Source organism: Pongo pygmaeus, chromosome 7 (genome assembly GCF_028885625.2).
Source record: "Pongo pygmaeus isolate AG05252 chromosome 7, NHGRI_mPonPyg2-v2.0_pri, whole genome shotgun sequence".
Lineage (NCBI taxonomy): Eukaryota > Metazoa > Chordata > Mammalia > Primates > Hominidae > Pongo > Pongo pygmaeus.
In genome coordinates, this window is record NC_072380.2 from 21012432 (window position 1) to 21084520 (window position 72089).

General features: G+C 43.1%; 1 long non-coding RNA gene and 1 pseudogene across 1 annotated transcript; one reads left to right on the forward strand and one right to left on the reverse strand.

Annotated features, from left to right (window-relative positions):
* The window catches only part of LOC129043019 (sigma intracellular receptor 2-like), a 651-nt pseudogene extending 65 nt beyond the window's left edge, over window positions 1–586 (reverse strand).
* A 19724-nt stretch (window positions 587–20310) lies between these two features.
* LOC134740100 (uncharacterized) lies at window positions 20311–35761 on the forward strand. The gene is made up of 5 exons (XR_010127335.1): window positions 20311–20371; window positions 20595–20830; window positions 22409–22560; window positions 29503–29623; window positions 35614–35761. It is a non-coding gene; the product is annotated as an uncharacterized LOC134740100 (long non-coding RNA).
* The last annotated feature ends 36328 nt before the right edge of the window (window positions 35762–72089 follow it).

Consider the following 72089-nt stretch of genomic DNA (forward strand, 5'->3'; position numbering starts at 1 on the left):
CTTGTATTGTATCCAACAAACAACTGCCCTGCAGGCATTTCTACCCTGGGCCAGTGGTTGTTTCTCTCATTTCTTTTTTCTTTTCTCCTCATACTTGTAGTGGGGGCTCTGCAACATGAAAATTAAAAGTAAGACTGGGATGAGTAAGTATGGGGCATAGACAGATACAGGGGTTAACCGTTTATGCAGAGTGTCAGGTCTTTATCCTTGGAAACAACTGGCTTTGGAGAAATCCTCAAACAGAAATGTGGAGAGTAGCGGAATTAAAGTCATCATGGTATGAACTGAGTAGATGATTTGCAGGGGTTCAAATCCACTTGCAGCTTCCTTTGAGGAAGGCATAGGTTGCAATGGGAAAGAAAGGCACCTGAAACACAAGCTTGCAAAACAGAAAGGACTTAAACCAGGCTGGTGGCTCCTGTAGCAGCGGGTCTTTGAACTCCTTAGCATAGCACTTCAGCAGGTTTCTAAATTCTGCTGGGTAGAGCTCGCACGGCAGCACTGCCTACAGGTCCATGAACAGGGTGATGGGGATGTGGCTGAGGAAGTAGAGGCCCAGCAGCCACTCCATGCAGTGGCATTGTCTGTCGGTCGGGCCTGGACCTGCCGATATAAGAAGAGATAGTGTTTTCCTAATACACATTTTTCATGAAGTTTTTGAGAACCCCTCATATTTGAGTTGGAATCCTGGAGATCATTTAGTCCAGTTCTATCATTTTAGAGATGAGGATGCTAAAACCCAAGAAGTTAAGCATCTCTTTAGCCTGCACCGTAGGTTACTAGAGGGTTCTTGTCCCTTAATTTTTAGCCAGGAAAACCTCCCATCACAGCACACTGCCTCTCTTTTTATCTCAAAATGACAGTGAATTTTCTAAATCAGGCTATAAGTAAGAACATCTCTTTCACTTCTAACCATCTCTGGTAAACAGTGACTGCTTTGCCCCTAACTGGCAATCTAGAGTGTTTTCAGGGGCCTGGTTTTTATCCAGGCTGCAGTCCAGGCCCAGGCTCACCCCTGCCTTCCTCTCTGTGCCTGTGGTCCTCCACCCCTTTTTCTCACCTGGCCCTTGTGTAGTACTCCATGCATGACAGCAGTCAATAACCTCCTTATTAATTAAATGACACTTTATAAAAGCTCTCCTCCAGGGGCTTTGAGAAAGCCAGCTTTGGCTAGCTGTAAAGTTTTCAGTAATCATTTAAGAAAAAAAAAGTTATTCATCATCTTTATGGCAGATCACAGCCGCCACATTCTCCCCAGGAGTTCAATCCATCAAGCTCCTCAATGCAACAATGGCTAACAAGGTCCCTGTCACTTTGGGTGAAATATACAAGCCTCACCAGAGGCTCCTGACTCCCACCAGGATCAAAGTTGTAGGCACCGCTCCAGCCCAGCGTCCTCCACCCGAGAAGCCAGCAAGACAGCCTTGCCTTCCTTCCTATCTTTATTTGTAGAATACAGGTGGAAAAGAAGGAATCCTTTAAAGTTTTGTTCTTTCACGAAAATGGGTTCCTGTGGGCAAGATATCTGCCATTATGCACCTAACCTTTTATATCTGAGATTTTCAAGAGAAAATGGTTTGACTATGGTAATAGGTCAGCTCTTTGAGATTTCCAACTCTCTTGTGCACATTCCACATTAATAACAACTGTCATAACTACTAGCTGTATAATATTTTGCAAAGCGATTTCAATGATGCTATCTCACTTGATCCTCACCTCAACTTTATAAAATAGACAAAGAAGGGGTTATTGACATTCTCATTTTGCAGATGAGTAAACTGAAGCATATGCATGGTCACTTGGGTTCTGGTGGCATTGTAGGGTTTGAGCTCAGATTTGGCTTCAAATCCTATGTGTCGCAATCTATTATATCACCTTGCCTTGTGTCCTCATCTCCCTTTCTGCTTTGTGTGTAGCACAATTGCATTTTGAATTAAGTTGTTTTTTGTAGTCCTTTCTGTTCGCCTGTATCAGGAACACGTTACCGGAAATAAAATGCTCAACAACAGCTGGGTGTGATGGCTAACGCCTGTAATCCCTGCACTTTGGGATGCCGAGGTGGGCAGATCACGAGGTCAGGAGATCGAGACCATCCTGGCTAACACGGTGAAACCCTGTCTCTACTACAAATACAAAAAATTAGCCGGGCATGGTGGCAGGCTCCTGTAGTCCCAGCTACTTGGGAGGCTGAGGCAGGAGAATGGTGTGAACCCGGGAGTCAGAGCTTGCAGTGAGCCGAGATGGTGCTGCTGCACTCTAGCCTGGGCGACAGAGCGAGACTCCGTCTCAAAAAAAAAAAAAAAAAAAATGAAGAACAAGACGAGATGCCATATTTGGACTTTCCAATCAACTCAGAGTGGACAGAAGACTTCATGTTGTTCTAGCTCCTATGCTGAAAACTTCAGACTGTGTGGGGTCCACTCCCCTGAGCTCTGGGGCTACTGTGAACAAGCCTGAGCTTTTCTCTGACCACTGGTGTTTGGGCAGGGGTGAATCACATCATCTGAGGAACAGCTCATGCTGTCTGTTTCTCCAACAACTAAAAAGAGATTGGAGAATATCTGAACAGAATCCAGGTCACACCTAGAAGTTGTATGTGCACATGAGCCCATGTGCATGTATCTGTAATGAGTCAATAGGACATATCCAGTTTCAATTTACACCCAGTACCTGCACTGTGTTGAGTGTTTTCACATGGGTTGTTTTTATTGAATTTGAATCCCTTGAAGTGAATACTATCGTCTTCATTTTTTCACACAAATAATTGAAACTTAGAGAGGCTGTGACTCGACATTTGACGGTGACATACCTCCTTTTCCCCTCCCCCACCATAGAGTCCATGGGATCATGGGTCACACTGCTTCCTCCTGGATGGATGTTTTATCAGCATGTCCCTGTGAGTTGTAGCCTGATTCTTTTCTTATTACCATCAAGTCTAGTCCTGACCAACAGGACCCAGGCCATTGAAATAGTATGCTCACTCATTGCTCGGGAATGGGAATGGGAGGAGGGCTACGGTTCTGCCCTGAGTGAGGGCCTTGGCTTATCCTTCCATGGATTTGGCTGCAGATCCAGAGAGATGGGAGCAGGAGGCTTCTGAGTGAGTATCGGTGATTTTCTGCTCTTCTTCTTGTTTTTTGAACATGCTGAGCCACTGTGACTGATTTACCGGCTACCCCAGGGCTGAAAGCTGGTGTTAGAATTCCCTACAATGGAAATGGTTTCTGCAGGCAAAAGTGGAGAAACATTAACTCATAAGAATAGGTGTTTGTTCAGAATGGTGGTTACTAGAGCCTGATGTGTTCCCTTGTATGTCCTCCTGGGAGGTGGTGGGCAGAGAAGAAAAGGACCCAAGTGAGGTTAGAGAGAAACAAAGTAAGAACAAAAAAACAAAAAAGGAAAGAGAGACTTGTAGGAGGGAACATACAATTTTTTTTTAAATTTTATTATTATTATACTTTAAGTTTTAGGGTACATGTGCACAACGTGCAGGTTTGTTACATATGTATACATGTGCCATGTTGGTGTGCTGCACCCATTAACTCGTTATTTAGCATTAGGTATCTCTCCTAATGCTATCCCTCCCCCCTCCCCCCACCCCACATCAGTCCCTGGTGTGTGAAGAACATACAATTTTTTTTCAGCTGTCCAGTTTCCATCCCCTTTGAGTTCTTTTCCTCCTACAGATGGCCCATGGCTGTAACTGCTACCAAATTCACAGAGGCACACTAGTGCCCAGCTCTCACTCTCTTGAGCAGTCCTGAAGAATTACAAAATCCCTTCCCTCTCAGCTCAGCTGGAATTGGGGAAACTCTCAAAAGAACATTAGATTAGGTAGAGAGATAGACAGACAGACAGATTAGATAGATGATAGATAGATAGATAGATAGATAGATAGATAGATAGATAGATAGAAAGAAAGAAACAGTCAATGTCTACAGATACATAAAAATGAGCAAGTTGATGAGGTCCTGGTGCTTCAGTCTAATTTAAAGACTAGCCACAGTAAAGAATGCAGACTACACAAGCACAGCTACTTAGAAACTTGGGATCTAATTAAACTCAAGAGCTTCTGCACAGCAAAAGAAACTACCATCAGAGTGAACAGGCAACCTACAAAATGGGAGAAAATTTTCGCAACCTACTCATCTGACAAAGGGCTAATATCCAGAATCTACAATGAACTCCAACAAATTTACAAGAAAAAAACAAACAACCCCATCAAAAAGTGGGCGAAGGACATGAACAGACACTTCTCAAAAGAAGACATTTATGCAGCCAAAAAACACATGAAAAAATGCTCACCATCACTGGCCATCAGAGAAATGCAAATCAAAACCACAATGAGATACCATCTCACACCAGTTAGAATGGCGATCATTAAAAAGTCAGGAAACAACAGGTGCTGGAGAGGATGTGGAGAAATAGGAACACTTTTACACTGTTGGTGGGACTGTAAACTAGTTCAACCCTTGTGGAAGTCAGTGTGGTGATTCCTCAGGGATCTAGAACTAGAAATTCCATTCGACCCAGCCATCCCATTACTGGGTATATACCCAAAGGACTATAAATCATGCTGCTATAAAGACACATGCACACGTATGTTTATTGCGGCATTATTCACAATAGCAAAGACTTGGAACCAACCCAAATGTCCAACAATGATAGACTGGATTAAGAAAATGTGGCACATATACACCATGGAATACTATGCAGCCATAAAAAATGATGAGTTCATGTCCTTTGTAGGGACATGGATGAAATTGGAAATCATCATTCTCAGTAAACTATCGCAAGAACAAAAAACCAAACACCGCATATTCTCACTCATAGGTGGGAATTGAACAATGAGAACACATAGACACAGGAAGGGGAACATCACACTTCGGGGACTGTTGTGGGGTGGGGGGAGGGGGGAGGGATAGCATTGGGAGATATACCTAATGCTAGATGACGAGTTGGTGGGTGCAGCGCACCAGCATGGCACATGTATACATATGTAACTTACCTGCACATTGCGCACATGTACCATAAAACCTAAAGTATAATAATAAAAGAAAAAAAATAAATAAATAAATAAATAAAAAAAGAAACTTCCAAGAGCTCCCCCTTTCCAAATCTTTCATATTTTTTCATCCCGCTTTGTCCTTGGCACATTCACCCTTCCTAGGGGAGAGGAACATTTTGAATGCTTACTATGTGAAACCACTTGTATTCATCAGACATCTTCCTCTTATAAGTGAAATACTAATTCAAAATAGCTCAGAAACAAAAAAGATACACACTGATCCTTCAACTAAAGCTTGAAAGGCAGGAGAGATTGCAGCCTCCTGGCTCTGCATCTGTCCTCACACCTGAGTCCAGGTTGGGGCTCATTCTCTTGGGTTCCTTTGCAGGGAGAGCTGGAGCCACCAACTGTTCTGGAGGCCCTGGTTTTAGGAGTGGTAAACAAAGAGAAAAGGGGATAGGTTGTCAGCCCAGCTTCAGAATGAAGATCTTGGGGAAGGACTCCAAGAGGCTGGACATGGACCATGTGCTTTATCCTGGACCAGCATCACAGCCAAAGACCAGGATGAGGTCAAGTATGTGGGTCCCCGCCCCAGTCTGCAGCTGAGGGAATGGGGTGTTGGGTGGGCAACTTTTCAAGCAATAATAATGAGAGTGGAGGTAGTAATAGCACTCAGAAAAACGGGAACATGAGCCCCACAAACGTAAAACAATGGATGTTCACTGAAGTGTTGGAATGTATCATTTCATGTAATCCTCAGGCCAACACTAACATTTAACAAGCTCAGTGAGGCAGGGCTCTGGGTGTGTTTCACATTGTATCCATGGTAGCTGGAATAGGACCTGGCTCATAGCAGATCCTCAAATATGTGCTGAGTGAAAGTGAGCTTCCTGCTATTATGAAGCCCATTTTATGAGGCTTCGCAGGGTGAAAGAACGGGCAGAAGGAGAGGATTTGACCTCAGGGCTGTCTGGACTGCTTCTCCCTCCTTGCACCCCATGGAATTGCCCCCTGCTGCACAGTGCCATGGGTGTTCTTATCAACACAGGTTTGCATTTTGCAGCCAGATCCAGGCTCCACATGAGGGTCTGTCCAATAGAGCCCTTCCTTGTCTCTGAGAAAGCAAGAAAGAAAAGTGCAGCAGATAAGACCAGCTCAGGTGGGAGGCAGGCCGGGCAGGATATGGAGGATGGGGAAAAAAATTAGAACCAACACTGGGGAAACCTGCCCTGGTCCCCTGAGCAGGTGCCAGGCAGGCCAGGGCATGGCATCTGGGGCCCCTGTTGGATTTAGAAGTAGTCCAGGTAGCTGTCAGGATCCAAGTGACACAGGGAGGAGGATGGGACAGTTGGTGACACTAGATATCAGGTTGATGGAGGTGTTTTTGGAGCAAAGGAGTTATTTGAGAGCAGGATTCTAGCCACATGAATAGGACTCAGGCATGGTGACCAGGCCCCAACCAAGTCAGCTGGGGTCCAGGTAGGAGTGGCCAATGTCAATGAGAAACTGAGGTGCCAGGCAAGACCGCTGAGGCAGAGGTAGCATGGTAGGACAAGGCCATGGATTGTCTGTCAGTGCATGCCCAGAGTGCACCCTGATATATTGAATAGGAAAGTAACAACCAGACTCATTCCAGACTCTTCCCCTAACTACACACACACATACACAGCAGCTCCTGTTGGGAAGGCTGAGAAAAAAAGGGACTGACAGAAGAAAGGAGCAAGAAAAAAATCACATTGGAGTCAAAAGGAGCAGCCAGGCTGGGCGTGGTGGCTCCTGCTGTAATCTCAGCACTTTGAGAGGCCAAGGTGGGCAGATCACTTGAGGTCAGGGGTTCTAGACCAACCTGGTCAACATGACAAACTCTGTCTCTACTAAAAATACAAAAATTAGCCGGCCGTGGTGGCGTGTACCTGTAATCTCAGCTACTCAGGAGGCTGAGGCAGAAGAATTGCTTAAACCAGGGAGGTGGAGTTGCAGTGAGCTGAGATCGTGCCACTGCACCCCAGCCTGAAAGACAGAGTAGGACTCTGTCTCAAAAAAAAAAAAAAAAAAAAAAAGCAGGCAAAACCCATGCTTCTGGGTAGTGGGGTAGTTTTGGCTGCTTCTGTGTCTCTCTCTTCCCCTAGCCAGGCCTCTGTGGAACTGCCCCACCCTACCCCACCTTTTTCCTCTTGCCCACCTCATGGCTGGCATTGTACATCTCAACTTCTTTTAATTTTCCAAAGTCAGACACTGCGATTGCCCCACAGCTGCGCATGTGAATCCACTCCTGTCCACAGCCAGCTCTGCGCAAGTATCAGTCTGGGGAAATCTGGAGACTGAGCCCCTGACGCTGTACTTTTGGGCCAGGCCCTCGCTGGGCTCCTGGCAGGACCGAGCCCGCCCCTGTGCATGTGCACCCTTCACAATGAGGAGTGCTGTCTCAGTATCCTGGGGTGACGTGGAATGGAAGAGTCTCTGAGGTCAGCTTTGGAAAAAAATAAAGCAACAAGCTGGACTATCATTAGTGTTTAACTCCTCTCTCTCCATTACTCGCCACTAAACCAGTGAGAGGACCCAGTGTCCATGTTGGCTTATACTTTAGAAACTGGATTCAGCCACCGAGAGTGGATAAGCGCTGATAATTGTCTGCCCCGGAGGAGCTGTGGAGGCTGCTGCTTCCCAGGAGAGCTATCCCACAGCTCTCAGGGCAGGAGGCCCCACCCTAGCCCTGTGCCTCCTGGCCTGTTGTCCCCAAGGGCCCGGCCTCTGGTCGACACAGAGCCAATGCTGGCCTTATGCAGCAGTGGAGCCTCCCTTGCCTGCAGAGATACGCCCGCTGAGCTAACAGAGAAGCAGGGGTTGGGGGCACAGAGCTATTAGCTCGTCTGAAGAGTGCTCCCTCGATCAAATAAATGAACTGCACTGTTTACTGTGTAAACTTGGACTGAAGCAGCCGCGCTGAGTGGGGTTCATAACAAGGGCTGTTAATATTTATGGCTGACACTGGTGGCTCCTAGTGACACAATAATGAGTTCATCACCCCCTGAGCGGGAGTCGCTACCACCTTCCAGCAGATGCAGAGAGCAGGAGAGAGGAGTGGGGTAGTCGGATGGGTGATACATGCCTAGCAGTACCCAAAGCCTTCCTGATCCTGGATCTCAGAGTCCATGCAAGATGTAGAAGTGACTGCTGAGCACCCGCTGTTCACGGATCATTGAGCCAGTGCTGAAGATGTAAGGGCTTCTAGGAAACCACTGAGTGACCAGAGGAATGAGTGCTACCAGAGGGTTGAGGTTCAAGCTGGAGTTGGCCCCTCATCCCTGGGTTAGATCCCCGAGTAGAAGGATATGGCTTCCTAGATGAACAGCCTCAGCTCTGGGAAGCTAGGGTGATCTTTACATAGAGAACGTGGCTCCCAGCACTGGGGGCGCTCAGTGTCTCTCCTGAAAGACTGTCTCATTCTTCCCTAAAGAGCCTCCCTGAGCTCTTCTCCAGCTCTCTCCTGGACCAGGAGCTCCAATTTGAAGCCCTCAAAGCTGGTGAGAATGGGCTGGCAGGAGAGGAGGCAGCAAGGGAGACAGTGAGAAGACCCCTGAGCGAGCTTAGTGGCTGCACGCTGAGGCTTTGGTCCTCAGTTGAAGTGGTTTGACCTAGGGGCCCTAGGGGCAGCTGCTCTCCCTGGGTGGGCCAGGTGCTGATCCTCAGCACCCAGGATACTTTCTGGCCTAAGTGATCCACTCTGACTCTAGGCCTGCTCTGCCAGCCCCACTAATTCTGTGATGTTGGGCAAAGAACTTTCCTTCCCTGGCCTGATTCCATTTTTGCACATGCAGGGATTTGGGCTAGATAGGAGTCATTAGCTTGTCGTAATCTAACCTGAATGGCTTGAAGAAGCCAGACCCAGGATGTGTACATGCATGGAGAAAAGGAGCAAGGGGGAGGGGAGTGCCAGCCAAGGCACTTTGGTCCAAGGCCAGGCTTCTTGGGGTCCAAGAACCCCCAAAGTGTAGGCCACAGCATATGTGTGAATATAGCATTCATTATTCTTAAGTAGCTCAGAAACAGTTCAGAATCACTGCTTGCAGCCCTAAGGTTCTTTCAGATTCTGAGATCCTCTAGTTCTAAAACTCCCACACCCCATGGAACTCTCTCCCTGAGTTACGTTATGGACGGGGCTGTCCGTGTCTCTCTGCATGCGCAGTGGGGCAGCCTTCAGGAGTGGAGAGATCATCGGGGCTGGCACCCACGTGGTGGATTCACATAGTACAAGGTTGAGGGCACAGCTTTTGGAGTTAGACCTCAATTGGAATCTGAACTCTCTGATTATAGTGATGTCTGTAAGTCTTAGTCTCTTCATCTGTGAAATTGGCATAATAATGCAGGGTGACTCTATGTCTGAAAACACAGGTGAATACATAATGAGCCATTTGTAGATAGTACGTTACAGTCTGTGATAAAATAACACTAACTGTGTGTTTAGATTGCATAGCCACTTCCTAGTAGCATCTACATCAGAGGGTGGTTTAGAGGATTCTATGCAATGATGAATACAAATTCCCTGGCACAATGCATGTGCCAGTAAATGTTACTAATAATAATGATTGTCGTAACGTTTATCTCTGTGCCATGCAGATCAGTGTCCTGGGCTAATGCTCTCTGTTCACCTCTTGTCTCCGCCAGGCAGTGCCTCTGATTATGAGCACACCCTCAAGTTCGCCTAAAGTGCAATGTGGAGGGAGGATCCCTGAATTTGGAGGCCTCAGTGGGAACAGATAGACTCAAGAGGAGACAAACTAGGAGTCCAGTCAAGCCACCGGAGGCCCAGAGGATCTTGCAAGGACAGCAGACATGTGGTTAGAGGAACAAGAGGCGGGCAGGCAGCAGACTCCAGCAGTAGCTGAGACAATTGTGCAAGGGAGGCTGCCTAATTTATAGCACCCCACGGTCCCCAAGTGCTGATTGTGGCCCAAGAGGAGCCAGAGACAAGCAGGTGAGTTCTATTCTTGATTGCTGCAGGTTCGCAGGTGTTGTGATTACTTCCCAGCAGGGCGGTGGGCGGGGTGGCCAAAGTAAAAGCAATGCAAATGGTGTGGGCAGCTAAGCAGCATTTCCAAGAGTGGAGAGGACCTGATTCTCCTGCAAACCTGGGTCTGCAGATGCTGCTCTTTCCCCATCGTTCTTTCATTAAAGTGGAGCCAGGAACTTGTGGAGGTGGGGCATAGTAGCTGTTGGGTAGAGATGCTTATAGCAAAGCTAGAAGGTCTCTCCTGAGTTCTTCAAATTAGAGTCAGATCCCTCAGGGCTCAGGATGAAGTAAAGTTTGGAAGGAGGAGAGGCTGTTTGATGGATGGAAAGAACAAAAAAATCTATTAGCAGTGCTTTGAGCTCCTTAGAGAACAGTTCCTGAGGAAGCCAAGTAAATAACTTCCTGATACCCAAGATTTGTTAATTAAGCACTTTGAACAAGCTGTGGGAGGAGGGGCAGACAACTGTAGAATCAGACTTCTGAGTCTCCTGGTCTCAGGAGAGAGGGCACGTGTCTCAGTGGCCCGAGGTGTCGCCCAGCCTCCGTGTAAGGGATGGGGCTGCTTCACTACAGGAGGGATGCCTGGTGCACGGTGGAACCCCATGTAGAGAGGACAGGGCAGGGCCTGAGCTGTGCACACAGTGGCACATGTGTTGTGCTATCCTTCTTGACCCCATGAGCTGTGTATCATGCAGAGATAGCAACACCTGACATGTCCAGGAGAAAAGCCACCTGGCCTCACCCAAGGGGATTCTGGGGAGGAATGTCTGACCGTGGATGCCAGCATCTCTGCAGAGGTGCCTCATGCATCTGGTTTAAGCCCAGGAGACCCTGGGCTCCTCTTCTGACCTGCACATACTCCTGGGAAAAGTAATGTATGGAATCGCTCTGTCTTCTTTAAGGGGGGTTGTTCAGATCCGAGAGTTCCTTGATTGGAAAAAGGGGGCCAAAGAGGAGAAAGAGAAGGCAGCACTAAGAAGAAGAGGAAGGGAGGGAGCTGGAGGCTGCTCCTCCACCTAGCCTGAGGGAGGCAGACACCAAACCTCACCCCGGAACCCCTCAGCCTGCTCAGGGGCCTGAAGCTTGCTCTAGAAGAGGCCCAAGGAAGAGAGAAAAGAGAAGGAGCTGGGGACAGAGAATAGAACTCCTGAGGGCTGGCACTAAGAACCTGCTTGCTTTTTTCTCCCCATGGGGTCTTCAGGCAAGTCCAATCTGGGCCACTGTCCTGGTTCTGGGGAGTAGACCTAGATGAGCCGCTCATTCTCCTCCAACACCCCTCCCGTCTTCATCAGGTGGCTTTCCTGTGAAGGGAGGGGCTTTCCTGGATGGGCTTTCAGGTCCCATCCACTTGGTGTCATTCCTATAAAGGGCTATGAAAAATAAATGTCTAGTCAATGGAATCCTCATCTGGAGGAGTCATGGAGGGGAAGGAATCCTGGGTGGGTCCCTTGTATGGAAGAGAAAAATCCTTAAAGTAACATGAATGTGTCCAGCCTGGCTGCTACCCCAAATCACCCAGGTCTAAGTCTGCCAGCCCTTCCCAGACAGTAGGCTGAGTCTTACCCCCATGCAAGAATCATGGGTTACCCTGACTCCAGGCTTGTGGGAAATTCCCCATCTCAACCAGGTGGAAACCTAGCCTCTCCATCACAGCCTGAGAGAGAGGCCTTGTACCCAGCACCACATCCCACAGTTCTGGGGCTGCACAAAGCCAGACAAGTTTGAAGACAAAGAGAAGGAACTCTCCCTTCTTCATGTGGAAGACACATGCACACATAAGCCTAGCTGAGGACATGATAAGGAAAAGCTCATGGATGTTCCAAGATGGGGTTGGCAATCTCCAGCTGTGTCATGCTGAGTCCCTGAGCACTGAGGAGGGTGGTTGGTGGGAGACGACGCTGGTAGCTGGGAAGACCTGGGTGAAATCTGAGTTGGCCATGGGCATTGTCCCTGTCTGCCCACACTCTGTGCAGCGTCGCCCCCAGTAAGGCCCAGGATGGGGCTCCTCTACAGCAGATGGGCAGAAGAAAAGTGCAGGGGAAGCACACAGAGCCAGGGGGCTCAGGAGGGAGGGCAGCTGTCATTTCCTCACCCATTCCTTTCTATGTGGTTCTAGTCCAGGCTGTCGATGCTGTCCTTGGTGTTTCTGGCTGAGAGGAGGGTGTCTGTCTCCCGTTCCCGCCTTTGCTTTCTGCACCTAACTTTCCCCCAGCCTCAGCATCCTCCCTACCTCTGCCAGTTTATTTATTCCCCACAGTGGCTGAAAGCTAGAGACATTTATTTCCTTTTTAGTATTATTATTATTTTTTGAGACAGGATCTCGCTCTGTCGCCCAGGCTAGAGTGCAGTGGCGTGATCTCAGCTCACTGTAACCTCTGCCTCCCAGGTTCAAGCTGTCCTCCTGCCTCAGCCTCCCCTGTAGCTGGGATTACACGCACACACCACCACGCTTGGCTAAGATGTTCATTTCCTTTGGAAAGAGAAGGAAACAGGCTTGGAGTTGTTGAAGACCACTCTGCCTGGGAAGTGCAGAGCCTGGATGTGCATGCAGTTTCCTGACATGGAAGCTCCAGTTGTTCTGCTGTTAAGCACACTGCACCTGTGGTACACTCTGGAAGATCTTGCCATTGGGCCTTATCTAAATTTGTCCTTCCAAGACTGCTGCCCTGGTCTCAGACTCATAATTCCACTTTCCCTTAAAGGTGAGGCTGGCATTTAGAGTAAGAAGCAAAGTGGTCTGGATGGGCAAGGTCCACTACCCTATCTGGGAGAGGAGGAACCTTTTGTGTGTGATGTGCCCAGAAGTACTGCAGAATCAATAACCATGGACTCCTCTGAACCTCCAAGACATAAGCCATTCCTGTTGTTTGACGTACCGTGGGCCATAAGGATGGGCAGAAGGGCAATCTCTTTAAAACCATCAAGAGCAACTACGTATCATTCCAAGATTGAAAGACCAGTATGGCTAGGATGTAAATTCTCTCAAATTTGTCTATGGATTCCACACAATCACAATAAAAATTCAAGCAGACTTTTTTTAAAAATAGAATTTGACAAGCTGGTACTAAAATGTGTATAGCAACGCAAAACATCTAAAATAGCCCAAATGATTTTGAAAAAGAACTGGGTTGGAGAACCCACCCTCACTGATTTTAAGACCTACTGAAGAGCTATTTTACTCAAGACTGCCTAGCGCTGGCATAGGGTTGACTTATATATCAGTGAGGCAGAATAGAGAGTCAAGAAATAGACCCATACATGTATGTTTAATTTATTCTCAACAGAGGAGGCAAGACAATTTGATGAATGAAAGGAAAATCTTTTCAACAAACTGTGCTGGAGCAACTAAAAGTCCATACAGAAAAGAAAAAAAAAAAAGAACCATGAACCTTTATCCTTACTTTATCCTCACCATACTAAAAATTTGACTCGAAGTGGATTTAAACCTAAATATGAAAGCCAACTGCAGACTTTTAGAAAAAGCTGTAGGAGAAAACCTTCACAATCTTGAGTTAGGCAGATATTTCTTAGGACACAAAGGGCATAAACTGTTCACAAAAAACAGTGATAAATTGAACTTTATCAAAATTTAGAACTTCTGCTCTTTGAAAACTACCATTAGGAAAAGACAAGCCGCAGATCAGAAGAAAATATTTATAATACATATGTCTGACAAAGAACTTATATCTGAAATATATAAAGAACTCTTACAACTTAATAAGACAACTTAATAAAAAAATTAGCACACGATTTCACAGACACCTCCCAAAAGAGGATATAGAAATGCTGAATAAGCCCATGAAAAGAGGCTCAACATCATTAGTTCATCAGAAGAAGTGTCAATTAAAACTATGGATATTATTACACACACCCTGGAATAGTTAAAAAGACTAATAATCCTTAGTATTACTTAGTATCCAGAGCAATAATCACACAAATGATGCTGCTATGAATGTAAAATGGTACAACTACTTTTGAAAACAGTTTGATAGTTTCTGATAAGGTTAAACATAAATTTACCATATGAGATGCCAACTGGACACTCAAGTATTTAGCAAAGTAAAAGGAAAACAAATGTCCCCACAAAGACTTAGACAGGGAGTACAAAGCACACAGTAGCTCCAAACTGCTGTGTCATAATAGCTTCAAACGCATGTCAATCAACAGGTGAATGAATAAACAAGCTGTAACCTGGAGCTTCACAGCTTGACTTAAATTTAGCCATGTCAGGAATCATCTTTTTAAATTACAAACATAAGTTTGTAATATCATACTTCTTAGCAATTTAGAAAGATGAGCTCATGATGCATTCAGCAATATGGATTACTCACACCACATTCTGCTGTGTGAAATAAGCCAGGCATAAAACAGTACACATCATAAGATTCTGTTCATATCCATCTCTAGAAAAGACTGATCAACTGTTACAACAATTATAAATAGTGCTGCAAATGAACATACGTGTGCATGTATCTTTGTAATAGAATGATTTCTATTTCTTTGAGTATATACCCAGGAATGGGATTGCTGGGTCAAATGTTATTTCTGGTTCTAGATGTTTGAGGAATCATCATACTGTCTTCCACAATGGTTGAACTAATTTACATTCCCACCAGTAATGTAAAAGCGTTCTTATTTCTCTGCAACCTCACCAGCATCTGTTGCTTCTTGACTTTTTAGTAATGGCCATTATGTCTGGCGTGAGATGGTAACTCATTGTCGTTTTGATTTACATTTCTCTAATGATCAGTGATGTTGAGCTTTTTTTTATGTTTGTTGGCTGCATGAACGTCTTCTTTTGAGAAGTGTCTGTTCATGTCCTTTGCCCACTTTTTGATGGGACTGTTTTTGTTCTTGTAAATTTGTTTAACCTCCTTGTAAATTCTGGATATTAGATCTTTGTCTGATAGATTGCAAAAATTTTCTCCCACTCTGTGGTACACATACACGTGGAATACTATGCAGCCATGAAAAGGAATGAGATCATATTCTTTGCAGGGATGTGGATGGAGCTGGAAGCCATTATCCTCAGCAAACTAAACTCAGGAACAGAAAACCATACACCACATGTTCTCACTTACAAGTGGGAGCTGAACAATGAGAACACGTGGACACGGGGAGGGGAACAACACACACTGAGGTCTGTTGGGGGGCAGGGGGAGGGGAGGGAGAACATTAAAAAAAAATAGCTAACGTATACTGGGCTTAATACCTAGGTGATATGTTGATAAGTGCAGCAAACCACAGTGGCACACGTTTACCTATGTAACAAACCTGCACATCCTGCACATATACTCTGGAACATAAAAATAAAGTCACAGCAAACAGATCAGAGTTGTCTAGAGCCAGGAGTAGAAACTGATTGTGTAAAGGCACCAGAAAACATTTTGAGATAATAAAAATATCCTACACTTTTTTTAAAATTTATTTTTATTTTTAATAGAGACAAGGTCTCACTGTATCACTCAGGCTGGCCTCAAACTCCTAGGATCAAGCAATCCTCCCACCTCAACCTCCCAAAGTGTTAGGATTACAGAGGTGAGCCACTGTACCCAGCCCTGATATTTTATATATCTTGATTGTAGTGGTGGATATAAAGATGTATACATTTGTGTGAGTATACACATATATACATATATCTGAATATATATTTGTATTATGTACTCATCAAAATGAACATTTAAAGTGTGTGCATTTTATTGTATGTAAGCTGTAACTCACTGAAGTTGATGTAAAAAGACAACATATATCAAGTCTTTCTGACCTGCTTGCTTCTAACCATTACAGTTCCCACTACACTTAAAGCCTAGACTTCTCACCGCATTCTACAGGGCTCTGCATGGTCTGGTGCCATCTCACACCACTGTTTCCAAGGTCATTGTCTTCCAGGCACACTGTCCTTCTCTTATTCCTTTCTGTGGCCCTCCCCACAGGTAGCCCCCCCGCCTAGACTGCTCTACGCTCAGCTCTGTGTCCCTTGCCTATAGGGTCTCCACCCTGATAATTCTCTACTTAGCCTTTACTCTGAGTCATCATCATTAGCTCCCCAATTTAAATGTTGTCCCTCTACTATATTTGTCCATGACACTCTCTTCCTACCTAGGCCTTATCACAATTTATACATACATGTGAATTAATGTGGTATCCTCTTTTTAAATGTTTTTCCTACCCTAGACTGTAAGATCAAAACAGGACCAAGTTTGCTTTGTACCCTACTGCATCCCTAGCATCTAGCAATGTCCCTGCAGATAGTCGAGTCTCCATAAATATTTGGTAGATAAAAGGATGGACAAATGGATAAATCAATGAATCAATATTTTTCTTTAGGAAGTTGTTAGGAATCAGTGGATCACTATGGTGAGGGCTACATGTGGTGGAATAAAGGACTCAGCCTTGGGTATCAGGCCCTGGCTCTCTCACTAATGCACAGAACAGATTGGATTCACTAGATCGGGGTTGGGGCCCAGGAATTCTAACATTTAACAAGGGCCCCAGGGTAATTATGATGTAAGAATGTATGATAATAACTAGGTAAGCATATATATCTATAGCATATATATATATTCCTATAAACACTTGCAAATCCATATGTAGAGATTTTTGAGCCATCATTTCAAAAAATGCAATTCCTTTTACTCATTTATCTGTGTCTTCTCACTCAACAATTCCTTATAGAATCCCTGTAAGTAGCTTGACATGCTATAACTCTTTCCTCTTTATTAATAGATACAAGATACAGTGCAGGGTGTGTGGTGGTTGTTAGTGCTATTCACCAATACTTTTTATTTTCTTCTCTTCCAGGCACATGGTAGAATTGCACTTCCTGGCTCACCTTTGGCTGAATGGGGCCATGTGACTAGTCATAGCCAAGGAATTATGACTTCTGCATTGAAGCATTTAATCACCTGGTTCGAGGCCTTCCAGAACTCATTTCCCTGTGGCACAGCAACTGGAAATATTTAAGGTAATGGTTGTTTCATCAGCCTGGGTCCCTGAATGACCCTGAGGAACAGAGTCCTTTAATGGCTTGACTTGGACATATAGTATGAGCAATCAATCCATTGTTATTGTTTTAAGTTATTAAGCTTTTGGAGTTGTTTATTCCATATCAACAAGCACCCTAGCCTAACTGAAATATATTATTGTACCAGAATTCATTCAATCATTCTTTGCCACTAACAAGAGTACTCCAAGAACATCCTTTCACATATATCATTAGACACTGGTGTGAGTCTAGACAAATAGAGAAAAATATGGAAGGATACATAAAAGGTTAACATGGGTTCCATGGTTTTGTGGAGGATTTGTGGCTGAGAATTATTAGTATGGAGGAGGTTGGAGAGAGGCAGAAGATACAAAGAAAAGAAAGAGAGAGAGAAAGAAAATGAAAAGCTATGTATGATATCATCACGTTTATGTAATTCTATAAAATTATAAATCTTTATGTAGTCCTACATAAACGTATCTATATCTGTGTTTGAATTTTTAAAAAATAAATACTTAAATTACTTACTGATTTTTAAAAAGAAAGCCACCAGACCATTTAAGACCCTAATGAAAATGCAAATGTTATTTTGGATGCTCAAATACTAGGGGATTATGGAGCAGTTATTTAGACTTCTGCTCCGGTCACATTAAAGGATTAGTAACTGTGTGCTGATGGAAAGAGTGAAAGCACAGCATTCAGGGCAGCTTGGTGTTGATGCTGGGGAAGAGGATGGGTGGCGTGGGGGAGGGAAAGGGCTGTGATGCCTTTTGATATTAGGCCAAAAATGGTACCTTAGAGGGAGAAGGAATAGCAAGAGGGCTTTGGGAAAGCAGGTGAGGATACTGATTTGAAGGAGGGAGGTGCATGAGCAGAGCTAGCAAGAGGAAACTAGTCATCAGCATATACCTGTGAGATCACCTGGTCTATCATCATTTTATAAGAAGGAACTATTTTCTTTTCAGATTATCTCCTGTAACTAGCACAATGCCTGGCTTGTCAGAGTAAGAACCCACAAAGCATTTGATGAGAGACTGTGTGTGTGTGTGAGAGAAAGAAAGAAGCAAGGAAGGGACTTGATTACATAGCTTATCAGTTGCAGAGCCAGAAGTAAAATTCAGATGCAGGCTCATTTTAGCTCCAGATTCTTCTAAGAGTACTTGAAAGAGATCCACAGAGAGATAAGAGGAAGGGAAAGAGAGAAGGGAAGGAAGAAGGAAGGGAGGGAGACAGAGCTCTTTCTCTCTCTCTCTCTCTCCCTCCATCTCTTTTTTTCCCCCTTCCCCTCTCCCAGAAGTGGAGGTGCACTGTATTGAGGGCCCTTCTCCAGTAATTCAGGTTGTTTAACAGAAGGACACTCCTCCCTCTGTATGTGCTCTGAAAGGACCCCCAGTGTCAGGAGCCTCTTAACTCGCTGTCCATGAGCATTGTCCCCCTTTGGTTTTAACAGCCCACCAGGCCCTGGAATCTGACCTTGTCAAGCACCCCATGGGGTCAGGCAGTCTCCCAGTCCTCTCTGGACTCAACTGTCTGAAAAGGCTTGGCCTGTAATTCCAACAAAATAGATTGTGAATATGTTAATGAGGGAGTGCTTTTATTTTCTGTAGCCTTTCTGTAGTATGTGCGTTTTCCCCTAGAAAGAGGATCTTTGCAGCAAGCCACATGTCTTTTCCCTGGAAAGAGATCCTCAGAGCTATCTTCTTTTCCACAACTGACCACATCCTGAAGATAATATCTCCTGGACTGGTTATGCTAACTAACTCTTCATGAAATGTAGAGAACTGGCCAAGGATTCGAAAGTGGTTAAACAGAGGATCTGATGTATTCATCTATACGAAGGTGTTAGGGTCTGATAACCCCTTAATGTGTTATCTTTCCAAGAAGACTTGCATTATTATAGAGCACAGACAAAGTAAATTGTCATGCATCAGCTGATAAGGCAGCAGATGCTGGCTCAATTTTCCACACATGAATATGTTTGATGCAAGTGGATCATAGAAACTAGGTGGTTAAGTATTAGATGATTTGGGATGTGGTAAGATACAGTGGATACACGTTATTAAGAATTGGGTTTGGATTGTGTATCAAATGGTATGCTTTTAACCAGAAATAATAGATACAGAACTAAATGTGGCTGAAAGATTGAGGAAATTTTACTATATTGTATAACAAGAACTCCAGTTTGGTTAATTCAATAGCAGGAATGTTTCCTCTTTCTGTTGTACTCCATATGATTGCAAGGTGCTGTAGCCTGTTCTATGTACTATGCAAATATGAAAATCTTAATTACAGAAAATATCTCTCACTCCTTGGGCAACTTTTTTTAATAGAGAGAAGAGCCTTTACAGAATCCCTTTGTATTGTATTAATCAACATGGACTTACAGCCACACAAATATCACCAGAATTCTATGGTCAAATATAATTAAGGCTTATTTCTTGCTCAGGTCATATTCTGGTTCAAACAGATGGGAGTGAGGAGAATGTTCTGTTCCATGAAGACATTCAGGGATCCAGGCTCCTTCTATTTAGTAGCTTCAGCATCTTCTGGGGTTTCAGAATAACATGCTGGATCCTCTGCACCTGCCCTGTGGATGGAAGGAAACGTAAGACATCTTCTCAGTTCTCATTGGTGATGTGTGAGTCCCAAGCTTATGAATAAATGAGTCACTGTCAAGAGAGTGAAAAATCATCAGACTGGTTTATGTTGTGCACAAACCCTAAGGTGGCCCCCAATGTTGCCTGTCTTCTGGTATCCGCGCTATCCGCAGCTTTGTATAATCCCTTCTGCCTTGAGTGTGAGTGAGATACGAGACTTTTTCTAACCAATGGAAGATGGCAAAGATGTGTGAGTCACATCCTTGAGTACGTTTTGTTAGAATGTCACGTTTGTGATTATGTTATGTCACTTTATACAAGGCTCTGTCTCCCTAGGATCTTTCCTTGCTGGCTTGATGAATTAAGCCAGGTGGAAAGGTTTTCTTTAAGTGTGCAGCCTCAAGCCAACAGCCAGCAAGGAATAAAAGCCCTATATACCACAACCTAAGAAAATAAATTCTTCCAACAACCTGAGTAAGCTTGGAAGCAGATTCTTCTCCAAACTCCCAGATGAGAACACACGCAGGCTGACTCTTGAGTCCAGCCTTGTGGAACCCAGAGAAGAGGGCCCAGGTAAGCCATGGCTAGACTTCTGACTGACAGAAATTGTGACATCACATATGTGTTATTTTAAGCCACTAAGTTGGTGGTAATTTGTTGTGCAATAATAGAATACTCATCTAGCTTAACTGAATCATGATTAACTACTGGAAGAAGAAGGAAGCCAAAGTATCTGATGCACTGGAGAATGAACACCCATTCAAAATCAGGTTCTTACAGGAAGGACAAAGGACACTTGGCTATATGTAGACCACAGACAGTATTTGACATAGTGTCTGCATTCTACTATATATATATATATATAAAAAACATATATAAAACATATATTACATATATAACACATATATATTACATATATATTACATATATTACATATATAACACATATATTACATATATAAATGGAGGATCTTACATTATTTTGTTTTAACAGAAGTACAGAGAAGTTTTCTGTAAAATGGAAATGAGTATCATGAAGTTTTAAATGAACAGTGTAAAACAGAAGACATCAGCATTCATTAGGTCCCAGACCTCTTCGAGAATCTGATGAAATTCTGGACAACCTCTCACTCCCACAAACAAGATGTACTTGAATACCTACACATAAAATGTTGCATTCAATTTTAGAATGTGAAGAGATCACTTGAAGCCTATCCAGAGGCCTCTAAGGTAGGTATGTACTATACAGGGCTTGGAGACCTGGACTGCTCTGGTCATGTAGATGTGAGAGGGTGATATCAGTAGAGAGTTGTAGTGAGTAAGAAAATGTTCTCTGGAAACCTCAGCTTGTCGTTATATGGCAGAAACATGTTCAGATGTGTGACTCAGGGATTACTTAAAATAGTTGGGGCTGGAAAGAATGAAGAGAGTATCCCAGGTGTCAGGGCTGATAGGCAAGGATGGAGACAGAGCCTTCTGGATCAGTCTGAGTCAGGAAGCAGCTCAGGATACAGAAAAGCCAGGGCTCTTGAGTTAAGGAGGGCATTGATGCACTGCAAAGAGGAGAAGGTGAGAGAGCAGAGGAATGAGGGTGGAAGGACCAAGAGATACACCTTCCAGGCTGACTAAGGTATTAGCACCTCCGCCTTCCCTGTGCTGGGGGGAGAAGGAGGAAAAAGAAAGGACTAGTATAAACTGTTTCTAAGGGATCTCTGGCTTCTCCATGAGAATTGCTTAACTTTGTTTTCGATTCAATGGCAATCCAAAAAAATTAATGTAAGCATTTTCCCAGACCATATAGATAACTACCTTAAAACCGGCCATTGATTTCATTGTCCCCATTCGCCTTGGCATTGTGGTCATGTCTGTAACAATTAGCACTACAATAATTGATGCAGTCTAGATAGAAAAGAACAGAGGGGAAATTGCAATGTAAATGGCACACTCCTGCCAAGTGAAAACCAAATGACTTCATGGATGCTGGTGTGTTCGTGGGAGAATTGAACTGTCACAAGGCACGTGGAAGCAGAGGCAAGCCAAACTCAGAGGACCTGTTGGATGTGCTCATGTCCTGGGTGGTTGACTGAGTTTTAGCAAAGCAATACCGACTGTAATATTGAGTTAATTTTGTTAATTTGAATTGTTTGGATTCTGTCATCTTCTTTGTATTTAATCTTTAAATTTGTTTCGGGTTTGTGGCTGCCACAGACAGCCCGTTCTTCTCTTTCCAGACATGTGGTAAAACACCACGGTGGGGCCCCCTTCTGTTGAGCAGGACACATGATTAGTTCTGGCTAGTGAGTGCGAAGTGACGCTTCACAGTATTTAGCTGCAGTGTGAGTCTCCCCAGTGCTGCCTTTGCCTCATTGCACTAAGTATCTCCCTGCGTGCTGCTCCAGGTGCATCCCAACTCCTCTGTACCTTTGCTGGAAGCAGGTCTGTAGAAACTGGGTCCATGGTCTCCCTTCTATTCTAACTTCCAGTTGGGCTTGGCCAATGGGGCGTTCCATCAGGAAACTGCAGGGCAGGAGGCGAATGGGATCAAAAGAGTAGGAATGAGTCCCTTGGCTCCATGTGCCAGGTCCATCTGGATTGGCTGCACCCCTCTGTCAGTCACTCTCCAGGTGCTGGTAACTGCTTCTGCACCTTGTCCCTTCAGGGTAAGGGTGGCTAGGCATTTCTAGCCTGCTGGTACTAAACTATAACTTACCACTTCCCCGAACCCCCTCTTTGCCTTGTAAGTAGTACAAATAAATAATAAACTTCTCCTCAAAGTCTTTAGTTTAGGTGTCCTCTGTCTCTTGCCAGGACGTGACTGGTGCGGTATTGGTGGCTGCTGGGTCAGATGAGCTCCCTGCTACTCCAAGAAACAATAAATGTTTGCAGCCACTAAGATTTGGGGGGACTTTTGTTATTACTGCCTATCCTGACAGATCCAGGTGCTACGACTATTTAAGGGGGTAAGTATAATAAATTAATATCTAATTTTATGTTTTCAGATGTCTTAAAACTATTTAAGGGGATCCATGCAAAATGTTGTTCCCTTAAAAGAGGGCACATCTCTCTCACGTGGAGAAACACTGGTAAGAGGAAAAGACTTTGAAGTCAACCAACTTGACGTGGTGTGCAGGTGCTGCAATTTACTTCAGACAATGCATCTATAAAAGAAAGATAAGATCTCGGCTGGCAAGATGGCCGAATAGGAACAGCTCCAGTCTGTAGCTCCCAGCGAGACTGATGCAGAAGGCAGGTGATTTCTGCATTTCCAACTGAGGTACCCAGTTCATCTCATTGGGACTGGTTAGACACTGGGTGCAGCCCACAGAGAGCAAGCCAAAACAGGGTGGGGCATTGAGCATGAGGAACCATGCACTCCAGCCTAGATACTGTGCTTTTCCCATGGCGTTCACAACCCGCAGACCAGGAGACCCCCCTCTGGTGCCTACCCAAGCAGGACTCTGGGTTTCAAGTACAAAACTGGGAAGCCATCTGGGCAGACACTGAACTAGCTACAAGAGCTGTTTTTTTGTTCATACCCTAGTGGCGCCTGGAACGCCAGCATGACAGAACCATTCACTCCCCTGGAAAGGGTGCTGAAGCCAGGGAGCCAAGTGGTCTGGCTAGGCAGGTCCTACTCCCACAGAGCCAGCAAACTAAGATCCACTGGCTTGAAATTCTCACTGCCAGCACAGCAGCAGCCTGAGTTCAACCTGGGACACTCGATCTTGGTGAGGGGAGGGGCATCTGCCATTGCTAAGGCTGGAGTAGGTGGTTTTACCCCCACCGTGTATACAAAGCCACCTGGAAGTTCAAACTGGGTGGAGCCCACTGCAGCTCAGCAAGGCTGCTGTGGCCAGACTGCCAGATTTCTCCTCTCTGGGTAGGGCATCTTTGAAAAAAAGGCAGCAGCTCCAGTCAACTTATAGATTAAAACCCCCATCTCCCTGGGACAGAACACCTGGGGGAAGTGGCAGCTGTGGGCACAGCTTCAGCAGACTTAAACGTCCCTGCCTGATGGCTCTGAAGAGAGCAGTGGACCTCCCAGCACAGCGTTCAAGCTCTTCTAAGGGTCAGACTGCCTCCTGAAGTTGGGTACCTGATGCCCCTGTATCCTGACTGGGAGACACCTCCCAGTAGGGGCTGACAGACACCTCATACAGGAAAGCTCTGGCTGGCATCTGGCAGATGCCCCTCCAGGATGAAGCTTCCAAAGGAAAGAACAGGCAGCAATCTTTGCTGTTCTGCAGCCTCTGCTGGTGATACGCAGGCAAAGGGGGTCTGGAGTGGACCTCCAGGAAACTCCAGCAGACCTGCAGCAGAGGGGCCTGATTATTAGAAGGAGAACTAACAAACAGAAAGGAATAGCAGGTCCACTCAGAGACCCCATCTGAAGGTCACCAACATAAATCCACAAAGATGGGGAGAAATCAGAGCAAGAAGGCTGAAAATTCCAAAAACCCGAATGCCTACTCCTTGCCAGCAAGGGAATAAAACTGGATGCAGAGTTTGATAAACTGACAGAAGTAGGCTTCAGAAGGTGGGTAATAACAAACTCCTCTGAGCTAAAGGAGCATGTTCTAACCCACTGCAAGGAAGCTAAGAACCTTGAAAAAAGGTTAGACAAATTGCTAACTAGAATAACAAGTTTAGAGAAGAACATAAATGACCTGATGTAGCTGAAAAACACAGCACGTGGACTTCATGAAGCATACCTAAGTATCAATAACCAAATCAATCAAGTGGAAGAAAGGATATCCGAGATTGAAGATCAAGTTAATGAAATAAAGCGAGAAGACAAGATTAGAGAAAAAAGAATAAAAAGGAACTAATAAAGCCTCCAAGAAATATGGGACTGTGAAAAGACCAAATCTACGTTTGATTGGTGTACCTGAAAGTGACGGGGAGAATGGAACCAAGTTGGAAGACACTCTGCAGGATATTATCCAGGAGAACTTCCCCAACCTAGCAAGGCAGACCAACATTCAAATTCAGGAAATACAGAGAATGCCACAAAGATACTCCTGGAGAAGAGCAACTCCAAGACACACAATTGTCAGATTCACCAAGGTTGAAATAAAAAAAGTTAAGGGCAGCCAGAGAGAAAGGTCAGGTTACCCACAAAGGGAAGCCCATCAGGCTAACAGTGGATCCCTCTGCAGAAACCCTACAAGCCAAAAGACAGTCAGGGCCAATATTCAACATTCCTAAAGAAAAGAATTTTCAACCCAGAATTTCGTATCTAGCCAAAGTAAGCTTCAGAATTGAAGGAGCAATAAAATCCTTTATAGACAAGCAAATGCTGAGATATTTTGTCACCACCAGGCCCACCTTACAAAAGGTCCTGAAGGAAGCACTCAACATGCAGTTTTGCCACTGCACAAACAATCAAACTGTAAAAACCATCAACACTATGAAGAAACTGCATCAACTAATGGACAAAATAACCAGCTAGCATCATAATAACAGGATCAAATTCACACATAACAATATTAACCTTAAGTGTAAACGGGCTAAATGCCCCAATGAAAAGATAACAGACTGGCAAATTGGATAAAGAGTCAAGACCCATCAGTGTGCTGTATTCAGGAGACCCATCTCACATGCAAAGACACACATAGGCTCAAAATAAAGGGATGGAGGAATATTTACCAAGCAAATGGAAAGCAAAAAGAAAAGCAGGAGTTGCAATCCTAATCTCTGATAAAACAGACTTTAAACCAACGAAGATCAAAAGAGATAAAGTAGGCCATTACATAATGGTAAAGGGATCAATGCAACAAGAAGAGCTAACTATCCTAAATATATATGCACCCAATACAGGAGCACCCGGAATCATAAAGCAAGTCCTTAGAGACCTACAAAGAGACTTAGGCTCCCACACAATAATAATGGGAGACTTTAACACCCCACTGTCAACATTAGACAGATCAACAAGACAGAAAATTAACAAGGATATTCAGGACTTGAACTCAGCTCTGGACCAAGAAGACCTAATAGACATCTACAGAACTCTCCACCCCAAATCAACAAAATATACATTCTTCTCAGCACCACATAGCACTTATTCCAAAATTGACCACATAGTTGGAAGTAAAGCACTCCTCAGCAAACGTGAAAGGACAGAAATCATAACAAACAGTCTCTCAGACCACAGCGCAATCAAATTAGAACTCAGGATTAAGAAACTCACTGAAGACCACACAACTACATGGAAACTGAACAACATGCTCCTGAATGACTACTGGGTAAATAACAAAATGAAGGCAGAAATAAAGATGTTCTTTGAAACCAATGAGAATGAAGACACAATGTACCAGAATCTCTAGGACACATTTAAATCAGTGTGTAGAGTGAAATTTATAGCACTAAATGCCCACAAGAGAAAGCAGGAAAGATCTAAAATTGACACCCTAACATCAAAATTAAAAGAACTAGAGAAGCAACAGCAAACAAATTCAAAAGCCAGCAGAAGACAAGAAATAACTAAGATCAGAGCAGAAGTTAAGGACATAAAGACGTGAAAAACTCTTCAAAAAATCAATGCATCCAGGAGCTGGTGTTTTGAAAAGATAAACAAGATAGACAGACCACTAGCCAGACTAATAAGAGAGAAGAATCAAATAGAAGCAATAAAAAATGATTGATATAGGGGATATCACCACTGATTGATCTCCCAGAAATACATACTACCATCAGAGAATACTATAAACACCTCTACGCAAATAAACTAGAAAATCTAGAAGAAATGGATAAATTCCTGGACATACACCCTCCCAAGACTAAACAAGGAAGAAGTCAAACCCCCAAATAGACCAATAACAAGTTCTGAAATTGAGGCAGTAATTTAATAGCCTATCAACCAAAAAAAGTCCAGGACCAGATGGATTCACAGCTGAATTCTTGCAGAGGTTCAACGAGGAGCTGATACCATTCCTTCTGAAACTATTCCAAGCAATAGAAAAAGAGGGAATCCTCCCTAATTAATTCATTTTATGAGGCCAGCATCATCCGGATACCAAAACCTGGCAGAGAAGCAACAAAAAAAGAAAATTTCAGGCCAATATCCCTGATGAACATGAATGTGAAAATCCTTAATATAATGCAGGCAAACCAAATCCAGCAGCACATCCAAAAGCTTATCCACCACCATCAAGTTGGCTTTATACCTGGGATGCAAGGCTCATTCAACATACGCAAATCAATAAATGTAATCCATCACATAAACAGAACCAATCACAAAAACCACATGATTATCTCAATAGATGCAGAAAAGGCCTTTGACAAAAATTCAACACCCCTTCATGCTGAAAACTCTCAATAAACTAGGTATCAATGGAACATATCTCAAAATAATGACAAATCCACAGCCAATGTCATACTGAATGGGCAAAAACTGGAAGCATTCCCTTTGAAAACTGGCACAAGACAAGGATACCTTCTCTTACCACTCCTATTCAACATAGTGTTGGAAGTTCTGGCCAGGGAAGTCAGGCAAGAGAAGGAAATAAAGGGTATTCAAATAGGAAGAGAGGAAGTCAAATTGTGTCGGTTTGCAGATGACATGATTGTATATTTAGAAAACCCCATTGTCTCAGCCCAAAATCTCCTTAAGCTGATAAGCAACTTCAGCAAAATCTCAGGATACAAAATCAATGTGCAGAAATCACAAGCATTCCTATACATGAATAACAGACAAACAGCCAAACCATGAGTGAACTCCTATTCACAATTGCTACAAAGAGAATAAAATACCTAGGAATCCAATTTACAAGAGATGTGAAGGACTTCTTCAAGGAGAACTACAAACCACTGCTCAATGAAATAAGAGAGGACACAAACAAATGGAAAAAGCATTCCATGCTCATGGACAGGAAAAATCAGTATCATGAAAATGGCCATACTGCCCAAAGTAATTTATAGATTCAATGCTATCCCCATTATGCTACCATTGACTTTCTTCACAGAATTGGAAAAAAACTACTTTAAAGTTCATATGTAACCAAAAAAGAGCCCACAAAGCCAAGACAATCCTAAGCAAAAAGAACAAAGTTGGAGCCATGATGCTACCTGACTTCAAACTATACTACAAGGCTACAGTAACCAAAACACCATGGTACTGGTGCCAAAACAGATATATAGACCAATGGAACCGAACAGAGGCCTCAGAAATAACACCACACAACTACAACCATCTGATCTACAACCTGACACAAACAAACAATGGGGAAAAGATTCTCTATTTAATAAATGGTGTTGGCAAAACTGGCTAGTCACAGAAAACTGAAACTGGACCCCTTCCTTACACCTTATACAAAAATCAACTCAGGATGGATTAAAGACTTAAACGTTATGACCTAAAATCATAAAAATCCTGGGAAAAAAACCTAGGCAACACCATTCAGGACATAGGCATGGGCAAAGACTTCACGTCTAAAACACCAAAAGCAATGGCAACAAAAGCCAAAATTGACAAATGGGATCTAATCAAACTAAAGAGCTGCTGCACAGCAAAAGAAACTATGATCAGAGTGAACAGACAACCTACAGAATGGGAGAAAATTTTTGCAATCTATCCATCTGACAGAGGGCTAATATCTAAAATCTACAAAGAACTTAAATTTTCAAGAAAAAAACAACCCCATCAAAAAGTGGGCAAAGGATATGGACAGACGCTTTTCAAAAGAAGACATTTGTGCAGCCAACAAACATATGAAAAATGCTCATTATCACTAGTCATTAGAGAAATGCAAATCAAAACCACAATGAGATACCATCTCCTGCCAGTTAGAATGGTAATCATTAAGTCAGGAAACAACAGATGCTGGAGAGGATGTGGAGAAATAGGAACGCTTTTACACTGTTGGTGGGAGTGTAAAGTAGTTCAACCATTGTGGAAGACAGTGTGGCAATTCCTCAAAATACCATTTGACCCAGAAATCCCATTACTGGGCCAAAGGATTATAAATTATTCTACTATAAAGGCACATGCACATGTATGTTTATTGCGGCACTATTCACAATAGCAAAAATTTGGAACCAACCCAAATGTCCACCAATGATAGACTGGATAAAGAAAATGTGCCACATATACACCATGGAATACTATGAAGCCATAGAAAAGGATGAGTTCTTGTCCTTTGCAGGGACGTGGATGAAGCTAGAAACCATCATTCTCAGCAAACTAACACAAGAACAGAAAATCAAACACCACATGTTCTCACTGATAAGTGGGAGTTGAACAATGAGAAGACATGGACACAGGGAGGGGAACATCACACACTGGGGCCTGTTGGGGGATGGCTAGGGGAGGGATAGCATTAGGAGAAATACTTAATGTAGGTGACAGGTTGATGGGTGCAGCAAACCACCAGGGTACGTGTGTACTTATGTAACAAACCTGCACGTTCTGCATATGTACCCCAGAACTTAAAGCATAATTAATAAAAATAAAGATAATGAATCCAACTCTTAGGAATGTAAGGTTTAAATAATGCATCTAAGATGCTCAGCAGATGACTTGGCATCTAGCATTTGCTCTATAAATGATGGCTAATATTAACTCATCAGTGATAGCTACAATTAAATTGTTACTAACAATAACCTAAAGGATTATTGCCTAGAGAGTAACATATGGAGTAATCAGGGAGGGGATGAGGGAAAAGGAGGAGTTAGCCAGCAAGGAAGGGGTTGACTGTGGAACAAGTGATCAGGATCAGGAGGCAGGAAGACCTTTGGAGAAACAGGAGGAGGACCTGTGATTAGGCCAGCAATGGCAGGGTGGAGTCAGGCCAGGCCCAGAGCTGATGGCTAAGGCACTCAAGTAGAAGCTGCTAGAGTATTTGTGGGGAAGCCTGGGGTATAGAGGTGAGACAAGACTCACCATTTTAAAAAATGTTTTTTAGTGACAGGATCTCACTCGGGCACCTAGATGGGAGTGCAGTGGCATGAACTCCTGGGCTCAGATGTCCTCCCACCTCAACCTTCTGAGTAGCTGGAATTACAGGAATGAACCACCACGCTCAGGTAATTTTTAAATTTTTTTTTTTCTTTTGTAAACACAAGGCCTCACTATGTTGCCCAGGCTAGTCTTGAGCTCCTGGCCTCAAGCAATTCTCCTCCTTCAGCTTCCCAAAATGCTGGAATTACAGGTGTTAGCTGCCACACCCAGCCCAAGGCTCCCCATTTTTGACTTTCATCCCCGTATCTTTGAGGCAAGTCACTCAAAAAAGCAGCATGGCAATTATCCCAAAAATAGGCCACCCAGGACCAGTGCACAGCCCCTGCCTTTGTCAAGATCTGATAGAGGGAGAGGGCTCAAAGGCAGGCCTCCTGGGCACTGCCAGCCCCTGGGTCCTTCTAAGCTTTGGAATCCTCACACCTGCCAAATGCAGTGTGGAGCAGCTTAAGGGCTACCTATAGGTGAACTAGCCATGCATATGGGCCTTAGTCTTTCTCTTTGACACCTCCATTGCTCCCAGATAAGGCGTGCTCAGAGCTGGCGTTTCCTCTACTAATAAAGCTGTATCCATTGTCATATGGTGAAAAGAATTCTGGCACCCAACAGCCACTTTTCTTATTGATGATGATGGAAATAATAATAATAATTTTATGGCACTTTTATTCAGCATGAGCTACAAACAGAAAATAGTGCCTTCAATCAGCAAGTGTGTCACACTCTTTTTTTTTTTTCTGTCAGAGCCCCACACTTTCTCACATACAACACACACACAGAGGTCACATTTAGTATTCTCAGTAATGCTGTGAGATACTTGTCACTTTCCTCATTCTCAGGCAAGGCACCTGAGCCTCGGGGTGATGAAAGAGATTACTTAGATGATCAGAGACTGGGAAAGTGCTGATGTTGGGACACCCAGGGGAGGTCTCATTGGAGCAGGGCTAGGCTCAAATCAGGGAAGGAAGCTGAGAATCTGGAATCCCAGGCTGAGCCTGGCCAAGTGTCCACCTACAGGGAGTGCCAGAGGTTAGCATGCTAAGTAAGTCCACGAAGCTGTGACCAGGAAACCAGAGTGAGAAGAGCTGGCCAAAGTTGGTGAGGTAGGGAGAATACATGAAGGCCTGATTATAGATAAACGTGAATATGAAAAGCTAATACAAAGAGAAAGTGAGATAACCAGAGACTAAGGAGATCCAGGACTGTCAGAGGCGAGTTTCAGGCAGAATTCTCCCCCAATGCCACTGGTAAGACACTCTCATTAGGATGGAGTTGGTCCCTAAAGCAGATTGACATCACTGGGCACTTTGACTGTAATTCCAGGCCAGTGCTATATCCCAAGATCCTTACCCTGAGGTTAATGTGTGTACAGAACGTTGTGTTTGTGTGTTTGCAGATGTGTTGGGAACATCTTGGGAAGGTGGTTAATAGCTTTTATTATATAATCAAAGGGATCTTTGTGCTCTCCGACGTAAGCAACTCAGCTGCCTTCACTACATGTGCTTGCCGCCTGCCCATGACCAACTTCATTCCAAAATTTAATGTCCCGCCGAATCGTTTCTAGTCCTGGAGGATTTTCCATAAGCCACTCTTCTAACTCACCCTCAATGAATTGATTAATTGATTGTCTAGGCCAGTACTAGACACCACAATAAATATAGCAATTACTTAAGGCACAGTCTCACCCCCAAAGACCCCTTTAAGATCTGGGCTTGGAGACAAGAGACAGCATGAGGGGCTGAGAGTAAAAGACAGCATAAAAGTCAGTCAGACAATAGAGACGTTACGTGTCAGAAGAGGAGAGATGAGTGAGATGTGGGTTACCAGGTGGCCACACGTGTTGGCTGTGGTCAGGTGGGAAAAACTGGGACCTTGGACCCAGACCATCTGGGTTTTAGTTCTCACTACCACCTGCTGCACACTGTTGGGTGAATGATTAATGTCTCTCATTTGCAAAAATAGAGATCATAGCATTTATGCTGCAGGTGTTGCTACCAACACAATGGAGGTTTATTTAAGTTCACGTGGGTGCAAGTGCCTAGGTCAGGCAAATAGTCCACAATGCTCCAAGCTCATCAAGAGCACCATAGGTATTTATTTTAAAAGTATGTATTGTTGGATGTTCATATCTATGAATGTCTTATAAATTGAATCACGCTTTGCAATCTTTTTCCCTCCCAAGTATATTGTAATGGTCACCTATGTTAATAGAGGGAGCTCTGGTTAATTCTTTTGCACTTATTATACATTGCCACACTGTATTTATACCTTCTTCTGTTGGTAGATTTTTTTCCCCCCAAATATTTACTATTATAAATATTTTTGTTATAATCATACTTGCAGATGTTCAAGAGTTTCTCCTGAAGTGGATTTGCTGGCTGGTAGAGTATTTGCATTTTATGCTTTGTCATCAGAAAACCACATTATTTTCCAAGGAGTTGGCCTAATTTACACTGTCATCTCTGGTGTATGAAAATGCCATTGTCTTGCTGATATTTGATATTGTCAGACTCAGGAAATTCTGTGTGTGATTTTGATGGCACTAAATGGTAGATGTTTTGATTTCCATTCCTCTAATAACTATAAGTATCTTTATTATAATTTTCTTGGCTGTACCAGTGTTTTTATGTTAAATGCCTCGTCGTATCTTTGTCCTGATTTCTTATTGATTCATAAAAGTTCTTTATATACTCTGAATACTAACCCTTTCTGTTTGTGTAGCAAACATCTTCTCACAGTTCTGGCTTGCTTTTTGAATTTCTTTATGGTCTCTTGATGAACACCTGTAATTCTTGAAATGAATTACTATTTAAGGCAAGGCTATGAAGACCCAACTTCTTGGTTACTTAATAGACTATGATAATAAATGAGAACTTCAAGGATGGTAGGGTGGGGTGAATACATATGACTGTCCTGATTTAAGGCAAGGCTATGAAGACCCAACTTCTTGGTTACTTAATAGACTATGATAATAAATGAGAACTTCAAGGATGGTAGGGTGGGGTGAATACATATGACTGTCCTGAAAAGCTTAGAGAAAGAAAATGACAAGCCCAGTCCTTTAAATTCTCATTCAAGGTAATGTCAGGAAACCAGATGTTTCTATAATTGCACTAAAATATTATCTCATCTACCATAGCAATATAACCAAGGTACCTAAAAATTCATTGCAAAATTTGATCTTGTAGTTTGAGAATTACTACACAAATTGAATGTATGACTGTCCTAAGTTTCTTATGTAAAAGTGAGGGCACTGATTAAGGAAGAATGGGACATGAGCTTTGGCAGGTAGATATTTCGGTCAATTTGGATGAACTTAAGTACCAAGATGCTCCCTCCTTAAAAAATTCCACTTATCAGCAGAAGCAGCCCATCTTCCTCTATCCAAAACATCAGCCTATCCTTGCTTAAAGGGCAGCTAAAAACCCCCACTGAAGCAGTAACCTTGCATAGTATATTGATGTCTTTTAAGACCCACCTTCACCACTCCCCATTGCCTACAGGGCTCAGGGAAATGGTTGTTATTTTACATAGTGAAAGAATGGCAAGGTCGAGCTAATTCAAAAAATAAAAATAAAAATAAAACAGGAGTATGTGTGGCAATAGATTTCAGGAGCGCCAGATCAGAGAAAAAGAAACACTGTGTAGAATTGAGTCAAATTTATTGATATGAGTGCACTTAATGAAGATTCTAGATTTGGTGTGTTAGCTAGAACAGCTGAGAAGTGCCCCGACAGTGTGCTTGGAATGTTGATTGCAACTTGAAATCAGTGGAATTACAGTAAATGATGAAGCCACATTTCTTTGGTATAATATAGAGGAAGAAATCCAACCTCTGAAAAGACATGGGCAAATTGGAGTGGATGTGTCGCATGTGAGACCCACTCATCCTCACTGTAATATCTCCCTGGAGGACTCAGAGGACGCTTTCTTCACCAAAAAGCAAACAAATAAATAAAAACAAAACAGCAACAATAAAACAAAACAAAACAAAACAAACACCCTGGGAAATAGATTGGTGAAGGGGAAGCCAGCCTCCTTGAAAAGCTCTATAATGCCTGTTCTCCGTAGGAAGGATGGGTCATGGTAGATGGTTCGGTAATTTTGATGGAGATGATGGTACCCAGCAATGGCAGAAGCCGAGGGGCAGCCCTTAACCAACAAAACCACAATGGGCACCTTTGCTGAAAAAAATGCAATAGGGCCTAATGAGCAGCTAATATCAATGAATATTTGTTAAGCATTTATAATGCTCTAAGCATTGTGAAAAATGCTTTCTGTGCATCCTCCTCATTGCATTGTCACAGTGACAATCAGAGGGAAGCGCTACAGTATTTTCCCATTTTACAGATGAAGCTCCTGGGGCTCAGAGACGTTAAATAACCTTCTTTGATGGGAGAGGGCAAATTATTTAACATCTCTAAGGTTGACTTATGGTAATCATAATGGGTAGACTTCAAAGGAGTCTTTGATAGAACGTAATTCATTTGTGGAATGCTTAGTAATGAAAGTAGTTTGTTACTAACTCAGTCTCTAAGGCTGAAAGCAATGTTTTACTTGATATAAAGAACTGAAAAAGTTCTAAGACCGATGACCCAAATCTTGGCACCAAAAGTTGTGGCCCTTCGCCTAATTCTAAGAACTGAGGCAGTTCACCAACCCAGAGACTCTTGATTAAAGGAAAGACTAGGTGACTGTAAAGAAGGACTCTACAACCCTGATGCAAGTTTATGCTGCATATTTATTTGATTTCCTAAACTTCACCCACAGAGACCTATAGCCATTTATTAGGATTTGTGTGCATGGAAGAAAGGGAACTAACTAGTCTTCGGTGGGGTAGATTACTAAATATTCGCTGAGAGCTGACACTAATCCCCGAAGATCACAGACAGTACTATGGTCCACCAATTAGAGCAAGGCCTGATGGAGATCAGAGGCCACCCCACACAGCATGGGTGTAGCCCATCTTACATTGAGGGTGAGATCACTCAATGTCTTGGCTTTGTGTGGAGGTCTCTAACTCATCTCCCCCAGCCCCTTGCACGGATCCAGATTTTGTCTCTTGCCTCTGTACAACTATGGAAATAGAGGTTCCAATCACTGGGGATTGGCAGAAGCCCAAGACTTTAGCATAGCTTCATGACTGCTGTAGGTGAGGTCTTTAGCTGGTCTTTAAGCAACGATAAGCTGGTGTTTTGCATAGAGGAGAATGGGCTGCCTCTGCTGGCAAGTGGAATTTTTTAGGGAGGGAGCATCATTGTACTTAAATTCATCCAAATTGACCAAACTGTCCTTCCAATTCTCAGATTTGTGTTTTCACTTCATTTTTTACTTCTAGGGATTTCTCTTGTTCTCTTGTCAATTCAGTGCATGCATTAAAAAATATGGTTACTTTTCTGAATTTTATCAGCACTTCTAGATGCTTTCCAAAGAGGGGAAATTATATTACCTATTCTGGCAAATTTTTTTTTTTTTTGTCATAGTACCAACAGCACTTAGCACTTTTCATTTGTGCCGTAAGTAGATACATACATGTGTTTTCTATTCTATGAGATGCTAAGTTCCTGGTGCAGGTCAGGGACTGACTATCTCCTTTATTTATTTCATTTTTTTTTTAATGAGCTCAGTTCAACAAACACATAAGGAGTGCTTACTCTGTGTTAGGCACCATGCTGGGTGCTGAGGAAGCAAGCCCAGGGCTCTTGTATTTAATGTTTTCTGTAAGAACAACTCTCTAGCTAGCACCCTCCATTTAGTGGGATCTCTCTGTGCTAAGCGCTGAAACATCCCATGCGCTTTCTGTGTTTTTGCCTATGCTGCTTTTTCCCATCTGAAATACCTTCTTCTCCACCTTTTTCCTAGCCTACTGCTACCTGCTTCTGAAGGATACTAAGCCCCACCATTTTCATGAATCTTACACTATATTGAATATTAGAGAGGCTCTGTCTCCTCTCTTTCTTTGAATATAATATGCCATTTGTGCTGATCGATGTAAAATGTGAGTACTTATTTCTTCATGTAATTTAATATTGTCAACCTCCCCCCTCCGATCCCCTGCTAGATTTCAAGCTCCCTGAAGATGAAGGCTGAATCCTACACCTTGCTTGTATCCTCCATGGCTCATTGAACAAGTGCTAGCTACATGGAGACTGCTCAATAAATATTGAATAATTCATGAGGGACTCAATAAATAACGATTGCTTAATTGATTAGCTCCGTCAATAAATCTTGCTTTGAACAGAGGTATAGCCGTTGAAGATACTCAAAAGGCAATCTGGGTCACTGTGCCTCTGAATAGGGGAAAGCTCCATGAATACAAGGTCTGGTGGGAGAAGGCAAGTTATTTAACCTCTCTAAGCCCCGGGAGCTTCATCTGTAAAATGGGAAAATACTGTAGTGCTTCCCTGTCATTGTCACTGTGACAATGTAATGAGGATGATGCACAGAAGGCATTTATCACACTGCCTAGTCCATTATAAATTCTTAATAAATATTGATATTAGCTACTCACTGATCTTAAGAACTGGATTGAAAGAAACACCATGAGAAAACTTTCATTCTGTAGCAATAATACCCAACAGCTTCATGTTGTAGAAACACTGTACCATTTTACTCCCCTAATATTCTTGTGAGGTCACCAAGAGTGTAAGTAGTCTGTACAAGTGAGTGGGTTGTAGGTTCATTTGGAGACTCATTAACTCCTGATACATGGTCCCTTCTGTGATCCTGACTGTGTGATGGGAAGGGCCAGGGAAGGAGGGGTAGATGCATTTACAGATCTCGTTGCTCCACAAGCATGCTCTGAGAACTTACTAGGTACCAGGCACTGTGCTGGACACCAGAACTTCAGCTGTAAATTAGGCAGGCAAGTTTCTTGCTTAAAAGTCCAGTCAAAGTGTCCTTATAAACCATGGAAAGGGGCCATCAGCAGCTATGGATGCTCATGACCAGAGCCCCTTAGTCTGTTGGAGGAGGGGCTGTCAGGAAAGACTTCCAAGAGGAAGTGACACTTGGGATGAGACCAAATAGATGAGATGGGAGTGACGTGGTACCCCCCTCCCCACAGCAGCTGCCATATGGGTGGAAGATGGAGAAGACAGTGTGTCCATGGCTACTTCAGACCCAGCCTGATGAGGACCAAGCTACAGTCATGGATGTTCTGGCTGTGCCTCCTGTGCAATGGAATCAGGAGGTCAGTAGCTCAAAGAAATGCCTCCATTCGGGATCTCTGCATCCCCTCTCTCTCCTTCCTGTGCCACTCAGCTACCTCCTGGGAGAGAGAACACAGAAACCTGATTTCTCCCCACTTGATGCTTGAAAGGGGAGGGAAGAAGAGAAGGTGACTGCCTGGATCTCTTACTTGGGATGGAGTGTTGTCATGTAAACAACTTTTCACCCTAGGATTTTTTGGGGCTGTCAAGAAGTGACAGCCAGAGCTGGAGACACTGGCTGGAGAGGCCATTAAAGGCCATGAGAGGTGATTTCCCACCTGGCTTCTTCCTCCAGAACTTAGCACTTGCAGCAGTCTCTTCCACCCCACTTCCAACCCATATACATCCTCTCCCCACATAAACATCTTCTTCAGTGGTACCTACTGACTTTTAGCTTTCTAAACCAGACTGAAAGAAAAACATTGATGAGTTACCAATCTACAGCATTTCACCCACATTTATCTCATTTAATACTCTTAACCTTGAAATTCATTCATTCATTCCTATAACAAATATGTGTCAAGAACCAACTCTATACCAGCTTTATTATGCTATTTTCATCTTATCAATGAGGGTGTGGAGCCTCAGAAAGGTTAAGTGACCTACCTTGAGTCACACACTGAGTAAATAATAAAGTCAATGAACAAATTGTAGAGATCAAGTCAGCTGAGCTGACTTCAAATACTTTTTCCACTACAGTGGAAAACACTTTTCTAATTGACTGGTCTCTGGATTATTCCATATGGAGTTTTATGGAAAAAAAAAGAATAAATTCTGGGCATGCCAAGCAAACAGTGGCTAATTGCTTTCATCAAAGAGTTCATTGGCAAATTACGTTCACTGCCTATCTACCCTACTGGGAACCAAACAAAACAAAAATGTGAAGTCAAGTCCTTTGTCTTTGCTCAATGCCTACTCCTGTCACTCTTTCCAAGAAAGGCTCTGATACTTACACAGAGGTATAAGCAACAAAAATACCTTGATCAAGACCAGCCTGGCCAACATGGTGAAACTCCGTCTTTACTAAAAATACAAAAATTAGCTGGGTGTGGTGGGAGGTGCCTGTAATCCCAGCTACTCAGGAGGCTGAGGCAGGAGAATCTCTTGAACCTGAAAGACGGAGGTGCAGTGAGCTGAGATCACACCACTGCATTCCAGCCTGGGCGAGAGAGTGAGGCTCCATCTCAAAAAAGAAAAAAAGCTTGAAATGCTCCTCCATTGTGGATGACAATTGTGAGTATCATGTCCTGCAGCGGTGGGGCTAGAACACTTGCTGCCAGTCCCACATTGGAGGTCTGCTTTTGCAAACTCGGCAATAATGGAAAGTACCTGTTCAGTCTTAGGCATGGTAGAAATTTGTGGGGGAGGGAGAAATGCAGAACCCACAAGCCATGTTGTGTTGGAAGAGAGAGAAAGTAAAAGTTTGAAACAGTGGCGTCATAAAGCCAGCTGGAAGAACTGATTTTAGGGATTAAGAGTGACTACATTGCTGGCCGGACGTGGTGGCTCATGCCTGTAATCCCAGCACTTTGGGAGGCTGAGGCGGGCGGATCACGAGGTCAGGAGTTCAAGACCAGCCTGACCACCGTGGGGAAACCCCATCTCTACTAAAAATACAAAAATTAGCCGAGTGTGGTGGCACACGCCTGTAGTCTCAGCTACTCAGGAGACTGAGGCAGGATAATTGCTTGAACCTAGGAGTCGGAGGCTGCAGTGAGCTGAGATCATGCCACTGCACTCCAGCCTGGGCAACAGAGCGAGACTTCATCTCCAAAAAAAGAGTGACTACATTGTCACATTCACTTTTTCCTTTTCCAACCTCCTCCGTGCATGTGCAAAACCATTAGAAAAGCAACAAGCAGGGCTGGTGAAGGAATCAGGGGAAGGCTCCTCTCATACTCTCTCTCCCACATAGGAGCATGGTCCCCGAGTTTTAAGTCTTACTGCTGCCACTTTCTGATTGAGTGTCTTTTAGCAATTTATACTCTGAGTCACAATTTTCTCATCTGCAGAATGAGTGTAATAATAGCAGCCTTGCAGAGTCATCGTGAGGACCCAGTGTAACCATCTGCACATGAGATGGGAGCAGCCAGCACTGTGGAACGAGGCAAGGTTTGGAGGAAAAGAGCTCAGGACATGCCTCTAAACATTTAGCTATGTGACCATCAGGAACTCACCACCCCTCCAGCCTCATCCACCTCACTTTTCACATGAGGAACGTAACAAACTTGTGCTTTGTTGGAATCAAAGGCAGTAACAAGTAAATGTAATAATGCTGTTAAACTGTCAAGTCCTATTCAGATGAAAAGATACACCATTGCCTTTCTCCTAAGCAGGGCATTGTGCCTCCGTGAATACCTACAATCAAGGTGTTCCCAGGCCCCATGTATGCACTGCCAGTGCCAGTGCTGGGGGATTACAACGGAGCAGAAGTTGTGGGCCCCTCCCAGCTGGAGAATAACATCAAGGTAACCCTAAGCAGGATGTAAGCACAGTTTAGACTGCAGTGTCTCAGTGACATTCTGGGGTAAGGAGGAGGCACAGGATGTGGGAAAGGCCCGTAGATGAGGCCATGGAGGAGCTGAGGCTGCGATGGGTCCAGGAAGATGAGCATCCTGGGTGTCCCAGCCTCAATGCCTCCAGAGGCAGACAAAGGCTGGGCAAAAGGACTTTGCCTGAGAGATGCGCAGATGTTCTCATCAAGCACAAGGGAGAGAGTGAGAACATGAATCAGGACAGGCAGCAAGGCCCAGAAAGGGTCCATTGTTGTGCAAGCCACCCCTGTTTGTAGCTGGGCTCAACCCTGCCGAGGGGCCAGGAAGCTGCGGTGTATATCTGCTCATTCCAGTGCCCCATATAATTGACATTGCTTCCTGTCAGGAACTTTCTGACATTCCCTTGGCCAGAGAATGTTCTCAGGCCAAGAGACACAGAGAGCTGAGGACTGTGGGCAGGTAGGCCGAGGGGTTGTGAATGGGACACCGACAGCATCTGCTAGCTTTGGCAGATGGGAGCTAGGGCCACTCCATGCTAAGGGACAGCATGAACAAAACAAAGGAGAAGATGGGTTGAGTGAGGAGCTCACCAAGCTTTGCTCCAGAGGGAGAGAGTATTTGAAATTGGGACTATCCACAAAAATCACCAAATATATGAAGGGCAGCAAGGAAACTCTAAGAGGGGAAAATGGGCAGCAGTGTGGAGCTGCTGGACACCACTGATGGTGGGAGGTGTTAGAGAGGGAAATGCCTCTTGTTCTGGGGTGATGATGATCTTGCAGCACCGGCCTGGGCCTGCAGTTGGACAATGGTGACCGGATGAGTGGCCAGTCATGGTTCCACTCAATGCTGGTGAATGAGCTCTCCCCTGGCAGTTTGCAAAGCTCAGGTCCACAGCTGACTGTGGAACTGGAAGTGCCACAGCACCCACCCCTGCCACCAAGCCATGCCCCCCTTCTGCTGCTAAATGGAGAAAGGATGGAGCCTACATTAGAAACCAGAGAACTGGCAAAGTGGGTGGGACAGGAGGTTCCTGGCAAGTGACAGAACTACAGAATGCCGCGAGAGAAAGGAAGGTGGTTGGCCTTTCGGTCAGAAGTGCTGACTGGACATGGAGCACTGCTACGGTGACTGGCACAGCCACCACTATGAACAGCGACTCTCCCAGACCCTCCCTCACCTGCCACCCATCGTAGTGGATGCTCCTCTTGAATGGCTGGGGCGAGAGGGATACTGCATGTGATGGAACTGATAAACCAGTTCAAATAGCATTAGACTCACTCTCGGATACTGTCTCATTGAAACACATTGCTCATTTATTCCCCTTCATCATCCTTTGAGACACAGTCATTATTTTCCAGATGAGGCCTGCTCAAGGGCATTTGGCTGCTGGGGGCTGAAACCTCTCACGGCAACCAGGTTCATTTGGCTCCAAGTCCTGTGTGCTCTTTATGAAGTCATAGCAAGGCCTGGACTAGGGTGAGAAAGGACAGGTGCCTGTCAAGCAGGACTTAAAGGAGGCGCTGGCCCTCAGGGGCATGCGAGGGCAGGGTGAGCACCTGAGAGTGAGGGCCTCCTTAAAGTCTGTGGTCCAGGGTCTTTTGGTCCCCTAACCCCAGAGCAGAAAAGAAAGCCTTCAAATCCAGCTGCTGCCTGAAGAGCCTCAGACTCACTCCCCTGAGGCAGCAAAGTGCATTTCTTTACCCAGAAGGCCCTGTAGTGCTGACTGGAAGATGGGGCTGTCAGGGACTCATGGGAAAGAATGGCACATTTGCTACAAACTCATTCCGCTTAGTTTTACCCTGTGGCTGCCCCTGTAGTGTCATTTGTGACACCAGGAATGTGTTCCATACCAACCGAATAGCTTCTCTTTCTATTCGTGCCAGTGCCTGGAACTATATAATCATTCATTTATTCATTCATTAATTCATTTATCTGTAGCCTTCCTCTTTATATAGGCTTAGAGAGCCACTACTCAAAGCCAAGCCTTACATCAGGCAGCAGAGATACCAAGATGAGGTTGAAGAAAACACACAGGTTTCTCCTCTCATGGACTCCAACAAGTATGGCAAAAACATGGTAATTAGAAGTCATTAGCAGATTGCTCTCAGCAAGTGGAAAGCGGTGAGAATTCTGAACCAAGCCTTCTCTGGACTTCAGGGAAGTCCCTCTAAGGAAGTGAGTCTAAACTGGAACTCCACTGCCTCTTGTATGTCTACCCTGGAGTTCCCACCTTTAAGGGTTTCTGGGAACATTAAAATATATAGTGTGAGTGGATTTGGCCCTCTCTGAGTCTGAGAGAGCAGGTGTGCAGTAAAAGTTAACGCTTGCTAACTTGGAGTCTTATGGCTCCTTATAGGGCTGAGACTTGACCTTGTGACTCCAGCCTAGGGTTATGTAAGGATGTGACTGACCTTAGAGGATTCCACGGGAACTGTAGCTGTACATGTGGAACCCATTTGTTTGCTGACACTTCTCATTTCTTTTCAGAACAAACCTACATTCCCAGACCTATAATTTTCTTGAGAAAATGGGTTTATCATAAGTCACTCGATAAAATACCCTACCATGGCTTCCCAGTACAAACCCTAGTTTCAATTAGTCTTATTTTCTTCCTGAACTGATGATTCCCAAATCTATCTACCTGTTCATTAGGATCACTGGAGACCTATTAAAATGTCCAAAGTCCAGGCCACACCCCAGACCAATTAAATCAGTCACTGAGGCTAAGATCAATATTTTTTTATGCTCCCCAGTCAGAATTGGAATTTCAACTGCTGGTCAGTTTCTGCTACGAACATGGGTTGATATGGGTGCGATTGTGGAGCTAGCGTTGCCATCTCTGCCTATTAAACTTCTCCTACTAGAGCTACAATACTTTTAGGCCCTTGGAGAGCTGTGCTTTTCTAATTCTTGTACTTCCACTGTTCTACCTCTTTTATTCAAGGCAGGCTTTCATGCATGCATTTATTCTTTCATTCACTTACAAGAATATACTGAATATGGATTCTAGGAACTAGGAATGAGTTGTTGACCTTGGGCTAGGGTGAGAACATTTGAATGGTTCTTCGTGGTGACCCACCTCCCCTGCCCCCATAAAAGCCTCTCTCCTTTCTTCCTTCCAGTCCACTGATTCCTGGGCCCAGGCAGCACCAACAGTTTCCTTGCTTGTAGTCAGTTCCCTGCCTAACAAGTAATGCCTGCCGTCCCCTCCTCTTGGAGGGTGTATTAGTCTGTTTTCACGCTGCTGATGAAGACATACCCCTGACTGGGTAATTTATAAAGAAAAAGAGGTTTAATGGACTCACAGTTCCACATGGCTAGGGAGGCCTCACAATCATGGCGGAAGGTGAGGAGGAGCAAAGTCATGCCTTACATGGCAGCAGGCAAGAGAGAAAGCCAAGTGAAAGGGGAAATCCCTTATAAAACCATCAGATCTCGACAGACTTATACTACCACAAAAGCAGTATGGGGGAAACTGCCCTTATGATTCAATTATCTCCCACAAGGTCCCTCCCACAGCATATGGGAATTATGGGAGCTAGAATTCAAAATGAGATTTGGGTGGGACACAGCCAAACCATATCAAAGGGTCCAAATGCAACCCTTCTAGAGTTAACTACCAATTCCCAAAACCTCTTGACTGTTTGTTTCACAGAGGTTGTTTTTTTTTGAGGACATAGTAAAAAATAATTTTAGAAACATGCCCTGATAAGTCTGGGTTCTTGAAATTGAGGTGGTGAATCCTTCAGCCCTCCCTAGTAGCCCTGAATGAGTCCTATCTTCTGAACTAGACTCCAAGCGTCCCTAACGGCAGGAGTGATTTCCAGTCCTCAGATGACACAGTCAAAACTCTCACTAGATGCTTGTTGAGTGACATTTAGCAGATCATATGTTGATTGGAGAAAAGGAGGGAGGAAGAAAGGAGAAGAGAACAGGAGGGAGAGGAAAAGGCAGAAGACAGGGAGTAAGCCAGAGAGGAGAGAGACAAAGAGACACAGAATGGAAACGATTTTGAGATCCTACCTACCTGTCCTGTCCATTGCCTTGTGGAGGACAGAGGAATGGGGCATCTGAGCTCACTCACACTGCCAATTTGAACTGTTCTGCCCTAGCCTCCCTCTCTACCCACTTGAGAGTGTTGGGAAGCTGCCCCATGAAGACTTTATACAAAGCAACACCATAGTAACTGTTTTCTCCACTAAAAGATGCCTATACAATGAAGCTCTGCACTCTTGTCTGCCCCTCTCAGCAACTGGGAGAGTCTTCCACTATCTCCAGCAAAGGACTCGCCAGTCACTGAGTGACTCTATCTCATATCCTCATGACTGTCATTACCAGCATTAGTATTTTCTTTATTCTTTCGCATTTCCCTGGCTCTGCTGGTCTAAAATGGGCTTTCTGTGATTTTAATTGGCTATCATCAGGACTGAGCTCAGTGAGGGAGTCACAGAGTTCATTTGACTAAGGCACAAGCAGAGGCGGAAGTCTGAACAACTTGCTCAGGGTCTCCAGCTCCAGAGTCCTGCAGATGAAGGCTCACACTCCCTAAGTTTACTATCCTTTCCTCAGCCCCATCTTGTCCTTCCCCAAGGGGGAAATCGCCTCTACAGTTATCACACTAGGAGAAATTATACTTCCCTGAATTGTAAGCTTGGGCATCTCTGTGTCAAAGTAGAGAATAAGTCAGGGAGGTAGCTTGTGTCTTTGAGGGATGTGAGGGGCTGGGCTTGGTGAGCAGATGGACAGAGCTGAGCTGCTGGGTTCCACGTCAACAATGGCAAGTCCATGGGGAATTTCTGCAGAATTAGATATACTGCTGGATGTGAATAATTAAGGATTCTGATGTGGTCAGGTAGATTAATGTCCCTCTGAAAGCTCTGGATCAATGTTGGAAGGGAAAAAAATAAAAGACATGCATAATTAAAAAAAAACCATCAGAAACTTTGCTTGACATGATGACATTACTGATTTTTTTATGATCTTCTCAAATATACTCTATAAACGTTATTAATTTAGTATCGTTAATAGCTCATCCTTCAAATGTCAGGCAAGAGCCAAAGCTGAAAAATAGAACCGCTTAGGGCTGGAAAAAATCCAGGAAAAAGAGGCGGAAAGTTCTAGGAACACGAGGCCCTGGGCTGCCTCCAGCTTCCTGAGAAACTCCCAGCCAAGCTCTCTGTTGCTGTGACTTCTCCCTCTTGGGCTACTTTGTGGTTCACAAAACTGGCCAACTCTGGCCCATTCACTAGGTATCTGCCATCTTGGCTTGCCTGGCCTTATGCACAGAGTAATGCCAGGGATCCAGTGTGGCAGAATGTTGAGGTGCTCCAATAAGTCTCTCCTCCAAAATAAAGACCTCCTGATGGTGCCCGATACCCAGCTGCTCATGATCAGGTGCGGCATCCTGTTAAGCATCACCTTCTCACAGCTGGGTCTCTCTGAAAATGCAGGTGCTTCTGCAGAGGAAAGTATACTAATACGATATACTAATAGTATTTGTAAGGAATGTTTACAGGATGCTTACTATGTGCCAGGCACTATTCTAAGTACTTTACATGCATTATCGCATTTAATCCTCATAGCAACCAGGAATATTATTACTTCCAATGTTATGTCTAAAAAAATAGATTCAAAGACACTAAGTAACTTAGCTTGGGTCACACAGCTAATAAGTGTCAGAGCTAGAACTCAAACTGGGTCTGACACCAGCAGCTGCATCTTTAGTCCCTACGTACATCTGTCATCCTGGTTGATTCCTGATGTATTAATCAAGCGACACTAGATTTATCCACAAAGAAGAAAGCACCTTGCTCTTCCAGAAAGAAGGGGAGCTAAAAGTGGTGAAGTTGTGGGTGGGTAAAGAAGGAGTTACTGGACAGAGGTACTAGAAGCATTTTCCCCAGCAACAGTGTCATCTCCTTTAAACGACTCTGGAGGGGAGGGGCTCATGTGTCACCCCACTGGGCCCCATGGTAGGACTGAGCCTATCCCACACTCTGCATGCCCCCTGAAGCGGCTCAGAAGACCCAGCCTCCTGGTTGATTCTTAGAAAGAAAGGTTGGAAGCATATGTTCTCCAAAGACTAGAGGAGACTAAAAAGTCCCCCAAAAGTCCTAACATTTCAACCTAGAGTGGACTTGACCCTAGAGAGCCAAAGTAGGGCATGCCAGGAACAGATTTCTTAAGGGACAGCAGCTTGGGAAACAGAGCTAGCTTGAAATCAGAAGCCTTAGATTGAGGAGTTGATGTTGGACAAGCTTGCTCACTCTCGCTGTCTCGCTCTCTCACTCTCTTGCTCTCTCCATCTCTCCCCTCAGTTTTTTGCATCATAAAGTGACAGTATGGCTCTGAAGGCTTCTACCAAGCCTATGTTCCTGTAACATGGATTTTTCCTTAAAAGGACAAAGCATGACCATATCCCCTGGGAGCCTGGATGCCCGGGAGCCAAGGTGCAGAGATATCTGAGAGAGAGCAGAGTAGGAAGGCAGTGTCCTCACCATCGGGCCCTCAGCATGACTTGCCTTGCACAGTGGGATACCCAGCAGATTCTCCAAGGACCTCAGAGTGCTGTGTTCTTGTTTCTTTAAGGACTGTCTTTTCTTAGACAGTCCTTAAGAGAAGGGAAGGGATAGCTAATCCTATATTGAGCCAAAATACAGATTTAATTTATCTGCTCAGTTCAATTGCTCAGGAAAAGCAAATCCAGAGTTGTTTGACTGCTCTAATGAGTCTTCAATATAAATGAGCAAGCGGGGTTGCCCATGTAGACACAGGCTGAGCCAGCAGAGCACAGTTTGCTCAGCTGCCTGCAAAGGTGGCTGGATGTCTCCACAAATCACAGTGTACCTGTGCACATACACACACACCGGCACAGTTTCTTACTATTAAATTAGCCAAGTTGGATCTCAGCAGTGGGAAATCTGCATTTTAATATTAAATCAGTAATTAATAGCCTAGACACTTGGTTCACTTTCCTTTTATTGGCTTTACATAGATACAGAATGGACAGAGGTGGCCTTTCTTCCAACCAGCAAGCTGTCTCTCCCTCACCACCCCTCCTGCCCACCTCCTGAGAATGAATATGTTCCTATCTCATTTGCATCCTATTATTAGTGCATTGAAGCTATAGTCACGTACAACCTCTTTACATTCACTTGAAAATTAAATTACAAAAGTTTTTCTACATTGCAATTTATGTTCTGGTTGGAGCCGATTGTTTTTTGTATTCCAGCAAATATCACAGTCTCCAGGACTTAATGAATTCATAAGCATTGATTCCTAGGGGGAATAGTATGCACAGTATATTGGAAAATAGAGAAGCTCAGCCTAATGTCAAAATGTTTTACTTTCTCCCACCCAAGCCTTACATACACTTGGGAAATTCTTGTGGATGCCAGGCAGCTTATGTCTGCAGGCACCTGTCAATACTGCCTGCTGTACTGAGGGGTGCCTGCAAAAAGCTATGCCTTCGGAATATATCAAGCAATGGATGCTATAGAATCTAGGTATTTTTATGCAATCTGTTCTTTTAGGAGAAATCAGTAATCAGCTTCAACCCCTACCTTGGCCACTCCCCAGTTCCTAAAAGCCAAAGCCACTGCCTCCATCCACAATAGAAGTCACACACTTGTAGCCGACTGACATATTTTGTAAGTATTTTGTGACTTTTTTTCTTAAAAGCCAACATTTAAATATTTGGAGATTTCACCTAAAAATCCAGATTTTTGACTTTCTTAAAAACATCTGAATGTCTGACAGTATTGAGCCGATGTTCAACATGATGGCAGTGTAGAGGTGTGGAGTAACAGCAGTCAGCTTCCTTGAAACAGTGAATGTCAGGGGACATACTCTACAATTTGATCCTCACCACTTGTGGAAAGAGGCCCAACAGGATTTGCCATTTTTTCAAAGAACATGTATGCTTTTGTCTCCACAATCTCTATTAAAAGTGGGAAAACAAAAATAGACCTAGAAAGCAAAGATCTCAATCCAGGGGCAAGAATATATTTTTCTGAAGGAAGTTAAACAATGTTGCTGCTTAATTTCCAAATAGAGTACTCAGGAATTTTTCCTGAACCTAGCTTGCTTTACTGTAAGGACGTCCTAGCTATTGTTTTATTACTTGCCTTGCCCCTGGAGACATTTGAATTTTAGACCCCTTGACCTTGGTGGTTTTTAGGGAAACCCTGTATCAGGCAGACCCTTTCAACATGGTGTGGCTCCCCATCTGGGGGTCTCAGTGTCAGCCACCCTTCCAGACCTGGGAGCCTGTGCCCCACTCTTCTGATGCTCTCCGGCTGCTTTGGCACTTCCACTTCCCTAAGTCCAGACGCACCAGTGCTTGACGTCAGGCTGAGATCTGGGCCTCCGCTGTTTGTAACGACTTGTCTGCTTCACCCCTGAGTCCCTTGGTGTGAAATAATAAGAGATATATATATATATGTGTGTGTGTGTCGCTGTCCAGTTCTTGACATAGAGCTCCTAAAACTCTTATGGGTAGGGAAACTTGGAGATCTTTTATTCTAATATTTGGCCTTTGGCCCCACATCCTGACACAGAGCTCCTAAGACCTTTGTAATTTCCCGAGAGACAGGAGCTTCTAATATAGAGCCACTGCATCCCTTGGAATTTCCTGGGTGATAGGAACACCTTTTGTTTTAATGAGGTGACTCCTGGTGGGCTCCTGGATAGCTTCGGGAACTAGCCATGTGATAAGAACCAACCAACCTCTGGGGAGGGAAGAAGGGCTGAAGGTTGAATTGCTCACCAATGGCCAATGATTTCAGCAATCATGCTTACATAATAAACCCTCCATCAAAACCTAAAAGAACAAAGTTCAGAAGGCTTCTGGATTGCTGAATGCATGGAAGTTCCTAGAGGGTGGCACACTTTGGATAACTCCAAGGTGTGCAAGGAACTATCCATGTATCCATGGAAGCTCCATGCTCCTTCTCCCCTACCTTGCCCTGTGCATCTCTTCTATCTGACTGTCCATCTGTATCCTTTGTGATATCCTTTATAATAAATGAGTACACAGAAGTAAGGTGTTTCTTTACATTCCGTGAGCCATCCTAGTAACTTAATTGAATCTAAAGAGGAGAACTCTGATTTATAGCTGGTCAACCTGAGACTCACAACAGGCATGTGAATTGGAGGCAGTCTTGTGGAACTGAGCCCTTAACTTGTGGGAATGGATGCTGACTGCTGGTAGATAGTGTTAGAATTGCGCTAATTTTTAGGAGTTGAGGTCCGTTGGAGAACTGCTTGGTAAACTCTGACACATCTGGTGTCAGACATGAAGTATCATTTCGAGTGTTGAGTGCAAGAGTAGGAAAAACAGTTTAGTTATTCCTATCTCTTTCATTTGGCAACACCCTTGGATTGGTACTCATCACTTACTCTTGGATTCAAAACCCTGCATTCTTGTCTTCTGGGTCATTACAGAGCTAATATTGCACATCTAACCTCTTAGACTGTCCTAGGTTCACCATGCCTCCATTCCTCTACCTGTTGGGCATTGCCAAAAAATTATGTAAGGTAGAAATTCAGTGAGGGAAAGAAGGGCAATCTCCTGGAGACTGAAGGAAGAATCAAGGTCAAACCAGAGAGGCAAAGTTACTGGTATGGAGACTCTCACAGGTAACCTGCAGAGCTCAAACCTCCTGCCTCTCTTTATGGTGCTCTCTCCATTATCTAGCATCCACCTGTGCTCATGCACACAATATTTGTGCATAACCATTTTTAACAAGACCATCTGCTGCCCTTGAACCTCACATCACAGGGCCCACCTTGTAGAAAAGGCTCTTTAGCTAGCAATGATGGTGTCCAGGACAATTCCAGGTTTTACCATACTTGGAGGCATTGAGAGGGACTTGCGGGACTGACCCATCTCATCTTTCTTTGCATCTTTCAAGAAATTGATGGGTAATCTAAAAGGCGTATGTTTACAGACCTGCAGTTATAGTATCAGTTTCCTCTATGTAGTGGAGATTATGGATCTGAGACCTGAAAAGAAGTGATCCAATAGAAGTATAGGTTGTCTTAGTTCCCGGTGCTGACTCAGAGAGGAGCCTCTGGGCTGACTTAACCTCTTTGCTGTGCACTGTCATTCTGTCTCCACCCAAACATCATGACAGACATCAGCAGTACTTCCCATGATTCTTGAAGAGGAGGCTGTGTGCAACAAAGTCATCATAGGATATTTTGAGAAATAAACCTGTCAAAGTATAATTGCTCACTCATCTTCGCCCCGTGCATCGTGGAAAAGAATACGTGCCAGAAGTGGAAGTCTCTTTTTTTTCCTGTCTAGCACCATCTTGTCAGGAGCAGCAATTCCAGAGACAAAACCTGGGGAGATTTCAGCACTGCTGGGTGTGCCTTCTGCACAGCAGGAGTGGGCTTCCAGCTGGAGCCCAGATGAAGGTTAACTATAGGACAATTTACGAGTAAGTGGGAGTGGTATTAGGAATTACATTCTGGCTGAGAGTGACTAAGTGCTTCCACCTTGGAAAGCAGATCCAGCCCCATAGGATGGTGAAGGTCATCCCTGCTCCAGGGTTAGATCTACAGGAACGGCTGCTCCACAATGCCACACACAGTTCTTGCTGCAAGGTCTTTCGCAAAGAACACTGATTGCCTACATCTCTTGTCTGGGATGCAGTTCTCTTTCTCCCCATTCTCCTAGTTTTGTTTTGTTTTGTTTGTTTGCTTTTCCTGATTTCTAACATCTGACCTTGTCTGTGCTACCTTCTGCATCTCTCTTTGTCTTATTGAGTCTCCTGGCATATTTCCTCCCTCCTACCTATCATGGACACGTGAACTAGTGCTGGCCAATGAGGTAGAAGTGAGTATCTCCGGGCTGTACTTCCTGGAAGTCTGTTGTATATGTACATATCAATATATTTGTATATACAAATAGGTGTACAACAGCTGACTCAGCTGACACATAGCTTTTGTCTTATTCTTACCCCTTCTTCCTGACCAGAATGGAAAAGAGATTCCCATGGGTGCAGCATTCTTATTCTGGCCTCCAAAGATAGTCACATGAAAATGATGCCAGGGCAGAATAATAAAAGCAGCCTGGCCCCTACAGGGCATCATGGACTGTTCAACTAGTCCTGGACTTTCATTTGAGATTTATTGTCAGGTGAAAAAAATAGCCTCTATTTTGTTAAGCTACTGCTGTTTGCTTCCTGTTATTTGCAGCTAAACTCAGTCCTAAAAGATACATAAATCCTGTTCATTTTTCCAAAGGGTCTGCAGAAATACTGCCTTGGGTGTCTAACTATTACTGACTGAATTGTGCCCCTTTAGAATTCATATGTTGAAGTCCTAACCACTCATAAGGGAATGTGACCATGTGTGGAGATAGGGTCTTTAAAAAGGAAATTACAATGAAATGAGCTCATGAGGGTGGTTCCTAATCCAGTGTGATTGGTGTCCTTATAAAATGAGACATAGGGAGAAGATAGTCATCTGAAAGCCAAGGAGAGAGGCCTGGAGCAGATCCTGACCTTACAGCCCTCAGAAGAAACCAACCCTGCCAATACCTTGATCTCTGACTTCCAGCCTCCAGAATCACAAGGAAGGCAAACTTCTGTTGTTTAAGCCACACCCTCCATTGTACCTTATTATGGCAGCCCTGGCAAACTAACACAAAGACCTGTATTTCCTGACCATGGGATCCTCCATGGTCAGGAAGGGGCTTAGCAGTTGGGCCACCTGTATTAGAAATGCCTGAGATTCCTGTTAAAAAATAGGGTAGAGTTCAGGAATCTTTATTTTAACAAGTTTCTCCGGTGATTCTTAAGTGCTCTATGGTTTGAGAACCACTAGTTTGAAAACCACTAGTTCTTTAAGGTCTTACAGAACACAAATGAGATAGAGGAGAAGTTGACACTCCACTGGCAGGCTGGGGAGTAAGAAGTATTTGAGGGACAGACTAAGACTGACCTGAGACCAGGAGAGAGACACACTGCAGAGGAACAGTATGAGCCAAGACCCCAAGGTGGGAAAGAAATAGGTGTGTGTGGTGGTAATGATAATAATAATGATAGTAATCTCAACTACCATCTTCATGATATCTTATAACTTACATAGCAATTTTAATTATATTATCTAATTTAAATATTCACCTGTAAGGTGAGATTTATAGGTAAGGATTAAAGGTGGAGATGACCAGTGAAGTTACAGGTCACCTCAACCCTGTGAGGAAGTTAATATTTTATTATCTCCATTCTGCAGGGGAAGACACCAAGTCTACATACTAGAAACAGTATATGCTGGTTGTCGAAGTCTCCATGGTTTTTTGGGGACAACCAGGAAGCCTCAAAGTGAGCGTGACTCCACTTCATGCTGCAAGTGGCCAGAATCCATGATCCCCTAAAGCACTGCAGCTCTGCCTGCCTTGACAATGGAGTGGGGAACTGAATAAAATAATCCTATAAAATGATCTCTTGAGAGAGTGATTGGCTAGTGGGAAGACAGGAAACATAGGAAGAGGGTAGCTTCCTCTCTTCCACTTGTATATTTTGGGCCTACTTTAAAAGGGTCTATAGTGAAGACAGCCCATCAAGCAGGTGGTGCTGATGAAAAGAGATGGGAAGGAGGCTCCAGGACTTATCACTCTTTCTACCCCATTAAGGAGGTACCCTCTTTTCTTACCACCTTCAAACAAGCCTACTTGGGAATTTGGGGGTAAGGCAGGACTTCAGCTTAGGGACAAGCATTCTTCCCTTGCAGGTATGTGCAACAGTAAAAAGGCAACTAGGGAATGATGACTGAGCACGAGGCACCCTGGTCACTGTGCTGAGGCCATGGCATTTGGATAGAATAGACCCCAACACTGCTCAAGGGATAAGTCTACTTGTCTTTCTATTTGTCTAGCCATCTATCTATCCATTCTTGCTCCTTACTATAAGTATTTGATGTTGTGTATAAAATGCCCACAATATAAAAGAATAAAATAAATACTCAAGGGAGTTATTAGTTAAGGGGACTATGACAGGAAAATATGGCAATAAAAATAAAGGAAAAACTAACACAGAGACCATCAAATGCAGACCATTAGACCTGGTACTGTGGCAGCTGAGTGCTTCAAAATGTGACTCTGGGCTTCCCAGCAGCCAAAACAAAGACAGGATAAAACACATGGTTACAAGAAGCAAACTGCCTATAATAGGAAGAAATTGTTTTGAAGAATGCCAGTTGTAAGCAGAAAAGCAGAACTCAGCTCTTCGTGATGATGAGGCCCAAGAGGAATTTCTCCCATGGGCCCTCGTGAAGAGGACACCATGCTCTAGAGGAAAACATTCTTAGCAAAATCCCCACAATGACATTTGTTAGACTATTAATCTGAGCCTCTCAATGGCATAATGCCAAAGCATAGTACAGGAGAGGCAAAGCAGCCTGCATGGGAAGCATGGTGATGGCGTTTTGAAAAAGGGTAACATTTACAGTACCTAGAGCAGAGAGTCTTAACTTTGAGAAGCTGTATGCCCTTGGAGACTCTTTTGAAAAGTTTATAATCTGTACAGATAAACATGTATATGCACGAATTACAAAACTTTATATATAATTTCAGAGGCAGGTTACAGACAACTCACACCCCAGAAGAAGACCCTTTATGGGGCATGAGTTAAGAGGCACTGAAAAATGAGGACTGCCTAAAAAGATGATGCCAGGAAGACAATTGAAAATGTTGCTGGATTGACAGATTTGGTCCCATATTTCCTGGAATATGGAACCAAATAGGAATACTATTTTATGTATTCCTAACAAAGTTTTCCTTTGAAAATTCACTTACCTAAATGGAATTTCCCTCTGATACAACAACAGCAATGATAAAATATATATCTGGGATTTCCATGGACTAGACATACTTTTCCTTATTCCTCCCACAAAGTAACTAAAAATCCTGCATGTTATATATAAAACAGATGTAAGAAAACTCTGAAAAATGAAGAAAAGAAGGAAACCGGCTAGGGACTTCAGAACCTAAGGAACAACATGGGGTAAGTTTCGTGAATTTCCTTTTTGCTTTGTACACTCCCATTTGGAACTGAAAAACCAGCAACCCAGAAATACCAATAGGTAGGCGAGGATTAAACAAAAGTCTGCTTTTTCTAGCCAAACAAGTAGGAAAAGAACAACCTAGAAAGACATAAAACTTTTAGACAATAACTGCTCTACTTCAGTCAAACGCTACAGAAAAGACTGTAATCCCACCTCCACTCATGCCAGCAAAAGTAGAGTAGGGAGCCTAGGCTTACAGTCTCGTTAGGTATAGTGAGGAACCCCAGCTTTTCTGCTCCGGTAGTAGCAGAGAAGAGCAAGTAGTGGGCCTGAACATCAACTCAGCATTACCTACCAGGGAATAGTAAGCCACACTCTGCTGCCCACTTAGTGTCAGTAAAGAACACAGAAGGAATAGTAATGAGTTGCTCCAACCCCTCCCAACCAGAGACTTATCAATGGAGGCCTAGCAGGGAGCAGAACTTCCATCTCCGTAACAAGAAGCACACTCCTTGGGTGTAGCAACAGAACCCAAGTTGGAAACCTGGACTTTTATTTGTAGTTGGCAGCAGCAAGACAGCACAACCCCTTCCCTACCTGGATGGTATTAAAGAAAGCTAGCTAAAATAAGACTTTTAAACCAATTTCATAGTCTCATAACATAACCCAAAATATCCAGGTTTCAATAGAAAATTGCTTGTCATACCAAGCATCAGGAAAACCTCAAACTAAATGAAAAAAGGCAACCAATAGATGCCAACAGCAAATGTGGCAGAGATGTTACAATTATCTGACAATGATGTTAAAGCAGCCATCATAAAAATACTCAAATAAGCAATCATGAGCCCACTGGAAATGAAATATATAGAGAATGTCTCAGTAAAGAAATAGGAGCTATCAAAGAGAACCAAATTGAAATTTCAGAAATGCAAAATACAATAATTGAAATAAGCTTAATAAATGGGCTCAAAAGAATGAAAGAGTCCAAGGAAGGAATTCATGAAATGAAAGATAAAACAATAGAAATCATCCAGTCTTGACTGGGCGCAGTGGCTCATGCCTGTAATCACAACACTTTGGGAGGCCAGGATGGGCAGATCACTTGAGGTCAGGAGTTCAAAACCAGCCTGGCCAACATGGTGAAACCCTGTCTCTACTAAAAATACAAAACTAAAAATTAGCCAGGCATGGTGGTGTGCACCTGTAATCCCAGCTACTTGGGAGGCTGAGGCAGGAGAATTGTTTGAACCCAGGAGATGGAGGTTGCAGTGAGCCGAGATTGTACCACTGCACTCCAGCCTACGTGACAGAGCAAGACTCTGTCTCACCGAAAAAAAAAAAAAAACACCCAATCATAACAACAAGGAAAAAAAGTATACTGGAAGAAAAAATATAACAAGCAAACAAAAAACCTACAGATACTCAGGAACTTGTGGGACTGTAGCAATAATCTACATTTATGTAGGGAGGAAGAAAGAACATGGTAAGCAAAAAAAAAAAAAAAAAAAAAAAAATGGGTAAATACAATAGTCTCATTTTCTTCTTGAGTTTTCTAAACTATATTTGATTGCTGAATGAAAAATTATACCATCTGAAGTAGTTCTAAATGTAGAGAAAATATTTAAATTATATTACAAACAAGGGAGGGTACAAGGATATAAAGGGAGATAAAACTTTTTCATTTGGACTGATAAAATGATTCAAGTAGACTGAGAAAAGTCTATTTAACTTATTACCTAAAGTAACCTCCAAAGAGCCCATACATTTAAAAGCACCACAGATAAATGAAAAATGAATTCCATAAAATGTTCAATTAACACACAAGAAGACAAGAAAAACAAAACAGAGAAATATAAACAAGGAACACAAGAAGAAAACAGAATACAAGCAAAAATGCAGGCTTGAGCCCTAGCATATAAATAATTATATTAAATGTAAATGATCTAAATATACCAATTAAAAGACAGAGATTGGTAAAATATATTAAAACATGACCCAAATATAGGCCATCTATAAAATTTACTTCAAATATCACTACATAAATAAATAGAATGTAAAAGGATGGAAAAAGACATATTGTGAAAGCATTAACCAACAGAAAGGAAGGATGACTATATTAAAATCCAATGAAATAGGATTCAGAGCAAAGAAAATTACCGGAGACAGAGTCTGATATATGTAATAATAAAAGGGTCAATCCTGCAAGAAGACATATCAGTCCTACATGTGTATGTATCAACAACAGAGCTGTAAAATATGTGAAGCAACAACTTATACAATTAAAAGTAGAACTAGGTAAACCCACAGTTATAGTTTGAGACTTCAATGCTCCTCTTTTAGCAAGTGATTTAAAAACTAGACAGAAAATCAGCAAAGATATAAAAGAAGTCAACGATGTCATCAACCAACAGAATATAATCAACATGTATAACACTGCACCCAACAACAGTAGAATATGCATTCTTTTAAAGTTCTCATGGAATATACACCAATGTAAATCATATCCTGGGCTTTAAGGCAAACTTTAACAAACTTTAAATATTTGGATTGTAAAGAGTACCTTCTGCTACAATGGAATCAAACTAGAAATCAGTAGTAAAATTATAACCAGAAAATCTCCAAACACTTGGAAACTAAACAGTGCACTTAAAAATTTTTATTTTATTGTGTCTTTTTGTGATTTTTTATTTTTCATTTTTGTGGGTACATAGTACATGTATATATTTGAGGGGTACATGAGATATTTTGATACAAATGTGCGATGCATAATAATAACATCGTGGAAAATGGGGTATCCATCCTTTCAAGCATATATCTTTTGTTACAAACAATCCAATTATACTTTTAGTTATTTTAAAATGTACAATTAAATTATTATTGACTGTAGTCACCCTACTGAGCTATCAAATACTAGGTCGATTCATTTGTTCTATTTTTTTTGTGCCCACTAACCATTCCTACCTCCCCACCACCCTGAACTCCCCTTCCCAGCCTCTGTTAACCATCCTTCTGCTCTGTATCTCTGTAAATTCAATTGTTTTGATTTTGATTACACAAATAAGTGAGAACATGCAATGTTTGCCTTTCTGTGCCTAGCTTATTTTACTTAACATAATGACCTCCAGTTCCATCCATGTTGTTGCAAATGATTGAATCTTATTCTTTTTATGGCTGAATAGTACTCCACTGTATATATGTACCAGATTTTCTTTATTTATTTATCTGTTGATGGACACTTAAGCCACTTCCAAGTCTCAGCTATTGTGAACAGTGATGCAACAAACATGGAATTGCAGGTATCTCTTCAATATGCATATTTTCTTCCTTTTGCGTACATACCCAGCACTGGGATTGCTGCACTGCATGGTAGCTTTATTTCTAACTTTTTAAGCAACCTCCAAACTGTTCTTCATAGTGGTTATACTAATTTACATTCCCACCAGCACCAACTGTGTACAAGGGGTCTTTTCTCTCCACATCCTCACCAACATTTGTTATTGCTTGTCTTTTGGATATAAGCCATTTTAACTAGGGTGAGATGATATCTCATTTCTTATTATAATTTTGATTTGCATTTCTCTCTTGATCAATGGTGTTGAGCCCCTTTTCATATGCCTGTTTGCCATTTGTCTTTTTTAGAGAAATGTCTATTCAAATCTTCTGCCAAATTTTTTGATCAAATTATTTGATTTTTTTCCTACAGTGTTGTCTGAGGTCCTTATATATTCTGGCTATGAATCCCTTGTCAGATGGGTACGTCGCAAATATTTTCCCTCATTCCGTGGCTTGTCTCTTCACTTTGTTGACTGTTTCCTTTGCTATGCAGAAGATTTTATTTTATTTTTCAGACAGAGACTCTCTGTGTCACCAGGGTGGAGTACAGTGGCGCCATCTTGGCTCACCTCAACCTCCGCCTTCTGGGTTCAAGTGATTCCCCTGCCTCAGCCTCCCAAGTAGCTGGGACAACAGGCACACACCACTACACCCGGCTAATTTTTTTTTTTTTTTTTTTTTTTTTTTTTGTATTTTAGTAGAGACGAGGTCTGACCATGTTGGCCAGGATGGTCTCGATCTGCCAACCTTGTGATCCACCTACTTTGGCCATCCAAAGTGCTGGGATTACAGGCGTGAGCCACTGCGCCCGGCCCTGTGCAGAAGCTTTTTGACTTGATATAATCCCATTTGTCCATTTTTGCTTTGGTTGCCTCTGTTTATGGGATATTACTCAGGAAATTGTTGCCCACACTGATGTCCTGGAGAGTGTCCCCAATGTTTTCTTGTAGTAGTTTCATAGTTTTGAGTCTTAGATTTAACTATTTAATCCATTTTGATTTGATTTTTATATATGGAAAGAGATAGGAGTCTAGTTTCATTCTTCTGCATGTAGATATCCAGTTTTCCCAGCACTGTTTATTGAAGAGCCTTTCTTTTCCCCAGTGTATGTTCTTGGCACTTTTTTCAAAAATGAATTCACTGTAGGTGTGTGGATTTGTTTCTGGATTTTCTATTCTGTTCCATTGGTCCAGTACCATGCTGTTTGGGTTACTATAGCTCTGTAGTACAATTTGAAGTCAGGCAATGTGATTCCTCCAGTTTTCTAAACAATGTGCTTTTAAGTAACTCATGAGTCAAAGAGGAACTGTCACATGAAATTGAAAAAATATGTTGAGCTAAATGAAAATCAAAATACAACATACCAAAACTTTTGGTACATAACTAAAGCAGTTCTGAGAAGGAAATTTATGGTACTAAATATATATATTGTGAAAGAGGAAAGCTTTCAAATCTATCATTTAAGCTCCTACCATAAGAACTTAGAAAAGGAAGAGCAAAAGAAATCCAAAGCAAGCAGAAGAAAATGAAATAACAAAGAGTAGAAATCAATAAAAACAGAAAAAAATAAGAAAAATCAATAAAACAAAGAAGTGATTCTTTGACAAAATGAATAAAATTGACAAACCTCTAGCTAGACTGACAAAAAAGAGTGAAGACTCAGTGTCAATATAAGGAGTGAAACATGGGCTATCACTATAGACTCTGCAGACGTCAGAAAATAATACAGAAATACTGTGTCCAACTCTACACACATTATTTTGATAATTTAGATGAAACTGACTGACTCCTGTAAAAACACAAATTACCACTACTCATCTAATAGGAAATGTGAATATCCTATAACTATTAAATAAATCAAATTCATAATTTAAAAACTCTTAAAAATAAAATCTCTAGACCTAGGTGGTTTTATTAAAATATTCTACCAAATATTTAAGAAAGAATTAACATAAATTCTACAAAATATTTTCCAGAAAACAGGAGTGAAACAGTGAGGGGGAGTCATCCCAATTAATTTTATGAGGATAGTTTTACCCTGATAGCAAAACCATACAAAGACAGTACGAGAGAGAGAGAGAGAGAACTATAGAATAATATCTTTTAGAAATATAGACAAAAAATTCCTAGCAAAATATTAGCATATAGAGTTCAGCAATATATAAAAATTAATGCTACGCCATGGCCAAGTGGGGTTTATTTCAAGGATACAAGACTGGTTCAATACTTTGAACCAGCCTTCTAAGCCAGCTAAAAAGGAACTACATTATGAGCCAGATAAAGAAGAAAAATCATATTATCACATAACTCAATGCAGAAAAAGAATTTAATAGAATATTTTAATAAAACCATCTGATAAAATTTCTCAGAGAAATAGGAATAGAAGGATACTTTCTCAACTTCATAATCAGTATCTACAAAAATCCACAGGTAACATTATATTAGTGGTGAAAGACTGACATCTGCAAATAAGGTCAGTTTTATTTCTTCCTTTCTAATCTGTATGTCTTGTCTTTTCTTACCTTACTGTACTGGCTAGAACATCTAGCATTATGTCAAACAAGAATGGTGAGAGAAGACATTTTTATCTTGTTCCCAATCTTAGGGGAAAAGACTGACCGTATTTGCAGATGACACGACTATCTACATAGTAATTCCCAACTCCCCCTTCAAAACAATGACAGAAAAACTTACAGAAGGTCCTAGAATACAAGATAAACACACATCAATTATATTTCATATACTAGCAATAAACACATGAACAAGAAAATTAAAAATGCAATACCATTTACAATCTCTCAGAAAACATGAAGCCCTTAAGTGTAAATCTAGCCAATCATGTTGAAGACTTGTATGCTGAAAACAACAAAATGCTAATTAAAGAAATCAAAGAAGATCTAAATAAATAATAAGGACATACAATGTTCATGGGTCAGAATACTTCACAATGTAAGGATATTAATTCTCTGCAAAATAATATACAGGTTTAATTCAATTCCTATCAAAATCCTAGCAAGATTTTTGTAGTTGTAGATAAGATTATTCTAAGATTTATAAGGAAAGGCAGAAGAGGGAGAACAGCTAAAACAATTTCGAGCATGGGAAGAAATTAGTCTACTCAATTTCAAGAATTTTTGTATGGCTGTAGTAACTAAGACTTGTGGCAGAATAGATGCATAAGTAAATGAAACAGAACACAGAATGCAGAAATAGACCTACCCAGATAAAGCCAATTGATTTTTGACAAAAGTACAAGAGCAATTCAACGGAGGAATTATAGCCTTTTCAACAAATGGTGCTAGAACGATTGGACTTCCACAGGCAAAAAATAATAATAAATTGAACATTATTAAAGTGAAAAGCTTTTGCTCTGCAATATGCCCTGTTAATACAATAAAAATATGGGCTAGTGACTGCACAAGAGTATTTGCAAACCACACTTCCAACAATGGATATCTACATTATATGAAAACATCTCAAAACTCCATGGTAAAAAAAAAAAAATCCAATTACAAAATGGGCAGAAGTCACGGGCCAGGCACCTTGGCTTACACCTGTAATCTCAGCACTTTGGGAGGCCAAGGCGGGTGGATCACCTGAGGTCAGGAGTCCAAGACCAGCCTGGCCAACATGGTGAAACCCTGTCTCTACTAAAAATACAAAAATTAGCTGGACGTGGTAGCATACAACTGTAATCCCAGCTACTCAGGAGGCTGAGGCAGGATAATTGCTTGAACCCTGGAAATGGAGGGTGCAGTGAGCTGAGATTGCACCACTGCACTCCAGCCCGGGTGAGAGAGTAAGACTTGGTCTCAAAAAAAAAAAAAAAAAAAAAAAGTCATGAAGAAACATTTCACCAAAGAGAGTATACAGGTTGCAAATAACCACAAATAACCACATGAGATGTTCAACATCATTAGGCAATGGGGAATACAAATTAAAACCACAATGAGACATCACTAGATACCTAAATGAATGGCTAAAGTGAAAAATAGAGACACCACCAAGTATTGACCATGACACAGAGAAACTGGATTACACACAAATTGGGAATGAGAGTATAAAAAGCAATATACAACCACTCTGGGAAATATTTAGGCAGTTTCTTAAAATAAAAGTAAACATGCAACTATCATACTCCTGGACGTTTATCCCAAAGAAATGAAGACTTCTGTTGACACAAAAACTTATACATGAATGTTCATAGCAGCCGTAGCCATAATAGTCAATAACCGGAAACAACACAGACGTGAAAGACATCTGCAAATGACTGCTTAAACAAACTGTGGTACATCCATATCATGAAACACTCCTAAGCAATAGAAAGGAACAAACTATTAATACATACAGCAATCTGAAGGAATTTCCAAAGAATGCTGTTGAGTCAAAAAGGTAACCTCATTATGGAACATTCTTGAAAAACATTATGGAAATGCAGAACAGATTAGTGGTTGCCAGGAGTTAAGAGAGGCTCATTAGAAGGAAGTGAGTATGTCTATACAAAGGCATGATGGATCCTTGGGGTGATGCAAAGACTGTATTCTGCCTGTACCAATGTCAATACCCTGGTTGTGCTATGTACTACAGTTACACACAATGTTATCATTTGAGGAAACTGAGTAAAGGGAATCTGTATTAGTTCTTGCAACTGCATGCCACTCTATAATAATCCCAAAATAAAAAGTTTAAAACAGCAAAAAGATATGGCCAATTTGATGTGTAATGCATCTAATGTGATGATTACTGAAAGAACCTTGCCTGGAGGGGAGGAGGCATGGGTATAAATGCCGTCTGTGTCTACAACAGGCCATGCTATCTTAAGCAGACTCCTGGCTTTTTTGGGCCTCAGTTTTCTCATCTGTTAAGTGGGATATTTGAGCTAGATCATCTGTAAATGCTTTTCTGTTTAATGTAGAACTGTGTAGATGGGACAGAGAATAACTGATGGAGATTGATCCCAAAGTGGCCAGAGTGCAAGGTGCTTTATGGCACTGCACCACTTCCCTATGAAGCCATACACATCTCACTGAGTAAGGAAGGAAGCTGCCTGTGACTGAGACCCTGAAATGGACCAGGTACAACAGTAAGCATGCCACACACGTGATATTACTTAGACAAAGCACCAATAATAAACATGTACATATTTTTATTTCCATTTTTTCAGGGAGGAAACTGAGTCTTGAAGAGATTGTGTAACTTTGCAGTGAGTGTAAGCACTAGTAATTACAAAGTGTGAATTAAAAACCCAAAATGCTGCCTGCTAGCAGGATGGTAAATTATTTAACCTCTGTAAGCCTCTGTTTCCTTACTTGTAAAACAAATAAAACAGTTTCTGTTTTTCTGTGAAGAGTAGTTAGGATTATGCATGTAAAGCCTTAACATAAAATTTACTACATGATGAATATTCAAAAATTTTTTGAGATCATCATCATCGTCATCATCATCGCCAGAGTTTCAGCCTGGATGTTCTGTTTTCAAAGTTCACATTCTGGACTTTCAGTCCTGGCAGTTGCTGCATTCTCCCTGGGCAACTCCATGAAGCCCTTTCTGATAAGATGGGAAAGGAGAAGTTAGAAAAGAAAGCCCAGCTCTAGCTATATCAGTTCCCAGCAGTTGTTTTAACTCACCTCAGAGATGATGTAATCCTAGAAATCAGCAGTTTTGCATACCTTCTCCCATATCCTTCACCTACATCCCTGACTCTCAGTCATCCCCCACCACAGACAAATCTGCTTATTTCATGGATGGGAAAACAGGACCGGTGGAGTGGAGAGCTTGATCCAGGTTACACAGCTGGTCAGCAATGAAACCCAGGACTGGAGCCCTAGCCTTCCATTTCATTTCCATGTTCCCTTCCTCAACCAGGAACTGGTGCCCAGATACATCCTCTCCTTGTGCAGAATGTGCCCATGGTATCAATGATGTTCAGGAGAGTTCAGGAGAAAGGAAAATAAATGGACATCATGTAGCTGGGGAAGACCTTTTGGAAAAAAAGACTTGAGTTAGGTCCTGACTGAACAGAGGATGTCTGTAGGGGGAGGGGGAGTGGGGAAAACCATTCAGGCCAAGGAGTCACTGGAGGGAAAGTATGGAAGTGGAAATACCTATGCTCAGGATCAGACAAAACAATCAGCAGACATGCATCTCAAGCCTGCTCCCTGCTCTTATTCTGACGAACTGACCTAAGCAGTGTCACCCTTTGAGCTTTCCCATCTTTAAAACGAGAGACTTGAATTCCTAGCGTGACTTCTGTCATGGTGGTGCTGAAGAGAGAATGAGATCAGGACTAGGGTTCTCCGTAAACTGTAAGGAGATGGGTCCAGGTACAGGGTCACTGGTGACAGTGGGGAACCTCAGGAGGTAAGTTTAGGGAATCTTGAGGACCAGGCTGTGGAGTTTGGAAAGCAACCTCTAGAGCTGGGAGAGGAAACTGCTCCCTCTAGGCATGGCCAGCTCCATTCCTGCCAGCAAGAACAAGGACATCAGGTCAAACACAATGACCTGCAAAGTCATCGGTGGGTCCTAGAGGCTTTGATCTCCAAGCAAGGGAAGCACCAGCAGTTCTCCTCCCAGGTCCTCATGAAGCGCAAGACATGGACATGAAGGCATGGGGGCAGCCCTGACCGCTACACTCATTGTTGCATTTCCCACAGGCTCTCCAAGGCTCCCCTACTGGCCTTCCACATAGGAATAAAGACAGATGCCTTTGAAGCACATTTGAATGGGCTTAGGAAACTGTAAAGTGCTGTCCCCACGGAAGAGCTGGCAACTTCTGGGAGCAGAGACATCTGGGCCTTTGATGGCAGGTATCTGCCTGTGCCGGCCCTCCTGGTTCTTCTCTTGGGGCCCACGCTTTCCCAAGTCTCAAAGGGGATTACACTGCAGAAGAAGGCAGAGTGCTGCTCAGGCTTAACTGAGCTTGTAGGCTGGTATTCTCTCCCCATATCTTCTAATTAATAGTCAGGATTAACAGCTGCTGCTGCTGGGCCTAAGCCATCTAATCACAGCCGCACAGGCTCCTGGGTGCTCAGACCTCCCCGTGCTCCACAGCCTCCCCCAACCCTTGGAGAAATGCATTTGGAAATTAAAACAACAACAAAAACTAGAAGAAATCCATCCCCCCTCTCCAGCCCCAGCGCCTCCTGGGATTGGAACTGTGCCTGCCTCTCACCTCCCTGAGATGAAAGCAAAAAGTGCCACTACCCTGGGGCCCCTCTTGGTTGGGAGGGTTTCAAAGCTTTGCTGAGAAGGGACAAGATGCCTGTCATTCCAGCCCACAGGCAAAACACAACCCGAGAAAGCAAACCACCTATATGATAATAATAATAATAATGTTATAATTTTTATGCTAACATGTGATTTCTAAGTGTTTTACATGAATTAAATTATTTCATATGCACAAAGCCCAAGTAATATATTACTATTCTTTTTTCATAGACCAGTAAGTGAGGAACAAAGAGGTTACATCACTTGGCCCCAGTCACACAGCTTGTTAGTAATGGAGATGAAATTTGAAAACCATGCAGGCTCAAAGAAAAAAGCCTGTAAGCCCAGGTATCCCCCTGGTCTCAACCAACTCACAAAACCATGCCACTGTGGGAGCAGAAGTTGGGAGTCCATAGACCTGTCTTTCGACTTCCCTTTGTAGGGGTGACTCCAGCAGCACCTGAGTCCCCTCTACAAACCCTGGGGCTATGAGGCACACACACTGCAAACTCTGGTAAAAAGCCCTCTGCTGGTCATGTTGGCAGGGGCCAGAGCTGGGTCCCAGGGTCAATGACTGACATCTCTGGAGACACAGGAAACCATGAATGAGTGGTCAGGGACCCTGGGAAGCTGCTCAGCCTGCACTAGTTCCTGCAGGGGCCTGCCCTTGGGGAAGGATTCCTGCCCCTTCCCATGGATCTGGCCCACCAGGGCCACACCTTCAATGTGGGTCAGACTTTGGTCTGCTCCCAATGGGCTCCACCTCCTTTTCTAACATACCTACAGCCCCGTCTCATTTTATGCATTTGTGTTTGCTCCACAAACATGGAAGGACCACCTACTAGACAGTCTGCTGGGGGCTGATGGTAAAAAGATAATGCAGTTTTCTTCACTCAGTGGATACCCCTGTCAAAAGCTCCTCTTCCTACACTCTGCTGCCCAGAGCTCCCACTGGACCACTTCTCAGAGGAGGCTTTCATGCTTCTCATCTGGTACTTTCCATTTCTCAAGTGGCAATGATGCTCCTCTAGAGTCACGTGATGCTGGAGCCCTGTTTCCAACCAGAACCAAATTCCAAGTCACTCAGCAAACAGACCTGCACTCTGCTGGGTCAATTTGATAAGCTAATAGGAACTGAAATGTTACCTGTCAATGGTGAATCCATGAGGGTGCTGAGAGGAGTAGAAAAACACATAATTTGGTGTTAAATGGAAAAAAGTTTAAAGGCTAGTGAAGGCACTTCCTAGCTCTGGTGCTCTGATAGGCAGCCTCTAAGAGGGCCCCCATTGGTATTCACACCCATCTGTAGCCCCTTCCCCTGGAGTGTAGACTTTCCCTTAACTTGTTTTAATGGGTGGAATGCAGTAGAGTAATGAGATGTTACTTCCGAGATTAGGTTATAAAAAAAGCTGTGGCTTTTATCTCAGGCACACTGTTTCCTCGTCTCTAACAGCCCCCATGTTAGACGAAGTTAGCTGCTATGCTGTAACATTATGGCAATGACCATGTGGCAAAGAACTGATATCTCTGGACAACAGCCAGGGAGGCCCTGACATGCATGAGTTTACAAGCTGATCCTCACCACCCCAACTGAACCTGGAGGTGACTGCAGCCCCAGCCAGGACCCTGACTGCAGCCTGTGAGAGACCCTGAACCTGCTGAGCCCAGATTTCTGATCCACAGAAACAGTGTGATAAAAGTGCAGTGTCTTAAGCTGCTAAGCTTTGGGGTAATTTGTCATGCAGCAATAGGTAACCAATAAACTAGCTGAGTGATAGTGAGCAGCTTTTTTCCTCACTTTACTATAGAACAAACTGAAACATATTTAAAAATAGGGAATAGTATAATAAATCCTGTGATGGTTAATATTAAGTGTCAACTTGATTGAGTTGAAGGATGCAAAGTATTGTTCCTGGGTGTGTCTGTGAAGGTGCTGCCCAAGGAGATGAACATTTCAGTCAGGGGACTGAGAGAGGTAGACCTACCCTCAATCTGGGTGGGCACAATCTAATAGGCTGCCAGCAAGGCCAGAAAGAAAGCAGGCAGAAGGTGGAAAGATGAGACTGGATAAGTCTTCTGGCCTCTATCTTTTTCCCGTGCTGGATGCTTCCTGCCCCTGAATATCAGACTCCAAGTTCTTCAGCTTTTAGACTCTTGAGACTACACCAGTGGTTTGCCAGGGGCTCTCAGGCCTTTGGCCACAGACCAAAGGCTACACAGTCGGCTTCCCCACTTTTGAGGTTTTGAAACTCAGACTGGCTTCCTTGCTCCTTGGGTTGCAGATGATCTATTGTGGGACTTCACCTTGTAATCTTGTGGGTCAATACTCCTTAATAAACTCCATTTCATATATACATCTATCTTATTAGTTCTGTACCTCTAGAGAACCCTGATTAATACAAACCCCCATGTGCCCATCACCTAGTTTCAACAATTATGCACACATAGCCAGTCTTGTTTTATCTCTGTCCCCAATGTCCAAATTACTTAACTTTCCTTGGCCTCTATTTCCTCATCTCTAAAATAATATGGCTTAAAACATTTGCCTATCAGTGATTGCCTGAGTGAATACATACAGAGTGACTGATATGGTGGCTCCTACACAGTACAAGATTGATGAACATCTACTCTTGCCTTTCCTTCCTTTCACATCTTAGAAAACTCAATTTGTACTGTGGCTTAAAGATGTGACCCATTAAATTACAGGTTGGTGAAGACGACCTTACAATGACACGATGGCAAGGGCTTGGCACGAAGATTTTGTTCAGACTCCTTATGTAGGCATCAGCAGGAAATTACCATGGAAATGCCATTCTTCTGATCTTCCCTTCATTAAGTAACAACACATTTTCTGAATGCCTGTCTTACCAGAACTAAATACAAGGGTGCCCAGGGTAGGGTCCCTTGCCTTCAAAGAACACAACCTCCTAGAGGGTAGAACCACACTTTAGTAACCATGATAGCACTTTTTTTGTTGTTGAATTATAGAGTTGCATACAAAGTCCTGAAGATCTCCAATCACATGTATGGGTGGTGGGGGGAGAAACAGTCTTTACTGATACACTTTGAAGGCATATGGAACATTTGACCTTCTACAGAAAGTGTCTGCAGGTCAACAAGCAGATAAGGGCTGTCCAAATAGCCCCATGGAGTTTGAGAGGGGGCAAAGTGGATGGCATTTTAGTGACATGGCAGGGATGGAAACAGGAAAGCGGAGGCAGTAGACAAAAACCACTCCATGGAGAGGCTAGAGGTTAGAGGCTGTGGTGAAGATCAAATAAGAGGGAGCCAGGACGGGGTGGGGATTTATTTCTAGGACAGTGTGTAGACAGAGAAAGACCAGAGGAGACAGAAAAATTCAAAGATGCAGGAGAAAGAAGGTAACTGACCGAGCCAAATCCAGAGGGGATGTGACAAATTGGGATGAGGTGTGAGGTGTGGCAGAGCAGGGGTCCTCTTCTCTGAGATGGATGGGAGGATCAGTGGCAGCATTGAGATCTTTAGAGCTTCTTGTCTAAATAATTATGTTTTTTCGATTACTAAAAGTGAGGCGGGGTTTGGGGAAGGGTGGGACCATCACAGAGAAGTATTCACCATAGACAGAGAATGTGAATCACTTCGTTAGGTTCCATTCTTCTGGGAGATGATGGGCAAAGAGAAGTGGCAGATTCAGTGGACAAGAAAAAGAAAGACGTTATGCACTGAATGTTTGTGCCCTCTCAAAATTCATGTGTCAAAACCAGGGATTACCCCAGTGTGATGATATTTGCAGGTGGGGCTTTGGGAGGTAAGAAGTCTTAGATGAGGTCACGAGGATAGAGCCCTCCTGATTGACATTAGTGCCCTTATAAGAGGCACGGGAGAACCTGCTTCTCCTCTCTATTCTCTGTCATGTGAGTCTACAATGAAAAGTAGGCAGTCTGCAACCTGAAAGAGGACCCACCAAAGTCCTATCATGCTGGATCCTTGATCTTGGACTTTCAGCCTCCAGAACTACAAGACATAAGTTTCTGTTGTTTATAAGCCACCCAGTCTATGGCAGTTTGTTACAGCAGCACAAACTAAGACAGAAAAGGTATGTTAGGAGCCTGAGACCTCCCAAGGAAAGGCATTTAGGGGAGAATGACAAACTGGACACTGTTTGGGATGGGGGGCAAGAATAGTACTAGGCTGAAAGGAGAAAGATGGTGCTATGGACTGAATGTTTGTTTCCCATTCCAAAACTCATATGTTGAATTTTTGTATCTATATTTATACGTTGAATATTCATATTTATATGTTGAAGCCCTAATCTCTCGTGTGAGGGTATTTGGAGGTGGGACCTCTGGGACATTGTTAGGCCATGAGGGTGGTGCCCTCATAAATGGGATTAGTGCCTTCAAAAAAAGGATTCTAGAGAGATCCTTCACCCCTTCTGCCACATAAGGACACGGCGAGAAGGTGGCTGTCTGCAAACAAGGTAGAGAACCCTCAACCACGACTAGCATCAGCTGGCACCTGGATCTTAGACCTTCCAGCCTCTAGAACTGTGGGAAATGCATTCACATTGTTGAAGCCACCCAGTCCCTGGTATTTTTTATAGCAGCGCTAACTGACTCATGCCCGTGAGTAGAGATGAAGAGGCACTAAAGGCAAAGCTTGTTTTTCCCCAAAGAAAGTTGATGTGAAAACATGCTTTAAAAGAGAGCAAAAGAAAAGATATTTGACATTTCTGGGACTTGTGAGCCCCGGGGAAAACAACCTATCCCAGGTGGGGAAGTTATGTGCCACATGAGGAGGGGGTGCAGGGTGCAGGACTGGGATCATATAGTCCTGGGCGCTGACTCGTGGGTTGGAGAGGGGTGCAGCCCATCTCCCACAATGCCTTTCCTCTAGCACTCTGGCACAGATGAGCCCAAGATGCTTTATAACTTTCAATCCTCTTTTTATGATCTTCGGAACTTGTCGCCATCTGCTATGCAGGGCTTTAATGCAAATCGGAGTTTGCTTTTATGGTTTCAATTAACCTAATAATAAAGCGGGGCAGGCAGGCTCCAAAGCATCTTCCCCTCCAATCCACTTCCAGGCAAGCTTCCCACCCTCCTCCCCCAAAATAACAGACCATGATGGCTTCATCCTGCAGTTGGAAACCCTTTGCCACATTAACCATGTCCTGTCTGCACCAAATCAACCACCTCCTGATTGTATCATAATTGCTGCTGGGAATCCCTTCAGAGGAAACGGATCTAGGGTCTCCTGTGACAGATGCTACTTGAGCACGGAGGCCACTCAGGCCAGGAGGTCTTTCCCGGAGCACAATATAAAGGGAAGGCCATGACTCTGAGAATGAAAGACACGGATTCAGATCATCCCTGTTTCACAGCTGGGTCACCTAGGGCATCTGTCTGAGCCTCACTTTCCTCGCCTATAATAAGAGGACAATTACATACAGCATGCATAGTGCTGTGAGGACGATGCATCTGCCTCCTAATAAGCCACATTTTGCTTTCGGTAGGAACCAGGAGCAGGTTAGGAAGATAAATCTAGGATCACCAGAGGGGTTTCCAGGGACATAAGACTTTCAAAGCTAAAAGTTGGAAAGCCCTGGGCAAACAGGAAGAAGCTGGTCACCCTAAACGTGTCTTCTCTCCAAGGTCTCTTTAGTGGCACTCCACAGGTGTATAGGTAAGGCAAGGCAAGGTAGGCACTTCACAGGTAAGGCAGGTAAGGTAAGGTAGGCGCTCCCACAGGTGAGGTAGAATCCCAGTTCCGAATTTTGTTCTTTTGCTCATGACTTGCTTAGAAATTTCACAAAGCCTTGGGGAGTCAAGTTTCAAAAATATAATTATTACCATTAATTGATTCTTAAACTACGATTGAAAACAACAAAGATTATTTGCATTTGCCTAGTAATGTGTAGCATACAAGCTGCACTTAATACCTGGAAAACCTCTGCAAGTTAAGGAAGTTATCCAAGGCCATATAGCAACAACATTATAGAGGTCCCTGGTCTTGAGCAGGTCACTTAGTCACTCTTCCTTCCTTTTCTCAACTATAAAATGGAGTTAAAATATTTAGCTTGGTGAGAGTGAAAGATAATGCATTTAAATTGCCTAAATTTTGTAGGTGATCCATTAAATGGTGGCACTAGCTCATTATAGTTTTTAACCTAACAAAATTGCTGTGTGGTTCTATAAAAAAAATTCCGGCCTTTGGCCTTAGGTGCTCACCCATCCTTTCTTTGGATGTGAATGTCCTATATTTTCTAAACTTGGTTGATTAGCTGGCATCAGTTGGCATTTTTTAAGTAAACACAGCCTTTGATTATAATTTTTGAATTATCTTCTCTTGAAGCAAAGGTGAGATGTACAATCCTATTTAAACCATTCACTCATTCATTCATTCACTCTATGAATATTTTATTGGGCTTCTGGCTCCCAGTGGGATTGTCCTAGGCTAGATATTTCTCTACTCACCCAGAATACATTACATTTTAGTTTTCAAGCTGAAATCACCTTTAGGTTCAGAAGTTTCTCCTAGCTAGACAAAGACAACCCTTCTAGAAAGGTGAGTGGGTGTATTGTTTGGATCCGGGAGCAGAGGTCAGCTTTAGGACTGTATTTCTACTATAAGCACAAAGGCAAAGGCCCACAATACTTTTGGGGGCCCCCCAAAATATGTTATTTTTAATCAGAAAAAAATAAATATACTCCATCCTGGTTTATATTTGTATTTATACCATCACAATTATAAAATATTTTACACACACACACAAACTCACACAGTTTTTAATGGACTAAAAGGGTCTATGAACATAAATGCCTAAGGCCCATGAAAGTCAATACAGCCCTGAGCCAATATCATTTCAGAGCTGGAGCTTTCAACTGCGTTGTGGTTAGCAGAGTGGCCAGCTACAGGAATGATTCCCTAAAACCTCTAATGCAAGGCTTCCTGCAAATGAAAGGGACATGGAGGCCACAGAATGACTGGATGGATGGATGGATAGATGGATAGATGGAGGATGGATGGTGGATGGATAGATGACGGATGGATGACGGATGGATGATGGATGGATGGATGGATGGATGGAGGATGGATGGAGGATGGATGGAGGATGGATGGATGACGGATGGATGACTGGATGGATGGATGGATAGATGGAGGATGGATGGTGGATGGATAGATGGTGGATGGATAGATGATGGATGGAGGATGGATAGATGATGGATGGATGACGGATGGATGGAGAGGCAGATGGATTAAAGAACAGATATTTATGAAGGTGCAAAGATGAATAAGTTAGCAGGACCAGAAGTGGAGGAGACTTAGTGCCCTGCAAATTCAGAGGGAGAATTGACCTTGTGTTCTGCCTAGGCCCAGCTAAAAAGGACCTCATGAGTCTTACTTTATCCTTTTTAACCAGACTTTAAAAATCTTACTGTAAGGTTGGTATTTAAAGCACACATACAACTCCCACTGAGTGATTTAACTGGGTTTGTGTATAAGAGTAACTCAAATGCAAAGGACTAGCCCTTAATCTAGTAAGTGCCATATCCAAACCCAGGGCTGTGGCTCAAGTGCTAAGTTTTTCCAGAACCATGGGCTGCCATTGGGGAGATATTGTCTGCTAAAGTTTTCTTTCTTTAATACTACACACCATTTCACTTGGCTTAAAGACAAGAACCAGTTTAAAATTAAAAAAATACAAAATAGGCCGGGCGCGGTGGCTCATGCCTGTAATCCCAGCACTTTGGGAGGCCGAGGCGGGTGGATCACAAGGTCAGGAGATCGAGACCATCCTGGCTAACATGGTGAAACCCTGTCCCTACTAAAAATAGAAAAAATTAGTCAGGCATGGTGGCGGGCACCTGTAGTCCCAGCTACTCAGGAGGCTGAGGCGGGAGAATGGCGTGAACCAGGGAGGTGGAGCTTGCAGTGAGCCGAGATCGTGCCACTGCACTCCAGCCTGGGCAACAGAGCAAGACTCTATCTCAAAATAAATAAGTAAATAAATAAATAAATAAATAAATGAAAAGAAAATAAAAAGAATGACCGAAAAGTAGTAACACATAAACCAAAAACACTACTGACATTTTCTGATACATATCTTAAATTTCAGAGATGCTTCTTGTGAAATTATTTAGCTGAGAAACAACAATGAAGGCATTTATTTTCCAAGCAGTGATGGCACCAAGACAACTGGCAAAAAGTGTACTCGGCATGAAGACAAGAGTTGGTTTTCATTTCTCTTTGGATGTTTTGGGCATCTTCTTCTGCCTCACAGAGAATCCCTGAGA